The sequence below is a fragment of the Camelina sativa genome, chromosome 5, assembly GCF_030686135.1.
Source record: "Camelina sativa cultivar CO46 ecotype springtype chromosome 5, ASM3068613v1".
Lineage (NCBI taxonomy): Eukaryota > Viridiplantae > Streptophyta > Magnoliopsida > Brassicales > Brassicaceae > Camelina > Camelina sativa.
The window spans coordinates 12,840,954-12,912,197 of record NC_141884.1 but is presented as its reverse complement, the minus strand read 5'-3'; the positions used below and the strand labels follow the sequence as shown (position 1 = coordinate 12,912,197).

The 71,244-nt window shown below is 37.1% G+C and overlaps 6 protein-coding genes and 2 non-coding genes across 8 annotated transcripts; 2 read left to right on the top strand and 6 right to left on the bottom strand.

The window, feature by feature from the left end:
• Positions 1–135: 135 nt before the first annotated feature.
• Positions 136–3,156, bottom strand: LOC147943673 (uncharacterized). The gene is made up of 4 exons (XM_087512312.1): positions 3,142–3,156; positions 2,026–2,925; positions 1,310–1,843; positions 136–1,209 (listed from the first exon to the last, which is right to left on the bottom strand). Exons 1-4 carry the CDS (start codon positions 3,154–3,156, stop codon positions 136–138), a joined length of 2,523 nt encoding a protein of 840 aa, XP_087368438.1.
• A 7,488-nt stretch (positions 3,157–10,644) lies between these two features.
• Positions 10,645–10,751, bottom strand: LOC147943672 (small nucleolar RNA R71). Its single transcript, XR_015558659.1, has one exon. It is a non-coding gene; the product is annotated as a small nucleolar RNA R71 (small nucleolar RNA).
• Positions 10,752–19,860: 9,109 nt separating this feature from the next.
• LOC147943671 (small nucleolar RNA R71) lies at positions 19,861–19,967 on the bottom strand. The gene has a single exon (XR_015558636.1). It is a non-coding gene; the product is annotated as a small nucleolar RNA R71 (small nucleolar RNA).
• Positions 19,968–31,823: 11,856 nt separating this feature from the next.
• LOC104789186 (ankyrin repeat-containing protein BDA1-like) lies at positions 31,824–33,881 on the top strand. The gene is made up of 3 exons (XM_019245273.2): positions 31,824–32,460; positions 32,615–32,641; positions 33,042–33,881. The coding sequence occupies exons 1-3, from the start codon at positions 31,843–31,845 to the stop codon at positions 33,765–33,767; spliced, it is 1,371 nt and encodes a 456-aa protein (XP_019100818.2). The 5' UTR covers positions 31,824–31,842; the 3' UTR covers positions 33,768–33,881.
• A 2,313-nt stretch (positions 33,882–36,194) lies between these two features.
• On the bottom strand, positions 36,195–38,002 carry LOC104786679 (peptidyl-prolyl cis-trans isomerase CYP19-4). Its single transcript, XM_010512124.2, has 6 exons — positions 37,515–38,002; positions 37,205–37,274; positions 37,054–37,101; positions 36,929–36,952; positions 36,654–36,836; positions 36,195–36,554 (listed from the first exon to the last, which is right to left on the bottom strand). Exons 1-6 carry the CDS (start codon positions 37,668–37,670, stop codon positions 36,340–36,342), a joined length of 696 nt encoding a protein of 231 aa, XP_010510426.2. The 5' UTR covers positions 37,671–38,002; the 3' UTR covers positions 36,195–36,339.
• Positions 38,003–50,780: 12,778 nt separating this feature from the next.
• On the bottom strand, positions 50,781–52,033 carry LOC147943670 (uncharacterized). The gene is made up of 2 exons (XM_087512311.1): positions 51,266–52,033; positions 50,781–51,083 (listed from the first exon to the last, which is right to left on the bottom strand). Exons 1-2 carry the CDS (start codon positions 52,031–52,033, stop codon positions 50,781–50,783), a joined length of 1,071 nt encoding a protein of 356 aa, XP_087368437.1.
• A 4,665-nt stretch (positions 52,034–56,698) lies between these two features.
• Positions 56,699–60,820, top strand: LOC104786677 (protein SMAX1-LIKE 7). Its single transcript, XM_010512123.3, has 3 exons — positions 56,699–58,411; positions 58,498–58,738; positions 58,855–60,820. The coding sequence occupies exons 1-3, from the start codon at positions 57,249–57,251 to the stop codon at positions 60,469–60,471; spliced, it is 3,021 nt and encodes a 1,006-aa protein (XP_010510425.2). The 5' UTR covers positions 56,699–57,248; the 3' UTR covers positions 60,472–60,820.
• Positions 60,821–61,771: 951 nt separating this feature from the next.
• On the bottom strand, positions 61,772–65,815 carry LOC104786676 (acyl-lipid omega-3 desaturase (cytochrome b5), endoplasmic reticulum). The gene is made up of 8 exons (XM_010512121.3): positions 64,980–65,815; positions 64,281–64,370; positions 63,618–63,684; positions 62,993–63,085; positions 62,715–62,900; positions 62,545–62,625; positions 62,294–62,431; positions 61,772–62,185 (listed from the first exon to the last, which is right to left on the bottom strand). Exons 1-8 carry the CDS (start codon positions 65,288–65,290, stop codon positions 61,988–61,990), a joined length of 1,164 nt encoding a protein of 387 aa, XP_010510423.1. The 5' UTR covers positions 65,291–65,815; the 3' UTR covers positions 61,772–61,987.
• Between the last annotated feature and the right edge of the window lie 5,429 nt (positions 65,816–71,244).

Sequence of the window (71,244 nt, the reverse complement as noted above, 5' to 3'; positions counted from 1 at the left end):
GTTGTTTCATCCCTCCCGGGCAAAACAAAGAACCATCCTCGACCAGCAAACTGATCCGTCACTTTCCACGAACCATCCACAAAGCAAAAAAAACTCGAAGGAGACCTAGGAACCCGTGGAACTCCGAAGCCCCGATCAGAAAGTATACCCAAAGGGGGGGTGCCCCTCAGCTGGCCCTCCAACCTCTGCCTGAGCTTGGAACCAATCTTTAGCCTCATCCTCCGCTAACCGCAGTATCGCGATTGGGTTGGAGTCCAAATTAGTAAAAATTTTATCATTACGGGCTTTCCAAATATACCACAAGATCCATGGGAATCTATCCTTATGAGGAACATCCTTAAACCGCCAGAAAAGAAAATCCAAGTTTGTGAAGATTGATCCCGACGGGAAGACACCTTGTGCCGTTGGAAACTGCGACAGAGCCCAGACCTGTCTGGCTGGCGGGCATTCAAAAAGAGTATGGTTTATTGTCTCTTCGTCATGTCCACAAAGACCATATATTGGATCACAATTAATTCCACGTTTCCGTAGATTAGCTGTGACCGCCACGCAACCCGAAATCACCTGCCACATAAAATGGCGGAGTTTTGGCGGGCACTGGATTGTCCACACAAAAACCTGAAGAGGGACATAGTTGGGCCCTAACACTGACGGAACAATCGTGTCCGCGGTATTAGACCTAAGGAGGTGATACCCTGACTTAACCGTATATTGTCCTGACTTAGTAAAATGCCAACCTAGCGTATCCGGTTTGTCCGGTAACCGCAGCGGTAAGGCAGAAATCAACGCAACATCTTCCGGTACAAAAGTAGTCGAAAGTAAAGCCATGTCCCAGGAATTTGAATTCCTGTCAATAAGGTTTTGAACGGACAGCAGAGGGTCAGATGACAACCCTGTGCTGATAGCTGGTCTCGGGGATTGAGCAGGGATCCACGAATCATTCCATACAGAGATGGAAGCACCAGATCCTACCCGTTTAATAAGTCCTTTGTTAACCAGAGAGCGAGCAGAGATGATACTCCGCCATCCATAGAATGGTGAGTATGATTTAATCAGGTCCAAAGGATCCGAATGCCTATAATAACGACCTTTAAAGACCCGTGCAAAAAGCGACTCCGGGACAGAAATCAATCGCCACAGCTGCTTGGCCAGCAGTGCGGTATTGAAATCGTCCAAACCCCGAAAACCCAAGCCTCCTTCTTTTTTTATCTAGACATAGTTTATCCCAAGCAACCCAATGTAAACCCCGCAATTGACCAGAGGAGCTCCACTAATAGTTGGAGATCGCACTAGTTAACTTCCGTGTCACCGTCTTAGGTAACCGAAAACACGACATCACAAAAGTAGGAACTGCCATTGCTACCGACTTGATCATGACCTCTTTGCCTCCTTTGGAAAGGAGCCGAGCTGGCCAACTGCTAGCCTGGGACTGTAGACGATCTTGAACATAAGAAAAGATTTGCGTCTTAGCCCCACCTAGGCTTTCGGGAATTCCCAGATAAGAGCCCATACCACCTAGATTCGTAATCCCTAAGACCCCTTTTAACTCCTCTCGGAGACCATGGTCCACCGTGTGCCCAAATTGGACGGAGGATTTCTGAAAGTTAATTTGCTGGTCGGACGCCCGCTCATACTTCTTGAGAATCCGAAGCACAACCTCACACTGCTCCTTTCTGGCTCGGCAAAAGAACAAACTATCATCCGCAAATAAAAGATGGGAAATAGCCGGACTAGCGGTTGAAACCTTAATACCCGTAATTTGTTTCATCTGCTCCGCCTTGCGGAATTGTGCAATTAAAGCTTCTGTGCAGAGAATAAAAAGATAGGGCGAAAGAGGATTCCCCTGCCGTAAACCCCGACAAGGGGTAATGGACCCATGGGCTTGACCATTAATGAGAACCTTATATTGGACCGACGTAACACAACTCATAATCCAAGACACCCATTTATCGCAGAATCCGAGCTGTCGGAGAAGAAGATCCACAAAGGACCATTCAACCCGATCATACGCCTTGCTCATAAAACCTTGGAAATAATTTTATACCCAACATTACAAAGACTGATCGGCCGTAATTCAGTCATCCTAGTCGGTTTGTCCACCTTCAGGATAAGACAAATATTCGTCACATTCAGCCTTTTATCAAAAGTCCCGTCCTGCATAAAGGAGTTTACCAAGACGACCAAATCTGCTTTAACCGTTTGCCATGCTTTTTGATAAAAGAGAACCGTCATCCCATCCGGGCCAGGGGCTTTATCCGGGTGCATCATAAACAATGCCTGTTTGATCTCCTGCCCGGAGACCTCCCGAGTTAAGAAGTCATTACACTCCTGCGTTATCGTCGGCTGAACCTCCGCCAGAATCTCCTCAAAATCAGAGGGATCCGAAGATGTAAATAAATCCTCAAAATAGGCGACCGCGATATTCTGAATATCCCTTTCCTCCGTTAACCAATGTCCACGGTGGTCATGAAGACCGACAATGTGATTCCGGGCACATCGCTGCTTTGTTTGAGCATGGAAATAGCCAGTGTTATGATCCCCAAACCGCATCCACCGACTCCTACTTTTCTGATACCAATAAACCTCCTCATCCCTATATGCCTCCCGCAGCCGCCAAGTAAGCTCCGCAAGTTCCTCCACCGAGGTACCATCATTCTCCTGGGCCGCTGCCAATTTCGTTTTCAGATCTTCAATTGATTCCCTTCCATAAGGAAGTTGTTCTTTCCACCACCGGGAAATAGCCCGACGACACGTTATGATTTTATCCACAACCGTGGAAGAGGCTCCAGGGCCCGTTGAAGAGGCCCAGCCCTCAGCAACCGCATCAAAAAAAACCCTCTTTATCCAGCCACCGGCGGTCGAACCGAAAACCACTATTTCCACCCCAAACCCGATCCTCAAGAACCGCGACCAGAGGTTTATGATCTGAGGCAATCATTTGTAGGTACTCCGTGAAGGAATTCTTGAACAAATCATGCCACCCCTCATTCGCCAGAGCCCAATCTAAACAACAGCGGATCGGTTTCTTATCCCGCCACCCTTTCCAGGACAGACTATCTCCAAGAGAGGGAAATTCAAACAAACCACAAGGCCGAATCGTAGTATTGAAAGGCACAAAGGAAGAAGCATGGCGTAATTTACCACTCCGTTTTTCATGGTTACCTTTTAATTCATTAAAATCTCCAATGAAAAACCAAGGAGCATCCCTGGTCAAACCAATTCGTGTCAGGCGTTCCCAAACCAAATCTTGGTTCTTGGGAACCGGATCACCATAAACAAAAGTAAGATAAATTAGTTTGCCTTTGTAACCAACTTCCACATCAATAATTCTATTTGAAGCAAATAAAACTGAAACATTATTATTATTATTATAATAAAAAAGGGCAAGACCGCAACTACAACCAACTGGTTCAACAGTTTTTAAATGAGAATAACCAAAATGACCAACAAAAGACTCTAAATGAGAAAAAGTTTGCTTAGTTTCAGAAAGAAACAGGAACTCTGGACGATGCTTCTTCCATAAGTCCCTAAGATACCCAATTGTGGCTTTGTTACCAAGCCCTTGACAATTCCAACTTAGAACCTTCATTTAGCAACCTTTGGGATCGGTGGTTTAGTCCTACCAACAACCCCCTTCTCCACATCCTGTGGTTTTGGGAGAGTAGACTGCCCAGTGCTAGCATTACCCTTGAGAGTTGGTCGTTTACGCAGAGTACGAACATAAACAGTCAGCTTCTTTGACTCCATGCCTTGGAGTCCCAATGCACCCTTACCCTTACGCGTCTTCTCCACCAAGGAAGGATCCTCATCACCCACAAGAGGAGGCCCCGACTCCATCTTGCCCTTGTTCGCAACCGTAGTGGAAGAATCCTCGCTAGAGGGAGAACTAACATCATGCTCAACTTCTCCCATAGCAACCTCAGGGACATCCGCCTGCACAATATCCGATGCAGCGTCAGTGCCAAAAGACGTCGAACCTCCAACACGAACCTCTGATGAACTCTCATCCTTATCCTCCAGATGCACCATCGCAAATTCCTCTACCGCCAGTAAAGAGCTCTCATCACCACCAGTAACAGCTCCTTCCCCAACAGAGACCTCCTCCTCCATTGGCACCATAGCGTTAGCAGGTGCGACAGAGACTGCAGTGATTGTCGGACGAGGGATCTCCTCCACTGGATGGGTCAATACCGCAGGCACAGTAGCATCTACCGCTGGTACAACCGGATCAGCAACCTCTCTCTCCTGAAACAAAGCCCTACGCGCCAATGGGGCAGGCGCAGGCACCCTTTCTACAATCCGTGCCACCAGAGGGATGTCCACATCTTCGGATAGCACCGGAAGCGCATCCGTAACCACAGAAGTCTCCCGACAGGGCTTAGCATCCTTATGCTGCTAACGAGGTTGAAACCGTCTCTGCTTAGTCACGGGCTCCCCAACTGCTGTGTCAGTCCTGGACTGCGAACCCCGACCAGCCTTACCCTCAAAAGGGCGCTTACCATCTCCATGGGAATTCTCCCCCCTGGACCTATGTTTGTTTCCCCCACGTGAGCTCCCCTCTTGCCCAGAACCACGCTGTCTATCAACTGTAACAGCACCTTTGTAACTCTGATACCCTCGACCAGCCTCATCATGTGGGAGCACAGCCGGAGCAGCATCATTATCCTACAGAGGTGGACAGTGCTTCTCATCGTGACACAGGCTAAAGCACCTCCGACATAACCCAAAGAGGCGCTCATAGCGGAGCGAAACAGTGGTTTCTTCACCAGTAAAGAACTCAATCTCCGTCTCAAAACACAGGGGTTTGAGCCCATTCACCGTGACTTGTACTCTGCCACCATCAATGTCGACCTCTACAACAGACCCCAAAGCTTCACCGATACTTCAAAAAGTTGGAGGAGCCCAAAACTGGAACGGCACCCCCATAACTCGGACCCAAAAAGTGACAGCAGAAGGATAAGAAGGATCCACCGTGGGCCTCCAACGCACCATCGAGACCATCCAGTTATCAAAATGAAACGGAGCCATCTTCATGACCTCAGTGATTTCCTCCTCTTCATCGAAATCAAATTGGAACTTCCCCATTCCAAGGTCTGCACCCACCACCTTGCCTTCAAGATGCCAGAACCGTGGAAACATCACCAGAAGGGACTTCATATCTTGAGCATGCGGATTCAAACACCGACCCACCACTGTCTTGGAATAACCCTCGATGAGAGTAGAGTTATCGAAGAACGGTATCTTCACCTTAGGTTTCACCACCGAGGGACCGGCTCCCTTAGAACTCAAACCACGACCAAGGACAACACTCTGCGACATTGCAAGAAAACGAGAGAGAGAAAATTGCACAGCTAGACAGAACACCGAAAGAGACTTGAACTGCACTTGCTTTCTGATAACACTGCCTCGAGATACCCTTTTATACCCATCCGCAGAACATATTCGCAAAATCACCTCCCTCAAGAGCCCATTTAAACCCGATATCAACAAATCCCACCAACGAAGCAATCTCCAATAAATGGTGAGGAACCAGAAAATCAAATCATACCCAATGTAAGGCAAAAACACAATCACAACACCCAAACACTGTAATAATCGGACCAAAGAAAGATTACAATCCCATCTATTGCCTTTAGTGGACATCTCTGAGGAAAAACACCTCAAAACCAGTAAGAGGAAATCCCGAAGCAAAACCACGCAAAGCTCAAACACAAAGATCCTCCAAATCCCCACCCAAATCGACCTCTTCAAGATGAGAATTGGCATATCCCGTCTGTTTCCTTTGATGAAAATCTCGGAGAAAGAACTCCACCAAACCATTAAGAGGAAATCCCAAAGAAAATCTGGACCAGCTCGCACTAGTCGCTGATCTCCACAAATCTCCATTACGCAAAAATCAAACACGAAGATCCACCAAATCCTCACCCAAATCAGACTCTTCAAGAAGAAGATCAGCATATCTCGTAAATGAAACAACCACGCGATTCCCGCCAAAGCAGAGTGAGCCGAATCCCACCGTATTAGAAGATTCGCCCAAAACCTTCGTTGCCCTGCTTGAATCATAAAAGCAAAAATCTCCCAGCGAATCAAATCCCATGGCCACAGCCATAAACCCAATCGCAAGCCACCCGATTTACCAGATCTCACACGATCTCCCAAAAGACAGAACCGAAACACGAGAAGAGAAACCAGGAATGGGAACCAAATATACCCAGTAGATCCACCGAATAAAGACCATAGATAACCAGAATAACCAAAGGAAAGAATCCGAAAACCTCTACTCCACCACATATCAAAACCCTAATATTTTCGCCATCGCCGTCGCCCTCGTTTTCTTTTTAGGAAATGCACCAAGTATTTTTCTTAACTAGCCAACTATTATATGTCTCTTTACTTTCACTTTTGCATAGTGTCTTTAATTACTAAAATTGTTATCTCAAAAAAAAAAATTACATCACAATAGTGCATGACCAACCATGGAAAAAACCTCGGTTCTGCATTCCTCCCTTATGGAGAGAACCTTGCGTCCAACCTCCTCCACCATCGAGAGAACCTTGGCACCGCCTTCCTCCCATAGGGAGATAACCTTGCGTCCAACCTCCCCACCTTCCTCCCTTGAGGAGATAACCTTGCGTCCAACCTCCTCCACCATAGAGAGAACCTCGGCTCTGCCTTCTTCCTGTGTGGAAAGAACATGTTCACGTGACTTGCTCCAGCAACCAGTGAAACTAAATACCATTTTCCAACGTCACAAAATATTTTGATAGTAACTAATGTTAGAAAAAGAAAATACAGTATTAGAAAAAGAAAATGCATATATATTAATATTCCATTTTTTTGGGTCAATATATTAATCTTACCTATTCCAAACTGAAAAAAAAAGAGAAAGTAGGAGTATATTTTTGTTTGAAAAAATAAAGAAAATTTGTCTACCTGTTAAAAAAGTTTCACCAATAGAACAAAGTTGAAAACAATATTATGGTAAATAGAAGCAATAGAACAAAGTCGAAATTGTCTTTGAAAATCATTTGTTGTTGAAAACTTCTTGGTAGACAATATTTTGTAGAATATTATTGCCGTAGTGTTTTGTGTCTTCTTTAAGAATCTGAAGTCCTGTAGTTGTAGTGACTCTAGAGAGGGCTACTTATAATTGTCTGTGAGAAAAGACTGGACTTGGCAAATATAAACCAACCTTTTTTAAAGCTTTGACCTTAGTTCTTATTGATAGTCATTGCATAGCAAACTCGTATAAGAAATTGATGTATTTTTAGTCACGCAACCACAAATTTCTTTATAAATAGCAAGACAAATTTTTCATCAAACATCATATTTTACCTCTCACATAAATATTTAAATTTAGTAATATCAATTTTTATTTACCTAAAATATCTTTTTTTTATCTCTTTTATGTGACTTTTGTAGGTTTTGAAACAAATAAGTAGAGTCAAAATTTTGGAGCATATGTAAAAAGGCTAAATGAAGAAAGTCTAAGGCACATGAAACATTCTCACTTTTAGAAGAGACACAAGGTCTTTCGTATATTTTTACCTTTCGTTTCTACTTTTTGTTCATGTTTTGAAATTAGTAAATGTTGTTCAGAATGCATATTATGTGTATCAATATTGTACTTTGTTTCTTTTGATCTATTTTATAAATTTTAAATATAAAATTTTAGTTTTAGATAATATTTCATACAATCTATTAGATTTTTAGTTTATAGTTAATATATCTTAGTTCCTACGGTTTCATATCACTTATGTAAACTGTGTTCCTACCAATTGGCTCTTTTGAGCTAATCTATTTAAGTTGTTGACAAAATATATATATATATATATATATATATATATTATAGTTACAATATTAATGTTAACTATTATTGAATGTATTTTAAAATAACTAAATATATATTATTATGTTCATTCTATCCACGCATCGCGTGAGACTTTTACAGTTTTGATTTTCATCTATAGTACTCATGTTTGTAAATTCTAATTGAGGTTGATACATTGGAGTGACCTCTTCATCTCTCTATATATATGACAAAGATATGAGAAAATACATATGATGTTCATATATTTTACCTTGTTTTCCCTTAGTATATTCACATCTTTTGCATCTTTTGCTATCCATTTTAATCATTATTGCATAAGCTTTAGGACAAATCATGCATTAGAGTTTAGTTGCATTGCATTTGCATCTTTTCATGCATAAACAGGTGATTTTGGAGCTTAAGGGGCATGGATGCAATGCTGAGGAGAAGTGAAGCAATCATGAGGAGAAAGCAAGAGAGTTAAGGCTGAAACAACAAGGTCCGGAGTCCAACTCGACCGCACACTCGACCAGACACTCGACCATGTGCTGAGGAGGACTCGACCGAGTGGAGATTGCACGAGAGAAGCCAGCTCGACCAAGCCACTCGACCAAGCATTGGTCGAGTTGACCGAGCCGTTGACTACTTTGACTTTTTGTATTTTTAGGGCTTCCACCTCCTCACCTATATAAGGCCTTGTACCTGCAGCCACCAAAGGAGTCCAGCTTTTTAGATATTCCCTAAACCTAGTTTTTACCTTTTTTAGCTTTATTCCTTTTGCATTTTTATTTTTAAGATCTTGTACTTCCTTAAGAAAGAAGACTAGATTCTTGTATTTTGTTGGTTCTATAACTTTCAAGATATTGAGAATTTGAGTTTCATCCTTTCATCAATATTATAGATCTTTGTTTCATCTTCCTAATAATGCAAGTTTCAATATTTTCTGGGTTTTTGACTTTGTTCACCATGTATTGTTGTGAGTAGTTTCCTTAGGATCTTGAGGATGGGTTAGGATGGATTGATCTTGTGGTTTATGTGATTTGGTCAAGCTTGATTGTTGTATATCTCTTCTAGGCTAGATGTTCTTATTGCTGATCCTATATCTGAGAGGGTAGGATCTGATTTCAAGCTTCTTAGCATCACACCAATGTTTAAGAAGCATAGATAAGGCTAGATCTAGAGCTTACCATTAGGATTGCTAAGAGATTAGAGGTCTTGTTTGGTTTGAGATGTATTGCTTAATGCCTGCTTGTGTAGATTCTTTACTGTGTGAGAACAAGTCTAGAATTGCATAGGTTTGATTGTTTCTTGACCATGAGAGTGGGAGAAACTTGTCTTAGATTTATATGTCTAGAGGTTAGCTCAAAGTTTGCTTGAGATTTGTTGACCAAGTTAGATAACCACAATGATTAGTTCATCCCATGAATCCATCCTCAGGACCTTCCTTGTTTATTGATATTTTAGTCTTAATCCTGTTGCTTGCTTGTTGTTTGATTTGACTCTTGTGTTGCTCTGTTTATCTAGCATTGCTCTGTTTTCCGGATTTAACCAACTCGACCTCTCACTCGACCTACACTCGGTCGAGTGCTTGCTCGAGTTCATCCCCAGAACTCTGGTTTATGATTTGTGATTGTCCTGTTTCATTCATGTTCCATTCTAGTTGCATTCATTTAGTTTTCAGATCATTACCTGTCTTGCATTAGTTCATTAATAGTAGTTACTATTTCAGTTCTTGCTTCACTACTGTTTCAATCATTCAGTTTCATTTGCATCTAGTTCTTAGTTCTTGTAGTTTATTTTCTGCATTTTACATTTCCATCTTAGGATTGTTAGTGACAAGCAATCTTTACATTTGTCTTAACTTAGATTCATATGCACATCTTAACTGTTCACAAACACTCATTTAGGATTGATATACCTCTTATACTGCAACAGCATAAGGGGAATTGAAACACCCATCCATCATTCTATTCATATCTCACCATTGCATACATCATCATTCACACCACATACAAAATACTTGTTTCAATTTGGCGCCGTTGCCCATTTGAGTGTGTTTTTGTGACATTTAGGATCCATATTAGTCTAAGATTAAGTTCGTTTATACACTTGAATCTTCTGTTGTTGGGTTGAAGTTCCATTTCAGGTACCACTCGACCAGTCACTCGACCATCACTCGACCGAGCATTTATCAAGCACTTGATCGAGTCAGAAGCCGTTTACATTTGGACACCACTTCCCAGTCGACTTGACCCCCCAGACGAGCCTGAGCTCAATTGTGAACATGTTCGAGTCTGTACTCGCGTTTGTTGATGCACACAAGGTCTAAGGGGAAAGATAATCTTCAAAGGCCTATTGACAACATACATAGGAAGCCAAAGGGTTTGGGAAATCAGAGAAGAAGGGTAGTTCAAGTTCAGCAAGAGGATTCAGTGATCATGGAGCAACAAGCTAACCATGAGCAGAGGCCTAGGCACATTGGTGCTGGAGATGCACCCAACACCCACAACCAAAGGGCTGGAATTGTGCCTCCAACTGTAGCAAACAACAACTTTGAGATCAAAAGTGGATTGATCTCCATGATTCAAGCCAACAAGTTTCATGGGTTGCCAATGGAGGATCCACTTGATCATCTAGATGAGTTTGACAGAATATGTGGTCTAACCAAGATAAATGGAGTAAGTGAGGATGGTTTCAAGTTGAGGCTCTTTCCATTCTCACTTGGAGACAAGGCTCACCTTTGGGAGAAGACTCTTCCTACTGGAGCAATAACCACATGGGATGCTTGCAAGAAGGCTTTCTTAGCCAAATTCTTCTCTAATGCTAGGACTGCTAGATTGAGGAATGAAATTTCTGGGTTTGCTCAAAGGAACAATGAGACCTTTTGTGAGGCATGGGAAAGGTTCAAAGGATATCAGACCCAATGCCCTCATCATGGTTTCAGCAATGAGTCACTCTTGAGTACCTTGTATAGAGGAGTGCTTCCAAAGATAAGGATGTTGCTTGACACAGCTTCTAATGGCAACTTCCTCAACAAGAATGTGGAAGAAGGCTGGGAATTAGTTGAGAATCTTGCTCAGTCAGATGGCAACTATAATGAGGACTATGATAGGACAATAAGGAGCTCCTCAACTGATCAAGAAGACGAATATAAGAAGGACTTGAAGATGGTCAATGAGAAACTTGACAAGATTCTTCCTAGCCAGTCCAAGTCCATTCACTTCATTGGTGAAGAAGAAGCTCAAGTTCAAGAGGGGGAGACTGAATTTGCTGAGTTATGCTACATGCAAAACCAAGGAGGATTCAAAGGCTACAACCAAGGGGGTTTCAAGAACAACAATCTCTCTTATAGGAGTACCAATGTGGCTAATCCTCAAGACCAAGTCTATCCACCTCAACAGCCTCAACAGCAACAAACCTACATCCCCAAACAACAACATCAAGTGTTCCAGCCTCAGTTGTGTCCCCCACCAGGGTTTCAGACTAACCAAGGCCAAGAACAAGACTTAAGAGCTATGATGCAACAATTGTTGATTGGGCAAACACAAGGTAAGATTGAGGAAGCCAAGCAGTTTGCTGAGTTGAACCAAAGGTTAACATCACAGTACAATGATCTAAATATGAAGTTTGAGGGTCTTAATTCAAGAGTGAAGTATATGGAGGGTAACATAGCCTCTACTTCAGCTCCAAAACCCAACCAACTCCCTGGAAAAGCTGTTCAAAATCCAAGGGAGTTCACAGACAAAGCCATTCAATTTCAAGAGGAAGAAGTCACTGAGGACAGTAAAGTCCAAGTTTAGGGGAATTCATTAGTTACTGAAGCCCCAAGTGACATTTGTGCAAAGCAACAGGAGCTCACAGGCGAACTCGACCAGAAACTCGAGCAGCCACTCGACCGAGTGCATGCTCGAGTGGTCGATCGAGTTGGGGACTCCGAAGCTGTCAAGCCTGCTAAGTACATTCCTCCTGCTTACAAGCCTCCACTACCATTCCCTGGGCGTTTCAAAGCACAAAGGATCAAGGAGTTAAGGGAAATCATTGAGAGAAAGGAAATGTTGGCTAAGCAACAAGAGGAAGAAAGGGTTTTGAAGGAAGAAGCTTTGGTTGAGAAAAAGGAAGAAGTGATGGCTATTCAAGAGATCATCATTGCTTACCAAGAAGAGGAGAGAGGACCTGCCTTGGAACAGTATGAACCATATCCTCTCTATAGAAATTTTTTGCTTGATTTGTCAATAAAGAAGGCTCAGGCTCAAGATGAGAAGGATCTTGAGAACCTTGGAGGAGTGATCATCCCACTTAAGCTTAAGGACCCAGGGCCATTCTATCTGCCTTGCACAATCAGTTACCTCCACTACAATCAATGCCTTTATGATTTGGGAGCTTCAACAAGTGTGATGCCATACTCCCTAGCTCAAAAGCTTGGGAGAACTGACTTCAAATCCACTAAACTCCATGTGTGCCTAGCTGATGGGACAAATAGAGAGGTAGTTGGAAGGTTGGAGAATGTCCCACTCAAGATTGGAAAGGCAAGGGTTCATACTGATTTTGTGGTCATAGAGATGGACAAGGAGCCTGAAGATCCAATCTTGTTAGGGAGGCCATTTTTAGCCACTGTTGGAGCAGTAATAGATGTTAGGGAAGGTCTTGTGACCTTGAACATTGCTGAGGATACAGTCATGAAGTTCAACATCTATAACCCAACCAACCTGCCTACCATTGATGATCAACCCTTCACTATCAAGGAGAGAGTTGATCATGAGGTTTTCAAGGATGAAGGAGACCCTAAGGCTGAGCTCCCACTTCAAGAGGATTCTGTTGAGAAGCTTAAGAGGTCAGTTCAAGAGCTGTCTAGTATGGTTGAGGATCTCTAAGTTAAGCTGAACAAGAGGTCTTTGAGGAAAGCAAGACCTAGGCTCAAAATCAAGAAGAAATATGGTTTGTGTGCTAAAGGTGAGGTGATCAATGATCAACTTCACAGTGACCAAGAGGTTCCAGGGAGGATTTCATCACCTTCTTGGTATCTAAATCAAGGATGAAAAGGAAACCAAAGTCAAGCTTAGTGACTTTAAATAAGCTCACTAGGGAGGAAGTCCCTAAGGTATCCTTTGTAAATATGGTTTAATTTCTTAGTAGTTTTGATGTATTTTCTTTTATGTTTTTGTTGGACAGGCCTTTTAGTGAGAATGTAGTTGGTTAAGGAGAGATGTGGACTTGGAGAAGAAGACTCGCAGGCCCACTCGACCAGGCCACGAGAGGTACTCGGCTGAGCTGGATACTAATTGAGGCCCATTCGGTTCCCATTCTTCTAGAATGATCGAGTGGAGGGAAGAACAAGGAGAAAAATTTTGAAATTTCAAATTTGGTCAAGGAGCTCGACCACGTGCTGGTCGAGTGTGGGGTCGAGTGGCAGCCAAAAGCAAGTCAAAGATTCCCAATTCAAATTTGAATGGTATGGACGCTCCACCCTTGTCTCTTTATCCCCTTAGCTTCTTTATATAGTCCTTGCACGATCCTATACCTCTCACATTCTCTCATTTGCTCAAAACATTTAAATTCAAGCGTTAAAATCTCTTTCAAAGTTCATCTCTTGCTCAAGCTTTGTTCTTTCAAGTTTTTGGGTCACTAACCTATTAACTTTGAGCTTTGAGTCTATTTCCTTCAGTTTCTTTTGAAAATGTCTTCCAAGATAACCAAGAAGTCTCACCAAACCGCTGCAAGCTCCATGGAATGTCGTGATGCTAGCCTTGAATCAAGAGGAGAAGCTGGGAGAGTCACTCGACGGACCACTCGATCGACCACTCGACCGAGTGGCGGTTCGAGCAGCCGGTCGAGCCAGGTGCCGCGTCCAAGGAGAGAGCTAGTTGAGGAAGATCCTGAGAGGACCGAAAGTGAGGAGGAAAGAGAGCCTGCTCTCAATGAGTTTATGAGGAGACACAAGGCTAATGGGAAGAGGCCAGCTGTTGAAGTTGAGGAAGAGGAGAGTGATGAGAGTGAGGAAGAGAGTGAAGAAGAAGAATTGTTGGATGATGGAGAAGCTGAGTCTTGTGGGCTGTCAAAGAGGCAGCTTTATGATGCTTTTATGAGGATGGAGTTCCTGGGAACTAGATATCCTCACAAGGAGACCATGGAGAAGCTTGCTATTGATGAGGATGTGGAATATCTCTTTGAGAAGAGCAATCTCACCAAGTTTATGGGGCTTTGCATAGAGGGCTACAAAGAGGAGAGTTGTGAGTTCCTTGCTACTGTAAAGCTGCATACATATGCAAGGAAAGACCCTGAGGTTGGAGCTGGCCACATTTCCTTCACTATCAAAGGAAAGAACCATGAGCTTTCAATGAGAAAGATAGCCAATGTGTTTGGCTTTGAGGTTGGGAGCAATAGGAGTTTGATGGTTCCAAGAGAAGAGTTGTATGCTGTGTGGGAAACCATTGGAGACAACAAGCTCTACTCATCCTCAAACTCCAAGAGCTCAAGGATAAGGAGCCCAGTCCTAAGGTACTTCCACAAGGCTCTTGCCAACACCTTCTTTGCAAGAAAGGAAACTGGGAACATTAATGAGGGAGAGCTAAAGATGATTGATTTGGCTCTTAATGGAGTGATCTTTCAAGCAAGGAATGGTGCCATCATCCTTGGAAGCACAGTGGAGACTGACCTAGGAATGGTGCTCATTGACCACATGATTCAATTGAGAAGTTGGGTAGGAAAGTTGGAGAACAAAGGGTCAAGAGGAGCACTTACCATTGGAGGCATCATCACTCCAATCCTTAAAGCTGCTAAAGTTCCACTTAGAGGAGAAAGTGTTTCACCAAGATGGATTGACTCAAGCTACCTCACTTCTACTCTCATCCTAGCCAAGGAGATGCATCAAGGGAACCACATCTTCAACTTTGAGCTTCCAACACTTGGGAAAAAGCAATTCATATTGCCTAACCAAGAGCTCACCACCATTCAAGAAGGAGCCAACATTGATTTTTGGCCAGCTGAGGAGCATTGGTTTGATGGAGTGGTTCAACCTAGAGTTGAGGAAGCTGGGAATGCACAAGTAGCTGATGGAGAGGAGCAGTTCTACTTTGAAGACTATGAGCCCAACCCAAGAGATAGTAGAGGAGTGAGGGAGAATGCCAAGAGATTAACTCTTTTGCAAAAGTGGGGCAAGTGGCATGGAAAGAGGTTTGAAAAGCTGAAGAAGAAGATGACCAACATGGCTAAGTCTATCAAAGGCTTAAAGAAGGAGATTGCTGAGCTGAAGAGTGGAAACTCATCTCCTAGCCATTCAAGCCCTTTGAGGAGAAGTAGCTCAACTAGAGTACTTTCAAGGGTTGCGAATCCTGTGGAACCAGCTAGGGCTTCAATGTATGAGCCAAATCAGAGGAAGAGGAGCTCAAGTACCCGAGAACATCAATTTTCGAGGCACTCGACCGGGTCACTCGAGCACCCACTCGACCGAGCACCTCCAATGCACCCGGCCGAGTACCAGCCCAGATCACCCTATGGTTTCTCACCTCCAGCTGCTTATCCAGGTTATCCAAGTTACCCTCCCATCCCACCTCAGTACTACATGGATCCAGCTCTCTACCAGCAGTTTTGCCAGCAGCAAGGTCAACAATTTGACACTCGCGGTCCAGCTCGACCCCCCCACTCGGACACGTACTCGACCGAGTGCCGGTCGATCTCCATCGTCGAGCTGCCCCAAAGTCCTTCTCCAAGCCACCAGCCTGACCCCAACTACTCCTATGACAGCATGCAGATGGATGTGGACAGCTTCTTACAGAACCCCTAAGGTACCATCATCACCTTCACTTGTAAATATCATTGCATTTCATATTGTGTTTTGTTGTTTTTGGTCTTGAATCCTCAATCCAATTTCTTTCACACAGAGGACTGTGTGATTTAAGTTTGGGGGAGGGTTTGAGACAGCATTTGATGTTGTGTTTTGTGTTCTTATTTCAAATTTTTATCATCATCATGTTAGCACTTGCATAAGCATCTAAGGCATAGAAAAACCATAAAAATTTGAAAAAAAATTTGAAAAAAAAATCTTCATAAAAAAAAGAGTGTTCATGTAGTTTGCATTGCATATTAGGATCTTGTTTAGCATGTTTCATGTAGAATTGTATAATATTTGCATTAGGGATCTATGATGAGTATTCCCTTGTTAGCTTGCTTAATTCACTAGACTAGGATCAATGCCCAAGTTATTAGTACTTTGATGCTAGTTGAGTAGTTAGAAGCATAAGATTGAACCAAGCCTTGAATTCTTGCATTGCATTTGGTCAAAATTGAAGCATGTTGTGATTTGAAACCATTTCCTATTTATAAGAACCTAATATTGACTTTTAGTTATCAATATATGCATTGCTTTAAACTCATGGATACCATATACATACTTGGATCATCTTTCTCCTTTTTACCACTCTTGTTGATCCAAGTAGCTGATTAAATCATTAAGATCAGTTTCCCTACCCCTAAACCAAACCTTCTTTCAAGCCTTGTTTATTCTTGAGTGTGTGAGGCCTATTTTTGGGATTGAGCTTGGTAGAAAGTGTTAGGTTTGAACTGACAAGAGTAAGACCTTGTGTAGTTCTAGTTTGCATTTTTCAAACTAGATAGGACTAGGTGGTTCACTTGTTGGGTTTGGGACTTGGCAGTTTTGAAAAGAAAAGAAAGAAAAGAGAAAGAAAAAGGGTAGAGTCTTTAAGAGGAGATTGTGTTTAAGCAAAGTCTAGTGAAAGGATGGGAAGAAAAGTGTTGTTTAAGATGGTTCTAGTTATGAAAAGAAAAGAAAGAAAAGAAAAGTTTAGCAAAATGCTTATATGTCTTAAGAATAAGAAGAAAAGAGAACCATAGCAAATAAGTAAGAATCCCCCATCCCACTAGAAAGATCAAATAAGAAAACATCTCCTAAGACTTGAAAACCAAAAGAGAAAAAAGGTTAAAGAGAAAAGAAGAAATAAAGGGTAGCACTAGGATCATTTGGGTTTAGATTGCTAGGATAAACACTTTGGGTGCCTTTGGGTAGACAAGGTTTTATTCTTGTATGTGTCTAGGTGTTCTTACCTTTAGCATTCTTCTAAAGCTCAATCCATTTTCATGAGAGAACCTTGATATTGACAAACTCTACTCTAAAAAGAGACCATTTTTGTATCAAAACCCTTTATTACCAAGCCAAATGAGTTTAAGCATTGCATAGAATTGATTCATGTTCTTGATTAATGAATGTTAAAGGAAATGGTTGATTTGAATGCATGTGGATATCTAAGGCTCAAATCAATAAAGGTTGTGAAATGCTTGTCTAAAGTCTTTAATTCCAGCTCATTCAAGTTGCATCATAGTATTAGTAACTTGGACATTGATTCTAGATGGTCTATTTGCAAGCTTTAGGAGCTGAGATCCCACTTTCAAACCTCACTTACCTTCTTATGTCTTGCTTATTTGCTTGAGGGCAAGCAAGGACTAAGTTTGGGGGTGTTGATGTTCATATATTTTACCTTGTTTTCCCTTAGTATATTCACATCTTTTGCATCTTTTGCTATCCATTTTAACCATTATTGCATAAGCTTTAGGACAAATCATGCATTAGAGTTTAGTTGCATTGCATTTGCATCTTTTCATGCATAAACAGGTGATTTGGAGCTTAAGGGGCATGGATGCAATGCTGAGGAGAAGTGAAGCAATCATGAGGAGAAAGCAAGAGAGTTAAGGCTAAAACAACAAGGTCCGGAGTCCAACTCGACCGCACACTCGACCAGAGACTCGACCGTGTGCTGAGGAGGACTCGACCGAGTGGAGATTGCACGAGAGAAGCCAGCTCGACCAAGCCACTCGACCGAGCACTGGTCGAGTTGACCGAGCCGTTGACTACTTTGACTTTTTGTATTTTTAGGGCTTCCACCTCCTCACCTATATAAGGCCTTGTACCTGCAGCCATCAAAGGAGTCCAGCTTTTTAGATATTCCCTAAACCTAGTTTTTACCTTTTTTAGCTTTATTCCTTTTGCATTTTTATTTTTAAGATCTTGTACTTCCTTAAGAAAGAAGACTAGATTCTTGTATTTTGTTAGTTCTATAACTTTCAAGATATTGAGAATTTGAGTTTCATCCTTTCATCAATATTATAGATCTTTGTTTCATCTTCCTAATAATGCAAATTTCAATATTTTCTGGGTTTTTGACTTTGTTCATCATGTATTGTTGTGAGTAGTTTCCTTAGGATCTTGAGGATGGGTTAGGATGGATCGATCTTGTGGTTTATGTGATTTGGTCAAGCTTGATTGTTGTATATCTCTTCTAGGCTAGATGTTCTTATTGCTGATCCTATATCTGAGAGGGTAGGATCTGATTTCAAGCTTCTTAGCATCACACCAATGTTTAAGAAGCATAGATAAGGCTATATCTAGAGCTTACCATTAGGCTTGCTAAGCGATTAGAGGTCTTGTTTGGTTTGAAGTGTATTGCTTAATGCCTGCTTGTGTAGATTCTTTACTGTGTGAGAACAAGTCTAGAATTGCATAGGTTTGATTGTTTCTTGACCATGAGAGTGGGAGAAACTTGTCTTAGATTTATATGTCTAGAGGTTAGCTCAAAGTTTGCTTGAGATTTGTTGACCAAGTTAGATAACCACAATGATTAGTTCATCTCATGAATCCATCCTCAGGACCTTCCTTGTTTATTGATATTTTAGTCTTAATCTTGTTGCTTGCTTGTTGTTTGATTTGACTCTTGTGTTGCTCTGTTTTTCTAGCATTGCTCTGTTTTCCGGATTTAACCAACTCGACCTCTCACTCGACCTACACTCGGTCGAGTGCTTGCTCGAGTTCATCCCCAGAACTCTGGTTTATGATTTGTGATTGTCCTGTTTCATTCTTGTTCCATTCTAGTTGCATTCATTTAGTTTTCAGATCATTACCTGTCTTGCATTAGTTCATTAATAGTAGTTACTATTTCAGTTCTTGCTTCACTACTGTTTCAATCATTCAGTTTCATTTGCATCTAGTTCTTAGTTCTTGTAGTTTATTTTCTGCATTTTACATTTCCATCTTAGGATTGTTAGTGACAAGCAATCTTTACATTTGTCTTAACTTAGATTCATATGCACATCTTAACTGTTCACAAACACTCATTTAGGATTGATATACCTCTTATACTGCAACAGCATAAGGGGAATTGAAACATCCATCCATCATTCCATTCATATCTCACCATTGCATACATCATCATTCACACCACATACAAAATACTTGTTTCAATTTGGCGCCGTTGCCCATTTGAGTGTGTTTTTGTGACATTTAGGACCCATATTAGTCTAAGATTAAGTTTGTTTATACACTTGAATCTTCTGTTGTTGGGTTGAAGTTCCATTTCAGGTACCACTCGACCAGTCACTCGACCATCACTCGACCGAGCATTGATCGAGCACTTGATCGAGTCAGAAGCCGTGTACATTTGGACACCACTTCCCAGTCGACTTGACCCCCCAGACGAGCCTGAGCTCAATTGTGAACATGTTCGAGTCTGTACTCGCGTTTGTTGATGCACACAAGGTCTAAGGGGAAAGATAATCTTCAAAGGCCTATTGACAACATACATAGGAAGCCAAAGGGTTTGGGAAATCAGAGAAGAAGGGTAGTTCAAGTTCAGCAAGAGGATTCAGTGATCATGGAGCAACAAGCTAACCATGAGCAGAGGCCTAGGCACATTGGTGCTGGAGATGCACCCAACACCCACAACCAAAGGGCTGGAATTGTGCCTCCAACTGTAGCAAACAACAACTTTGAGATCAAAAGTGGATTGATCTCCATGATTCAAGCCAACAAGTTTCATGGGTTGCCAATGGAGGATCCACTTGATCATCTAGATGAGTTTGACAGAATCTGTGGTCTAACCAAGATAAATGGAGTAAGTGAGGATGGTTTCAAGTTGAGGCTCTTTCCATTCTCACTTGGAGACAAGGCTCACCTTTGGGAGAAGACTCTTCCTACTGGAGCAATAACCACATGGGATGCTTGCAAGAAGGCTTTCTTAGCCAAATTCTTCTCTAATGCTAGGACTGCTAGATTGAGGAATGAAATTTCTGGGTTTGCTCAAAGGAACAATGAGACCTTTTGTGAGGCATGGGAGAGGTTCAAAGGATATCAGACCCAATGCCCTCATCATGGTTTCAGCAATGAGTCACTCTTGAGTACCTTGTATAGAGGAGTGCTTCCAAAGATAAGGATGTTGCTTGACACAGCTTCTAATGGCAACTTCCTCAACAAGAATGTGGAAGAAGGCTGGGAATTAGTTGAGAATCTTGCTCAGTCAGATGGCAACTATAATGAGGACTATGATATGACCATAACGAGCTCCTCAACTGATCAAGAGGACGAATATAAGAAGGACTTGAAGATGGTCAATGAGAAACTTGACAAGATTCTTCTTAGCCAGTCCAAGTCCATTCACTTCATTGGTGAAGAAGAAGCTCAAGTTCAAGAGGGGGAGACTGAATTTGCTGAGTTATGCTACATGCAAAACCAAGGAGGACTCAAAGGCTACAACCAAGGGGGTTTCAAGAACAACAATCTCTCTTATAGGAGTACCAATGTGGCTAATCCTCAAGACCAAGTCTATCCACCTCAACAGCCTCAACAGCAACAAACCTACATCCCCAAACAACAACATCAAGTGTTCCAGCCTCAGTTGTGTCCCCCACCAGGGTTTCAGATTAACCAAGGCCAAGAACAAGACTTAAGAGCTATGATGCAACAATTGTTGATTGGGCAAACACAAGGTAAGATTGAGGAAGCCAAGCAGTTTGCTGAGTTGAACCAAAGGTTAACATCACAGTACAATGATCTAAATATGAAGTTTGAGGGTCTTAATTCAAGAGTGAAGTATATGGAGGGTAACATAGCCTCTACTTCAGCTCCAAAACCCAACCAACTCCCTGGAAAAGCTGTTCAAAATCCAAGGGAGTTCACAGACAAAGCCATTCAATTTCAAGAGGAAGAAGTCACTGAGGACAGTAAAGTCCAAGTTTGGGGGAATTCATTAGTTACTGAAGCCCCAAGTGACATCTGTGCAAAGCAACAGGAGCTCACAGGCGAACTCGACCAGAAACTCGAGCAGCCACTCGACCGAGTGCATGCTCGAGTGGTCGATCGAGTTGGGGACTCCGAAGCTGTCAAGCCTGCTAAGTACATTCCTCCTGCTTACAAGCCTCCACTACCATTCCCTGGGCGTTTCAAAGCACAAAGGATCAAGGAGTTAAGGGAAATCATTGAGAGAAAGGAAATGTTGGCTTAGCAACAAGAGGAAGAAATGGTTTTGAAGGAAGAAGCTTTGGTTGAGAAAAAGGAAGAAGTGATGGCTATTCAAGAGATCATCATTGCTTACCAAGAAGAGGAGAGAGGACCTGCCTTGGAACAGTATGAACCATATCCTCTCTATAGAAATTTTTTGCTTGATTTGTCAATAAAGAAGGCTCAAGCTCAAGATGAGAAGGATCTTGAGAACCTTGGAGGAGTGATCATCCCACTTAAGCTTAAGGACCCAGGGCCATTCTATCTGCCTTGCACAATCAGTTACCTCCACTACAATCAATGTCTTTGTGATTTGGGAGCTTCAACAAGTGTGATGCCATACTCCCTAGCTCAAAAGCTTGGGAGAACTGACTTCAAATCCACTAACCTCCATGTGTGCCTAGCTGATGGGACAAATAGAGAGGTAGTTGGAAGGTTGGAGAATGTCCCACTCAAGATTGGGAAGGCAAGGGTTCATACTGATTTTGTGGTCATAGAGATGGACAAGGAGCCTGAAGATCCAATCTTGTTATGGAGGCCATTTTTAGCCACTGTTGGAGCAGTAATAGATGTTAGGGAAGGTCTTGTGACCTTGAACATTGCTGAGGATACAGTCATGAAGTTCAACATCTATAACCCAACCAACCTGCCTACCATTGATGATCAACCCTTCACTATCAAGGAGAGAGTTGATCATGAGGTTTTCAAGGATGAAGGAGACCCTAAGGCTGAGCTCCCACTTCAAGAGGATTCTGTTGAGAAGCTTAAGAGGTCAGTTCAAGAGCTGTCTAGTATGGTTGAGGATCTCTAAGTTAAGCTGAACAAGAGGTCTTTGAGGAAAGCAAGACCTAGGCTCAAAATCAAGAAGAAATATGGTTTGTGTGCTAAGGGTGAGGTGATCAATGATCAACTTCACAGTGACCAAGAGGTTCCAGGGAGGATTTCATCACCTTCTTGGTATCTAAATCAAGGATGAAAAGGAAACCAAAGTCAAGCTTAGTGACTTTAAACAAGCTCACTAGGGAGGAAGTCCCTAAGGTATCCTTTGTAAATATGGTTTAATTTCTTAGTAGTTTTGATGTATTTTCTTTTATGTTTTTGTTGGACAGGCCTTTTAGTGAGAATGTAGTTGGTTAAGGAGAGATGTGGACTTGGAGAAGAAGACTCGCAGGCCCACTCGACCAGGCCCTGAGAGGTACTCGGCTGAGCTGGATACTAATTGAGGCCCATTCGGTTCCCATTCTTCTAGAATGATCGAGTGGAGGGAAGAACAAGGAGAAAAATTTTGCAATTTCAAATTTGGTCAAGGAGCTCGACCACGTGCTGGTCGAGTGTGGGGTCGAGTGGCAGCCAAAAGCAAGTCAAAGATTCCCAATTCAAATTTGAATGGTATGGACGCTCCACCCTTGTCTCTTTATCCCCTTAGCTTCTTTATATAGTCCTTGCACGATCCTATACCACTCACATTCTCTCTTTGCAAAAAACATTTAAATTCAAGCGTTAAATTCTCTTTCAAAGTTCATCGCTTGCTCAAACTTTGTTCTTTCAAGTTTTTGGGTCACTAACCTATTAACTTTGAGCTTTGAGTCTATTTCCTTCAGTTTCTTTTGAAAATATCTTCCAAGATAACCAAGAAGTCTCACCAAACCGCTGCAAGCTCCATGGAACGTCGTGATGCTAGCCTTGAATCAAGAGGAGAAGCTGGGAGAGTCACTCGACGGACCACTCGATCGACCACTCGACCGAGTGGCGGTTCGAGCAGCCGGTCGAGCCAGGTGTCGCGTCCAAGGAGAGAGCTAGTTGAGGAAGATCCTGAGAGGACCGAAAGTGAGGAGGAAAGACAGCCTACTCTCAATGAGTTTATGAGGAGACACAAGGCTAATGGGAAGAGGCCAGCTGTTGAAGTTGAGGAAGAGGAGAGTGATGAGAGTGAGGAAGAGAGTGAAGAAGAAGAATTGTTGGATGATGGAGAAGCTGAGTCTTGTGGGCTGTCAAAGAGGCAGCTTTATGATGCTTTTATGAGGATGGAGTTCCTGGGAACTAGATATCCTCACAAAGAGACCATGGAGAAGCTTGCTATTGATGAGGATGTGGAATATCTCTTTGAGAAGAGCAATCTCACCAAGTTTATGGGGCTTTGCATGGAGGGCTACAAAGAGGAGAGTTGTGAGTTCCTTGCCACTGTAAAGCTGCATACATATGCAAGGAAAGACCCTGAGGTTGGAGCTGGCCACATTTCCTTCACTATCAAAGGAAAGAACCATGAGCTTTCAATGAAAAAGATAGCCAATGTGTTTGGCTTTGAGGTTGGGAGCAATAGGAGTTTGATGGTTCCAAGAGAAGAGTTGTATGCTGTGTGGGAAACCATTGGAGACAACAAGCTCTACTCATCCTCAAACTCCAAGAGCTCAAGGATAAGGAGCCCAGTCCTAAGGTACTTCCACAAGGCTCTTGCCAACACCTTCTTTGCAAGGAAGGAAACTGGGAACATTAATGAGGGAGAGCTAAAGATGATTGATTTGGCTCTTAATGGAGTGATCTTTCAAGCAAGGAATGGTGCCATCATCCTTGGAAGCACAGTGGAGACTGACCTAGGAATGGTGCTCATTGACCACATGATTCAATTGAGAAGTTGGGTAGGAAAGTTGGAGAACAAAGGGTCAAGAGGAGCACTTACCATTGGAGGCATCATCACTCCAATCCTTAAAGCTGCTAAAGTTCCACTTAGAGGAGAAAGTGTTTCACCAAGATGGATTGACTCAAGCTACCTCACTTCTACTCTCATCCTAGCCAAGGAGATGCATCAAGGGAACCACATCTTCAACTTTGAGCTTCCAACACTTGGGAAAAAACAATTCATATTGCCTAACCAAGAGCTCACCACCATTCAAGAAGGAGCCAACATTGATTTTTGGCCAGCTGAGGAGCATTGGTTTGATGGAGTGGTTCAACCTAGAGTTGAGGAAGCTGAGAATGCACAAGTAGCTGATGGAGAGGAGCAGTTCTACTTTGAAGACTATGAGCCCAACCCAAGAGATAGTAGAGGAGTGAGGGAGAATGCCAAGAGATTAACTCTTTTGCAAAAGTGGGGCAAGTGGCATGGAAAGAGGTTTGACAAGCTGAAGAAGAAGATGACCAACATGGCTAAGTCTATCAAAGGCTTAAAGAAGGAGATTGCTGAGCTGAAGAGTGGAAACTCATCTCCTAGCCATTCAAGCCCTTTGAGGAGAAGTAGCTCAACTAGAGTACTTTCAAGGGTTGCGAATCCTGTGGAACCAGCTAGTGCTTCAATGTATGAGCCAAATCAGAGGAAGAGGAGCTCAAGTACCCGAGAACATCAATTTTCGAGGCACTCGACCGGGTCACTCGAGCACCCACTCGACCGAGCACCTCCAATGCACCCGGCCGAGTACCAGCCCATATCACCCTATGGTTTCCCACCTCCAGCTGCTTATCCAGGTTATCCAAGTTACCCTCCCATCCCACCTCAGTACTACATGGATCCAGCTCTCTACCAGCAGTTTTGCCAGCAGCAAGGTCAACAATTTGACACTCGCGGTCTAGCTCGACCCCCCCACTCGAACACGTACTCGACCGAGTGCCGGTCGATCTCCATCGTCGAGCTGCCCCAAAGTCCTTCTCCAAGCCACCAGCCTGACCCCAACTACTCCTATGACAGCATGCAGATGGATGTGGACAGCTTCTTCCACAACCCCTAAGGTACCATCATCACCTTCACTTGTAAATATCATTGCATTTCATATTGTGTTTTGTTGTTTTTGGTCTTGAATCCTCAATCCAATTTCTTTCACTCAGAGGACTGTGTGATTTAAGTTTGGGAGAGGGTTTGAGACAGCATTTGATGTTGTGTTTTGTGTTCTTATTTCAAATTTTTATCATCATCATGTTAGCACTTGCATAAGCATCTAAGGCATAGAAAAACCATAAAAATTTGAAAAAAAAATTGAAAAAAAAATCTTCATAAAAAAAAGAGTGTTCATGTAGTTTGCATTGCATATTAGGATCTTGTTTAGCATGTTTCATGTAGAATTGTATAATATTTGTATTAGGGATCTATGATGAGTATAACCTTGTTAGCTTGCTTAATTCACTAGACTAGGATCAATGCCCAAGTTATTAGTACTTTGATGCTAGTTGAGTAGTTAGAAGCATAAGATTGAACCAAGCCTTGAATTCTTGCATTGCATTTGGTCTAAATTGAAGCATGTTGTGATTTGAAACCATTTCCTATTTATAAGAACCTAATATTGACTTTTAGTTATCAATATATGCATTGCTTTAAACTCATGGATACCATATACATACTTGGATCATCTTTCTCCTTTTTACCACTCTTGTTGATCCAAGTAGCTGATTAAATCATTAAGATCAGTTCCCCTACCCCTAAACCAAACCTTCTTTCAAGCCTTGTTTATTCTTGAGTGTGTGAGGCCTATTTTTTGGATTGAGCTTGGTAGAAAGTGTTAGGTTTGAACTGACAAGAGTAAGACCTTGTGTAGTTCTAGTTTGCATTTTTCAAACTAGATAGGACTAGGTGGTTCACTTGTTGGGTTTGGGACTTGGCAGTTTTGAAAAGAAAAGAAAGAAAAGAGAAAGAAAAAGGGTAGAGTCTTTAAGAGGAGATTGTGTTTAAGCAAAGTCTAGTGAAAGGATGGGAAGAAAAGTGTTGTTTAAGATGGTTCTAGTTATGAAAAGAAAAGAAAGAAAAGAAAAGTTTAGCAAAATGCTTATATGTCTTAAGAATAAGAAGAAAAGAGAACCATAGCAAATAAGTGAGAATCTCCCATCCCACTAGAAAGATCAAATAAGAAAACATCTCCTAAGACTTGAAAACCAAAAGAGAAAAAAGGGTTAAAGAGAAAAGAAGAAATAAAGGGTAGCACTAGGATCATTTGGGTTTAGATTGCTAGGATAAACACTTTGGGTGCCTTTGGGTAGACAAGGTTTTATTCTTGTATGTGTCTAGGTGTTCTTACCTTTAGCATTCTTCTAAAGCTCAATCCATTTTCATGAGAGAACCTTGATATTGACAAACCCTACTCTAAAAAGAGACCATCTTTGTCTCAAAACCCTTTATTACTAAGCCAAATGAGTTTAAGCATTGCATAGAATTGATTCATGTTCTTGATTAATGAATGTTAAAGGAAATGGTTGATTTGACTGCATGTGGATATCTAAGGCTCAAATCAATAAAGGTTGTGAAATGCTTGTCTAAAGTCTTTAATTCCAGCTCATTCAACTTGCATCATAGTATTAGTAACTTGGACATTGATTCTAGATGGTCTATTTGCAAGCTTTAGGAGCTGAGATCCCACTTTCAAACCTCACTTACCTTCTTATGTCTTGCTTATTTGCTTGAGGGCAAGCAAGGACTAAGTTTGGGGGTGTTGATGTTCATATATTTTACCTTGTTTTCCCTTAGTATATTCACATCTTTTGCATCTTTTGCTATCCATTTTAACCATTATTGCATAAGCTTTAGGACAAATCATGCATTAGAGTTTAGTTGCATTGCATTTGCATCTTTTCATGCATAAACAAGTGATTTTGGAGCTTAAGGGGCATGGATGCAATGCTGAGGAGAAGTGAAGCAATCATGAGGAGAAAGCAAGAGAGTTAAGGCTGAAACAACAAAGTCCGGAGTCCAACTCGACCGCACACTCGACCAGACACTCGACCGTGTGCTGAGGAGGACTCGACCGAGTGGAGATTGCATGAGAGAAGCCAGCTCGACCAAGCCACTCGACCGAGCACTGGTCGAGTTGACCGAGCCGTTGACTACTTTGACTTTTTGTATTTATAGGGCTTCCACCTCCTCACGTATATAAGGCCTTGTACCTGCAGCCACCAAAGGAGTCCAGCTTTTTAGATATTCCCTAAACCTAGTTTTTACCTTTTTTAGCTTTATTCCTTTTGCATTTTTATTTTTAAGATCTTGTACTTCCTTAAGAAAGAAGACTAGATTCTTGTATTTTGTTGGTTCTATAACTTTCAAGATATTGAGAATTTGAGTTTCATCCTTTCATCAATATTATAGATCTTTGTTTCATCTTCCTAATAATGCAAGTTTCAATATTTTCTGGGTTTTTGACTTTGTTCACCATGTATTGTTGTGAGTAGTTTCCTTAGGATCTTGAGGATGGGTTAGGATGGATTGATGTTGTGGTTTATGTGATTTGGTCAAGCTTGATTGTTGTATATCTCTTCTAGGCTAGATGTTCTTATTGCTGATCCTATATCTGAGAGGGTAGGATCTGATTTCAAGCTTCTTAGCATCACACCAATGTTTAAGAAGCACAGATAAGGCTAGATCTAGAGCTTACCATTAGGCTTGCTAAGAGATTAGAGGTCTTGTTTGGTTTGAGATGTATTGCTTAATGCCTGCTTGTGTAGATTCTTTACTGTGTGAGAACAAGTCTAGAATTGCATAGGTTTGATTGTTTCTTGACCATGAGAGTGGGAGAAACTTGTCTTAGATTTATATGTCTAGAGGTTAGCTCAAAGTTTGCTTGAGATTTGTTGACCAAGTTAGATAACCACAATGATTAGTTCATCCCATGAATCCATCCTCAGGACCTTCCTTGTTTATTGATATTTTAGTCTTAATCCTGTTGCTTGCTTGTTGTTTGATTTGACTCTTGTGTTGCTCTGTTTTTCTAGCATTGCTCTGTTTTCCGGATTTAACCAACTCGACCTCTCACTCGACCTACACTCGGTCGAGTGCTTGCTCGAGTTCATCCCCAGAACTCTGGTTTATGATTTGTGATTGTCCTGTTTCATTCCTATTCCATTCTAGTTGCATTCATTTAGTTTTCAGTTCATTACCTGTCTTGCATTAGTTCATTAATAGTAGTTACTATTTCAGTTCTTGCTTCACTACTGTTTCAATCATTCAGTTTCATTTGCATCTAGTTCTTAGTTCTTGTAGTTTATTTTCTGCATTTTACATTTCCATCTTAGGATTGTTAGTGACAAGCAATCTTTACATTTGTCTTAACTTATATTCATATGCACATCTTAACTGTTCACAAACACTCATTTAGGATTGATACCTCTTATACTGCAACAGCATAAGGGGAATTGAAACACCCATCCATCATTCTATTCATATCTCACCATTGCATACATCATCATTCACACCACATACAAAATACTTGTTGCAACATATCTTTATATATATATATATATATATATATATATATGTATATATATTTAAAGATTAGGCCAATGAATTCAATATAATGTAGGGTTGTTTTTGTATAAGTTTAGTTATTGTAGAATTTTTTAGGATATTCTTTAGGATAACTACGTGTATCCTAATTGTAAAATTATCTCTATGATTTCTTTTATGTTTTTGAATTATGGATTTTTTTTGTTTGGACAATTCCTTTTTCTTTGGAATTACAAAATTGTATAATTTACAACATAATAATAAGATTTTATTATTATTTTAATAATGTACAACATAATAAGATTTTGACACATATCACGATCTTATGAATTAGTAACTTTTATAACATAATAATAAGATTTTACTATTTTAATATTTTATTATTTTAATAATCTACAACGTAATAAAATTTTGACACATATCGCAATCTTATAAAGTAGTAACTTTTGAAACCATACTTTATATAATAAGATAACTATTATATTGTTTACTAAAAAAAAATTGTGTACTTTTGAAATATTAAATAAGGGATACGTAAAACTGTAGTTGCAAGTTTTAGTGCTTGTAGCTAATTTCACAAGTTTGACAACATGTATACCCCTAAAATATGGTCTCGAATATGGTTCATTCAAGTTATTGGACAACAACAATTTTCGAAATTAAATTATCTTCACCAAAAGTTTAAGTGGCTCATGGTTGTGTATATATATATAGCTAATTCTATAGCCAATAAAGTATTTAATGGAAAAAAACACATATGGTATCAACAGATCCATTCTAAACATCTCAATTGAATTATTTATTAATTGTTTTTTCATATTAAACAAAAATCTTAATAGTATTCCACCCCATCTTAAGTATCTTCATCAAATTAAGTTTTTTCATGAATTTAATTTATAGATAAGTAATATTTGATTACAACGCTGTCAATACATTATAATTATTAAGATATGAATTAAGTTTTAAAACAAAATTATTAAGAAGAAGATAAGCAAAACATAAGCAATATATGAACAAAAAGTTATACGTGTTCACATTTACTCGGTTTGGATCCTCTCTATGCTACAAAATCGTGAGAATATCATCCATAAAGACTCAACACCTTTACGTGGTGGGAGACGGAATCCTAGAGACTCAAAAAATCCCACCACATCTTGTCGAGGGCCTTGATACACCATGTAACCTTCTGATAGAAGAATTAAGTCATCAAAAAGATCAAATGTTTCTGGTGCAGGCTAAAGAAGTGCCATGAGAACAGTTGCATCCATTAGGTGGACAAAGTTTCTGATGCATTTCACAATCTGGAAAGTTGTTGAGCTATCAAGACCAGTAGATATTTCATCCATAAACAACGTTTTTCTTGGTCCAACAATCATCTCTCCTGCATTATATATATAGGTCAGGTTTCACAGTTAGCATAACAGAGCTGGTGGATAATTAAGTGTGAATAATAATAAATGCATGCCAACCATCATGTGTTTCTCCTATCATCTTTGTGTGATTTTGTTTTTAATTATTTTGACAACAATAATTTTCGATATTAAATTATCTTCACCAAAATTTTAAGTGGCTCATGGTTGTGTATATATAGCTAATTAGTAATTAACTATAGCCAATAAATAACAAGTTATTGGTCAATAACAAAACATATTTATACCCCACAAAAGAGCTAAAAATATTATATTTTGATAGAGTCATATTACTTAAAAAAAAGTCTCTAATAAAAACATGAAAAATCTTGTAGTTTTTATATTAATTAATATTATGTGTTTTGGATCGAATACTGAAGGTATCTTCAATACAAATTGCCCTAAATGCAGATTGGAGATAATAAACGATCTTGGTCCTGGTCGAACTCTTCAATATGATTGCCATTCTAAGAACAACAATTTAGAAGTTAATATTTTAGAATTCAAAGCCAATAAAACAATTCTTTTTCGGGAGGATGTATTCAAAAAGACGATATGGCGTTGTGTCTTGAAACAAGGTTTGTGGATGAAGTATTCTCACGATTTTGTAGCATACAGAGTGAAAGTGCATCAGAGTTCTGACGATGACAAGATGTTTGTGATTAGCTGACATGGCATGAAGTGCTGATGTGGAGAAGGATTGTTGGACAAGATGACGAGTCATGAGATTTGGAAGGAAGAAGCATATACTCGAAGATATTGAGAATATATCTCGTTAAGGGAATAAAGATGTAATATCTTTGGGGATCAAGGATATTTCCTTTTTGTTAGGATGCACAAAGATTTAGGTTAGAGATCTTTGGTGCAAGTATAAAAAGACTAGGGCTAGCCACGAAAAGAGCTAACAATCGTGGGTAGAAAGTTGTGAGATTTGTAACCTTCTTCAAACATTTATAAAAAGGCTTAGAAGGTGAGTGTGTTTAACTCTTTTAAATCTACACAGGGTGTTGCTTTAGATAGATAGGAGAGTGAGTTTTTATTAAAGTTTTGTAAAAAACGAGAGTTTTCATATAAGATTGAATAAAAAGAGTTTGCTTGGTGCGTTTCCAAATAGGTTATTTGTGTGTGTGTTCTCTGTACTTTAACACAGAGGATCCAAACCGAGTAAATGTAAACAAGTATATTCATGGCGTGCCAAACTTGATGGGATTTATTTGGAGAAAAATTCAAAAGGTCTGCCGAAGCTTAAGCTTCCATGGATTAAAAAGTAATGTGTTTTCCTTTTCCTATTTTTCCTATTTTTGTAAATTTATTTATTAAATTTTTTGAATTATGCTTTATCATGGCTTTTGGGAGTTTACATATCTTGAAAACTCAACTGATTCATCAAGATGTTGGAACTTATTTTTGACAAAGTGGCTTTGACCACTTTTTCAGTTTCAATGAGTTTTCCGGTGAAATTGTATATTGGAATTAACGGATCGATGGAATCGTCGCTGCCAGCACTACAAAGTTGTGTATTAGAAGTTTTAGAACATCAAGAAACAAAGGTCGTTTGAATTAAAAAAATTGAAAAATTAACGTCATGAAGTTCATAAGTTGTGAGGTATGACGAGTCCCTCCAATGAAAAGCTCCTGGTACAAAGATGTGATCAGAATCATTCGTGTGTTCATCTGCACGTCTCTATCTCTCTCTTACAAATGAAATTCAACGAAGCATCCTTTTTGTAACGTTTATGTGTTATTCATTTTGTCTATAGTTTGGTATGGAGGCAAACGTTAATCATTCACAGATTTGACATCATATTGTCAAACAAAAAAAACTTGATGGGTTCTTTTCGACCACATTGATGTGGAACCTAACTAAATTTAATATAGGAAAACTCCATGAACTCGTTTTGAAAAAATATTAGTCTAGCTAGTTGCCACCCACATGGTTACGAGAAGGCAGAAAGATATGGTCCTAAGGATTTAAATGCAACATTGTCAAAGTCCTTCACGTGGAACATGAGTGGTCTGATGATATGATAACTAAAGTCTTTAATATGCCAAGGTAGTTGATTGGAGAATCGTGCGTTAGTATTTAGGCAGGAGTTAGAGGAGCCAAAAAAAAAACAACTGTAGAGGCAGCAGAAGCTAGCTTGGTTGTGAAGTTATGTCCGTCGTTGTGGATGTCATCGTAGCTCGAGATGAAAATATGTTTGAGAAACTGAAGAAGGCGGCTCAAGACGGGGATATAGGAAAGCTTTACGAGTTGATAGCAGAAGATAAAAACATTTTAGATCACTTTGATAAAATGGCTTTTTGTGAGACACCACTACACATTGCAGCTGAGAAAGGGCAAACTCATTTTGCCATGGAAGTAATGAGCCTTAAGCCGTCGCTTGCTTTGAAGCTAAACGTGTCAGGTTTCAGCCCTATGCATTTAGCCCTACACAACAACCACAGTCGAATGGTGAGAGGGTTTGTCGCAATTGACAGCAGCTTAGTCAGCATCAAGGGAAGAGGAAGGATTACTCCTTTGCATCAGGTGGCTCGAATAGGTGATGCAGAATTGTTGAGTGAGTTTTTGTTTGCTTGTCCTTCTTCTGTAAACGATTTGACGATTAAGTGTGAGACCGTTGTGCATATTGCTGTGAAGAACCACCAGATTATGGCATTTAAGGTTCTATTGGGATGGGTCAAGAGAGTAAACAGAGAGGACATCTTGGACTGGAAGGATGAATATGGTAACACAGTCTTCCATATTGCTACATCCATAAATCAAACTGAGGTATATATATATATATAGCTTTTGGATCTGCTAGCTATTCTAAACTAATTTTATTATTAACATGCATGTGAGAGACTAATTTGCTTTCTTTTGATTTGGTTCTTTCTAAAAGCTGTATATATATTCAATATATGTAAATATTCAATTTTTGCAGGTCATGAAGTTACTGAAAGTTAGAACAGTTTAACAAGATTGAAGCTTTCAATGTTTCATTTCTGCTTAACTTACAAGAGAGACTTTACAAGTTTATTTATATCTAAAACCATAAACCCTAGATGCATTCTCGATTCCTCTAGAGTCTTCTGCCAGATGTCATGATCTTCTTGAACATGAAGGATCAAGCGCTGCAAATCGATTTGACAGCTTGAATGGCTCCGTACGATCGACAACGACAGGAGTCTTCCCTTTTCTTTTGTCTTCACGTGAGATAGCCGTTGCAGAGAATTGAGCCACATTGTTGGACTTGATTAATTGGTTGGGCCTGGGCTTCATCAAACTGTCTTGACCCATTAATTCTTTACCTCTCAAAGTGCTGTCGTTTTGTATTGACGAGGGAACCAAAAACTCTGGTTTTGGTGTAGGTCTGCTATCAAAACATGAACTTTGATGGCAAAACTGCGATGGACATATATCAAACTCACCAGTCTAGAGCTTGTTTCCCTGAAGCAAGAAGAATATTTCATAGTGCTAAAGAAAAACTAGTTTGTCGTTCCACAACGACGACTCTTGCAGAATATTTGAGCAAAGATCTATCATTTATTGAGAAACAGAACACTCTCTTGGGGCTGAACAATTTCAGCATCATTAGAGACACTTCTCGAAACACTAGCAACCGCCACGAAACAATTCTTGTGGTGGCTACACTGATGGTCACAGCTGCATTCACGGCTGGTCTCTGTCCTCCAGGCGGATTTTGGCAGGAGAATGGCGGTAGGCACAAGGCTGGGCAGATGACAATGCCTTTCGAGTACGCCTTCTCTTTTCTTGCCCTCACAGGATTTGCCTTCTTATCATCTCTATACGTAATCCTAAATCTCATAATTGGACTCCCCATGTGGAAGTTAATCTATGGTTCAACGGCGGCTTTAGGTATCGCTATCTCTGCATCGTACGCCGTTATATTCCCGTCTCCAGGAACCTACTGGATTTGGCATATCTCAGCGTTCATCTTCGTCTGTGCATTCCCGTTGATTATATTTTCCATGTTGTTTGCTATTTTCAAGGCATTCGTTGTTCATAAACGTCGCCGGCAACAGGTAGACTTCCCGGCGAGCTGCTTCAGATCATCTCATAGCTATCGCTATTGAACCGTGAAGCCTTCAACTGTTATCTATATATCTCGAATCATGCCTGCTTTTCCATGGAGTTAATTATTAACTAGTATTTACTATGTTCATACATGCATGTGAAAGAAATAAAACAAAAGTAATTAATTATGTATCATGATTCATGAAGGGCTCTTTGTATTTGTTGTAAAAATAATTTTCGTAAAATAGCCTATAAGAATGTTTTATAATCACTTCACATGGAGAATTCTCTTTTAACATACATATTCTATATTATGATTAACTAGATGAATGACAAGAGATGAACAGGTGATTGAATCGTTTGTCCTATTGGTTATGGGGACTGAGATGCATGATAAATCACTTGGCCCGGTGTGCTTCAGCTTGAAAGTCTCATCTGCAAACTTCTGACCATAGATTGATTCTCCACCCATATCGTCTCTGTGTGATTTGAAGTCACCTCCCTAGATCATAAAGCTGGGAGTGGGAATGATTCTATGGAATTTGCTTCCCTTGTAGTGTAGAGGTTTCCCACTCTTCCAAACACCTTTCTCCCCTGTCAAAAATTAAACATTTTATCACAACCCCGGGTTCCAAAAACTTCTTTTAAAAAAATGAAGCTACACATTGTTGAAACATTGCAAAATATCTCCATCATGTATAACAACTGTTCATGCATGAAGAAAGATATTGGCACACTCGTTGAAGTGGATTTGCCGACGATCGACATTTTCCACTAAGTTTTTTTTTTTTTTTTTTTTTTTTTTTAAAAAAAACTTTTCTATTAATATTAGTAATGATAATGGGCCTACCACTAATGGGCTCGGCCTTGGAACTAATTACAAAGGTCCAGCAGTTACAAAAAAGAGAAAACGGCGGTCGATGCCTTCGCCGGAAAAACGATCGGATCCTGCTGAATGACCTGAAACAGAAGCTTGAACAGGAACGCCGGTGGTTGCAGGATCCACGGCTTTGCGGCGGATACACCAAATCGAAACCCTTGACATCCGCAACCAAACTCTGTCTCAGGTTCTTCTCCGGTGTACTGTTTGACCCGCTACAGATCACGACAGCGGATTCAAGGAATCAAGGAATCAAACCAGCGGATTTGCCGACGATCACGACAGCGGATTTGCCATGGAACGTTGGCTCGTCGATGATGCTCTCTACGTCACCAAGCTGTTAGAGGATTACTCCTTCAAGTGTCCACGCCACTGGACAGATGTAATAGAACCATAAGCATCACACTGGAAACAACTGAAGTACCAAAACAAATACTTTAACCTGTTTGTTTTGGTACTTCAGTTGATTCCAGTGCGGTGGTATGGTTCTATTATATCTGTCCAGTGGCGTGGACACTTCAAGAAGTAATCCTCTCACAGCTTGGCGACGTGGAGAGCATTCGACGAGCCAACGTTCCATGGCACGCTGAAGATACACTGATGTGATTAACTTTCATATATCTTTTGGCCCTTTTTAAATAGTACTGTTACCGTTTTACGAGTAGAATTGAATTGTCACGCATTTGGAGTTGTGCATGCATTTTGGGACAGGTATTGTGGTTGTGCCAATGTGAAACACTCACCAACAAGTAACCTAACAAAAACTCAAAATTCACCTAAATATTTGTTATATCTTTTCAAATCCCACATGGAACCATGTTAAATACATGTATTTCCTAACCAAGAAAATCTTTAAATATACTTCAATATCATTGAAAATTAAACCTAAGTTTTTTCTATAACAATGGAATTCAAATAAAACTTTCAATTCAGTAGCAAATGGCAATCTTATGATTAAATTTATGGACATCAACGGCTTTAACCATAAAAAGAGGGTTCCTTGGTGAACATCTCCTATATACGTGAAGTACGTATTTGTAGTCTCAAGATCAGAAAGTGTAAAAATTACTTACTTTGCAAACAAAAGCTGGTTCAAATAACATATCATTAATTTATATATATGAGCTACTTTTCAGACGAAATTTCTAAGGCAGCTAATTGGGAAACTATATAATGTTAGATTAATCATTGTTTAGGGTCTCTTTTGGTTAAGAAAACGATAGGCATAATCTTGAATTCTAAATAAGTTGACTAGTATATATGAGTTCTGTTTGAAAGGGAGAAATCTAGTCTATGATCAGTAAGTAGTCACTAAGTGTCACCTTGAATGAACACCTTAAGAGGACACTGAGTTTCTTCTTGAATGGAGCACTCAAACTTGAGTTGAGTAGAGAAGAGAAGCTGAGATGATGTTGAAACCCTTGACATAGGGTTCAACTCCTTTTTAACTTTACCAGTACTCCACCAGGTTGGTTCTGTAAAGGTGATCAGAACAGAGTTTGAAGTCCTTGAGATACATAGTTGCGGACTCTACTTAAGGATGACCATACCATTATTCTGAATTTCTTGACATTCCCCAACAACACCACCAGAAAATCAAAACAAAAGCAAAAACTCTCTCTATAAGTCAATATTAATGAAACCAACCTTTGAAACTTAAAAGTGATTCTGTTCTTGTAGCGTTTGGGACATGTTTACATTATAAACTAACTCGCATCCTGAAGAAGAAGAAGGGTTTTTGGGTATACGGTTTAGAGAGGAAGTTCTCCACTGTCTGCAATAACGACTTTGCTCTTAGGAGTTCCGCTTTGCTTTCCTTCAGCTTCAATCTTGTAGACAACATCCATTCCTTGCTCCACTTTCCCAAACACCACATGCCTTCCATCTAACCAGCTTGTTTTCACGGTTGTAATAAAAAACTGTGAACCGTTTGTGTCTTCTCCCGAGTTAGCCATCGAAAGCAAACCTGTGTCACGATTCACATATCAACCATCAGGTCTTCACAACAATTTTATGACACTCGCCAAACTTGGCTTAAAAGAGAAGGAAGAAAACGATAAACAACCTGGCCCAGTGTGCTTCAGCTTGAAGTTCTCATCTGCAAACTTCTGACCGTAGATTGATTCTCCACCCATACCGTTTCCGTGTGTGAAGTCACCTCCCTGGATCATAAAGCTGGGAATGATTCTATGGAATTTGCTTCCCTTGTAGTGTAGAGGCTTCCCACTCTTCCCAACACCTTTCTCCCCTGTCAAAATCAAATGATATTATCTCATCGTTTGCATTGTAATATTGAAACAAGATTGTGCATAATATAGAGTTTATATGGTGAAAGTATACCTGTGCACAGAGCTCTGAAGTTTTCTGCAACAAGGAAAACACACACACAATCAAGAATTAATCCCTTGGATTTAACATAGTCTAGTAAACATGATCAAAAACTTCAAAAACCATAACTATTTCACCTGCAGTTTTAGGAACTGCCTTGCCAAATAGTCCTATAACAACGCGACCTGCGACGACATAAACAGAACCAATCAAACATCAACGCAAAGCTAAGAATCTGTAAGCTGAAGAACAACATTTTTCACTAAAGTTCAATGGAATCATATATACCAGCGGATTTGCCGTCGATCTCGACATCGAAGTAAACCTTGTGAGTAATCTCTTTCAGATCTTCTTTTGCCTAAATTGAAGAACAACCACAAATTGATTCAAAAATCAACGGAGATTTGAAACTGTTGTTACTTTACACATTTCAGAAACTGTGATCACATCATCGTTCTTAAGTCCAGAAGCCTAACTAAGTACATGTGTGTATTAGATAACAAACACTTAGAAGCTCTCTTTAAACAATCTGGTGAATTCAATTTGTAGATCTGGATCATTTGTGGCCAGATTCGTGAGGGTATTAAGCAATGGTTACCTCGATTGAAGCTACGGCTCCGAGAAGGAGGAGAGTTCCAAATAGAATAGAGCTTGCTCTCGCCATCTTCGTCATCTTCTTCTCAATCGAAACAGAGTAGTAAGTAAGTAAGTAAACGATCGATTGATGATGATCACACTTGAACGAAGCTAACATGCGCCGGAGTTGTTTCTTGGACTTTCTTAGTGGGTTTTCTTGTGGGCTTTTTACAGTTTGTAATTTGTAAATTAGTGAGAAAATATGCAAATCAAAATATACTTTTAATTAAACAATTTATTATTCATGTAAAGAAATTTTTTTCCTCAGAATTCATCATCATGAAACTGAAAAATCTGAAGTGTATCTATCTGTGGTTTTCCACAAAGACAAATGACTTTGTTGTGAAAGGCACTGAAACTCTACTTTTTTTTTTATAGTAAGGTGTAGTAGCTAGTAGCTACAAAGCCTACAAGACTCTTGATTTTGTATTTTGCTTCCTACTTTTCATTAACCTACTTTTTTTCTTTCTTTCTATGTTGATATATCTATATGCTTATTTAAGCAACCCTTTAAACAAATAACCCTATTTCATATAAAATATTACACAAAATGCCACTATATTTTAATACAAAATATAATAACAGAATTTTAATATTAATTTGTTGTAACCTGAAAATGATTATCCAAAAAATAGCAATTATTAATTTATTAGATTATAAAAAAATTATTAATAAAATAATCTCGAAATTATTTAATAAAATAATAATAAAATTATTTCAAAATTATGTAATAAAATAATTAAACATATTCTATTTATTGTTTCAGAAATCTTAGGAAACAATAACAAACTATTTAGAAAATTATAAAACTTAAATTTATTTATAAAACTAAAATTAAATATTTACATATCTAAATCATTTAATAATAACAAATATATATATTAAAATTAGGATACAACATTGTTAATATTTTTAAAATATATCTATATACTTATTTAAGCTATATTGTTAAAAAATTAACCAGTTCTGATGTGACATATTACGAAAATGCTATTATGTTTTAATTATTCTAATAACTAACAAAAGAAAAGTTTAGATTTGTTTACAAAATAATAAAACTCTATTTATTGTTTCATAAATCTTAAGAAATAATAACAAACTATTTAATTGACTAAAACTGTGACAACCCGTCTCGCGGACCCCACTAGCCCACCGCTAGCTGCCCCAATGGACCGTCTGTGGACCCCACTAGCCCACCACTAGCTGGCCCAACAGACCCTAACCTGGCCCTGCAGGGCATCAATCATAACCCATCACTGTGGATATCCCAATCCACCAGTAGGTTATTGGTGCGCCAGGCGTTCCTCGAACCCTGGTTCCCATCCTTTAACAACCTTCCCACAGGACAAGTTGTCACCAATTGATCTGCAGGTCAATTGGTGGCAACTTGTCCTGTAGGAAGGCTGTTAAAGGATGGGGACCAGGGTTCGAGGAACGCCTGGCGCACCAATAACCTACTGGTGGATGTGGATTTCCACAGTGACTGGTTAGGATCGATGCCCTGCAGGGCCAGCTTGGAGTCCGTTGGGACGGCTAGCAGGGTCCACGGATGGTCCATTGGGGCAGCTAGCGGTGGGCTAGTGGGGTCCGCAGGATGGGTTGTCACAAAAACTTAATTGTTTATACACAATATTCACTATATAAACAATACTAAGTGTATAATATTGATAATATACATAACCTAATTGTAATTTTCACCTATAAAATTAATATACAACATGTTATACCAATAACTTCAATTTGTAAATTTGGTATATTAAGATCTCTAAACACGATCACATCAATTTGTAATACCAAATCACGGGTCGATACATTTTTTGTTGGATTTTTTTGGCTTTACCGAATGTGTATAATTAATGAATTTGATATTGCACCAAACCAAAATAGTAGTACCAACTACGGATCGAAATCAGAGTATGACTTTAAGTAAATTAAATATATGATTTTATGTATAGAATTAATAAATTTTATATTATTATTTTGTAACAAACAAATCCAAATTTACATAAATATTTCCTTACGATTAACGTGTATTTATGAGTCGGGTAATAAAACGGGTAATGAGACGGGTAACGAGACGCTCAAAAATTAAATTAATATCCGATACTCGATCACTATTCATAGATAATATAATTATTATACCCTTCACTCGACCCTAAAGCTGCGGGTACCTTTTTTTGGGACGGATACAACCGAAAAACGGGTCCAATACGGATATCGGTAGTAGTTTCCAGGTTTACCTATTAGTAGTTTAATATGAATCAAAATTCACCATAAAATACTATATTATATAATATGTAAATAAATGATACAACATAAACATAATATTAACAAATAACAAAACAAAAAAAATTCTCCGCGCTACCAGCGCGGGTTATTATCTAGTAATATATATCAAACTGAAGTTTTTAGTCATGTCTATTCCTATAATTACCGTTAAATGTTTATCTATATTATGTTACTTTTCTATTATTGTTGTGCATATAAACATGTGATATGTTTTCTTGAAGAAGAATTTTTATATTATCGTTAAAAGTGTTCTATATTAATTTATCTTTCTAACCGTACTAAAATACAATGCTAAATTTCATCTCATTCATACTCTTTTTGTTATATCTTGGTAACAACTATTCAAGTTTTTATATTCTTAATCTATATATAATAGCAAACTCTTTTTTGGATGTCAACTTTTATCTAACGGATGAGATTGTTTCTATTATCTCATCTTACGGTTTAAAATTATTAATGATCCCAATAATTGCAAGTTTTTTTTTCCAATAATCGTATTTCTTCGTCGTACCTCCATCTTTTAAAAATCACACATATTAAACCCTTTGTTAATGATCTCAAAAGTTGCAATGTTTCGGTCCAACAATTTTGTTTCTTCGTTGCACCCCCAACTTTCCATGTTGGCACCCGTTAGTTTTCACACCCTTTTGTTTTACACATGTTTGTTTATATAAAGTTGCAATGTTTTGATCCAACAATTGTGTTTCTTTGTCTTACCCCTAGCTTTCAATGGTTGCACTTGTTAGTTTTCACACCTTTTTGTTTCACACTTCTTTGTTTTCATATTTTTGTTTTTATATATATACAGATTTTTATGGACTTTGAAAATAGTTTTTTTTTCTTTGAGTATTATTAATGATCACACACTTTGTTAATGATCTCAGAGTTGCAAAGTTTTGGTCCAACAATTGTGTTTCTTCGTTGCACCCCCAGCTTTCCATGTTGGCACCCGTTAGTTTTCACACCCTTTTGTTTTACACCTCTTTGTTTATATAAAGTTGCAATGTTTTGATCCAACAATTGTGTTTCTTCGTTGTACCCCTCGCTTTCAATGGTTGTACTTGTTAGTTTTCGTACCTTTTTGTTTCACACCTTTTTGTTTCACACCTCTATGTTTTCACACTCTTTGTTTTTATAGAGGAATATTTGCATTCTAACACACTTTTGAACCACCACACACTTTTCTTATAGTGTTTTATTTTCTTACCCTCTAACTCTCTCTCTCCAAACACATTACTTCTCAACACACATCTTTCTTTTATTTTTTATTTTTTACTCTTTTTCCAAATAATTTTTATTTTATTTGTTTATCAAAGTCCCTTTCTTTGATATATGTGTTTGAATAATCTTGAGTAGTGGATAACAAAATATATATATATATATATATATATATATATATATATATATATTCCTTAGCCACATTTATATCTTTTAAAAATTTTGCATTTTGATATATTTATCATCTACAAAATCAAATCTAGATGCTTATATGTTTATGATTATTTAGTTTCATGTTCAATATATATAATATCATCCATAAAATCTTTTTCATATGTTATTGATCATCAGTTTTATGTTTTCTAGTAAAAAATCTTCAGATTTGGCTACATTTGTTACAATTACTATGAAATTAAATTTATGATCTAAAACTTAGGATTTAGGGTTTAGGGTTTAGAGTTTTAAGGTTTAGGGCTTAGAGATTTAGGGTTTAGAGTTTAGTATAGGATATAATGAACGGTTTCATGCTTAGGTTTTTAGGGGATATGATGAGGTTAAAATTGTTTGGTAGTTAACAATGACTAATTCACCAAAACACAAGTAGTTTTAGTGGACGTGTATAATTTAGCGTCCATGTGGACTTGATTTTATGGACATGAAAGATTAAAATTGTTTGATAGTTTACCATGACTACTTTACTAAACCACAAGCTGTTTAACTAATTAGGTATTCATATGTTTTTTTTTCTCTGGTCATCCAAAATAAGTATCCATCTATGCATGTTAACCATCCAAATAATAGCGAACAACATCAATTAATTTGGAAATTTATAAAGAATGTAATGCAAGAAGTCAAAATTTGAAAATTTATAAAGAATGTAATGCAAGAAGTCAAAATTTTGGACTAATTTAAGGTTTAGGGTTTACAGGTTGGGGTAGGTCAATTTCATGTTTTATAGTAAAAGATCTTCATATTTGACTACATTTGTTAAAGTTTCTATGAAATTAAATTTATAATTATGGTTTATGATCTAAGGTTAAGGTCTAAAGTTTAGGATTTAGGTGTTAGGGTTTAGGGTTTAGGGTTTAGGATTTAGAATTTAGAGGTTTAGGGTTTAAGATAGGATATAATGAACGGTCTCATGCTTAGTTTTTAGGGGATATGATGATGTTAAAATTGTTTGATTGTTAACAACAATTGTTTCACCAAAACACAAGTAGTTTTTAGTGGACGTGTATAACTCATCATCCATGTGGATTTGATGTTAGAATAAGTATCCACATAAGTATCCACAAATAAGACATTAGTATCCACAAATATGTATCCACATAATAAAAAAATTTTAGCATCCACATAACAATTAACAAATATTCAACTATAATTAGATAATTGAGTATTCATATATTTTTCTCTGATCATCCAAAAGTAAGTATTCATCTAGATATGTTAACCATCCATATAATACCGAACAATTATTCAAATATAAATAGATAATGTATAACTAATCAGTATCCATAGCACCTCATCCACATGATGTCATCAAATTTTCATTATACAAACCTAGTTTTTAAGATACAAATACAATCCGCTCCATACAAATTAATGGACACCAATTTTGTAAAGAATGTTGTCCACATAAACAATACATAATGAATACCATTAGAAAAACATTCTTATTGGAAACAATGCATTAATAATGCATTATTATGTTAATTAGGCACTCTTATGTATCCACAAAAAAAATATTCATAAAAACGTATCCACAAATAAGTATCCATAAAAAAATATCCACATAATAATTTACAAATATTCAACTATAATTGGATAATATGTAATACAATTATTCATTTTTTAAATATAGTAAAATGGATCTTAAAATGTAGAAAAAAATAAAATTATAATGAATCATAAATACAAAATTGAAAATATATATCATAATAATTGAATAAAATGATTACAAAGAGAGAAAGAGATAAACAAGAAAAGAAAAAGAAAAAAAAGTGAAGAATAGAAAAAAATGGACAATTCTAGTTAACACTTGGTTAGAAAGTTTCAATCTTTCTGCTTTTCCAAGTGTTTCTAGCACAAAAACCAGTGATATAATTCTCAAATCTTTCTTTATCAGTTAAGAACAACATCAATGAATTTGGAAATTTATAAAGAATCTAATACAAGGAGTCAAAAATTCTTCAGTTCATGTTTTCTAGTAAAAATTCTTCAGACTTGGCTATATTTGTTAAAATTGCTATGAAATTAATTTTATGATTATGATTTATGATCTAAAGTTTAGGATATAGAGAATAATAAAAAAAAACATGCAATGAAAAAGAGAGAAGGAAAATAAGAGAAAATACAAGAAATGAAGAGAGAGAATAATGAGAAAGGAGACAAAAATATTTGTATTTTTTTGTTGCTTTTAGTAAGGGTATAATAGTCATAAAATTAATGAATAGTAGAAAATATGATGCAAAAAGTGCTATCTAATAGCAAAAAGTGTGTCAACTGAAAGAAGTTTTAGATAAAGTGTGATATTGTGCAAATCTCCCTTTTATATATATACAGATTTTTATTGACTTTGAAAATATTTTTTGTTCTTTGAGTATGATTAATGATCTCACTCTTTGTTAATGATCTCAAAAGTTGCAAAGTTTTGGTCCAACAATTGTGTTTCTTCGTTGCACCTCCAGCTTTCTATGTTGGCACCTGTTAGTTTTCACACCTTTTTTTTTTGTTTTACACCTCTTTGTTTATATAAAGTTGCAATATTTTGATCTAACAATTGTGTTTCTTCGTCGTACCCCTATCTTTCAATGGTTGCACTTGTTAGTTTTTGCACATTTTTGTTTCGCACCTCTGTTTTACACCTCTTTGTTTATATATATATACAGATTTTTATGGATTTTGAAAAAAGTTTTTATTATTTAAGTATTATTAATGATCTCAAAAGTTTCAAAGACTCGTTCCAACAATTGTGTTTCTTTGTCGCACCCCCAACTTTCTATGTAAGCACCCGTTAGTTTTCACACCTTTTTGTTTTACACCTCTTATTTTATATAAAGTTGCATTGTTTTGATCCAACAATTGTGTTTCTTCGTCGTATCCCTTGATTTCAATGTTTGCACTTGTTAGTTTTTGCATCTTTTTGTTTCAAACGTCTTCATTTTCATATTTTTGCATCTTTTCGTCGTACCCCCATCTTCAAAAATCGCACCTATTAATTTTTCACATTTTTTTTCACCCCTCTATGTTTTACATCTTTATATTTTACACCTCTTTGTTTATTATATATAAACTTTTATGAAATACAAAAACAAGTTTCGAATTTATTGTTTTCTAAGTATTTTTTAAACTTACAAGTTAATAAATAAAATCATAGATTTATATGTTTATATATTATAGCAAACTCACTTTTAGGGGTCAATTTAAATATAACGGATGAGATTATTTTTATTATCTCATCTCACTGTTTAGATTGTTTAATGATCTTAAAAGTTGCAATATTTTGATCCAACAATTGTGTTTCTTCGTCGTACTCCCAGCTTTCAATGTTCTCATTTGTTAGTTTTTGCACATTTTTGTTTCTACAAATAAGTATCCACATAATAATTTACAAATATCCAACTATAATTGGATAATATGTAATACAATTATTCATTTTTTAAATATAGTAAAATAGATCTGAAAATGTAGAAAAAAAATTATAATAAATCATCAAAACAAAATTGAAAATATATGTCATAATAATTAAATAAAAGGATTACAAAGAGAGAAAGAGATAAACAAAAAAAGAAAAAAAGTGAAGAATAGAAAAAAAGTGTACAATTCTAGTTAACACTTGGTTAGAGAGTTTCAATCTTTCTGCTTTTCCAAGTGTTTCTAGCACAAAAACTAGTGATGTAATTCTCAAATCTTTCTTTATCAATTAAGAACAACATCAATGAATTTGGAAATTTATAAAGAATATAATACAAGGAGTCAAAAGTTCTTCAGTTCATGTTTTCTAGTAAAAAAATTTCAGACTTGGCTATATTTGTTAAAATTGCTATGAAATTAATTTTATGATTATGATTTATGATCTAAAGTTTAGGATATAGAGAATAATAAAAAAAATGCAATGAAAAAGAGAGAAGGAAAATAAGAGAAAAGACAAGAAATGAAGAGAGAGAAGAATGAGAAAGGAGACAAAAATATTTGTATTTTTTTGTTGCTTTTAGTAAGGGTATAATAGTCATAAAATTAATGAATAGTAGAAAATATGATGCAAAAAGTGCTATCTAATAGCAAAAAGTGTGTCAAGTGAAAGAAGTTTTAGATAAAGTGTGCTATTGTGCAAATCTCCCTTTTATATATATACAGATTTTTATTGACTTTGAAAAGAGTTTTTGTTCTTTGAGTATGATTAATGATCTCACCCTTTGTTAATGATCTCAAAAGTTGCAAAGTTTTAGTCAAACAATTGTGTTTCTTCGTTGCACCTCCAGCTTTCTATGTTGGCACCCGTTAGTTTTCACACCCTTTTGTTTTACACCTCTTTGTTTATATAAAGTTGCAATGTTTTGATCCAACAATTGTGTTTCTTCGTCGTACCCCTAGCTTTCAATGGTTGCACTTGTTAGTTTTTGCACATTTTTGTTTCGCACCTCTGTTTCACACCTCTTTGTTTTCATACCTTTTTGTTTATATATATATATATAGATTTTTATGGATTTTGAAAAGAGTTTTATTATTTAAGTATTATAATAATCTCAAAAGTTTCAAAAACTCGTTCCAACAATTGTGTTTCTTTGTCGCACCCCCAACTTTCCATGTAGGCACCCATTAGTTTTCGCACCTTTTTGTTTTACACCTTTTAGTTTATATAAAGTTGCATTGTTTTGATCCAACAATTGTGTTTCTTCGTCGTATCTCTTGATTTCAATGTTTGCACTTGTTAGTTTTTGCATCTTTTTGTTTCACACGTCTTTATTTTCATATTTTTGCATCTTTTCGTTGTACTCCCATCTTCAAAAATCGAACCTATTAATTTTTTCACATTTTTTTTCACCCTTCTATGTTTTACATCTTTATATTTTACACCTCTTTGTTTATTATATATAAACTTTTATGAAATACAAACAAGTTTCGAATTTATTGTTTTCTAAGTATTTTTTAAACTTACAAGTTAATAAATAAAATCATAGATTTATATGTTTATATATTATAGCAAACTCACTTTTAGGAGTCAATTTAAATATAACGGATGAGATTATTTTTATTATCTCATCTAACTGTTTAGATTTGTTAATGATCTTAAAAGTTGTAATATTTTGATCCAACAATTGTGTTTCTTCGTCGTACTCCCAGCTTTCAATGTTCACATTTGTTAGTTTTTGCACATTTTTGTATCACACCTCTTTGTTTATATATATATATATATATATATATATATATATATATATATATATATATATATATATTATGGACCTTGAAATTTTTTATTATTATTTAGGTAATTAATTGTGATTTCTATTTTTTCATAGATTTATCTTTTTAGTCAATTTGGTTGGTTGCAGTTGCAGCTATGAGCTCTTTCTCTCTGATTCTCTTATTATTTTTTATAAATTTCGGTAGTAAATGATTTAAATTTTATTCTATGTGAATATCTTTTAAAATTGATTATCTGAGTATGATTCAGTAAACCTAGATTTATATATCGTTAATATTATTCTCTTATTGTCACTGAATCGATTTTTCATTTTATATATATAACGAATATTTTATTTAACTAATTTGGTTAATTCATCTTAGTCATTATTTATGACTTTTATATTATACAGTTAAAAAATTACTAAAAAAATTTTACTCGAAATATGAAATTAATAATGTTAATCATTTCAAGTTTTCACTTTCCCGTGCGTTAACGCACGGGCCGACATCCTAGTTAAAATAAAAACAAAACAAAAAAAATTGTGTAGGAGAAAAAACATCTTCAAAAACTTAAACTAATATGTAAGAATAGTAATTCTCACTAAAAAACAGGAATCATAATGTATAAATCGTAAATCTAACTTAGAAATGGGAAATCTTAAAGTCTTAAACAAAACTCTTGTGTACGAGAAAAAATATTAAGAATGAAAACTAGAAAAGATGATAATTGCACAACAAATATAACTAGCCCTAAATCGAAGCCTTGATATTTTTTTTCCTTTGAATAATTAATAAAAATGTAAGGAAATAGGGGGAAGTAAGATCAAAAATCCAACTCTCCGTTTGTTAAACTAGCGGTTGTATACCAAATCAAGCTTTTCTTCAAATGGTCATGTAATCACTTCATTTTACTAATTCTAATCGCATGTATAAACCATGCACTTATTTGAACCACTCGTTTCAACCGTTTGTTTATCCATATACAGTATATGTGTGGTGTGATTAATAAAATTTTACGTCCTAACAGTTTCTCAATATAGTAGTTCCAATCAAAGCCGTAAGTTTAGTTCAATTCATAATACAATAATGTTAATATGGTTTTGAATCTTTTACGAAAGACATACAAAAAAGTAGGTCACCATAATTGACCAGTTACCACAACATTGTCGTGGTAGTGTCACTAAGACGACAACGACATCACCCAAAAGTTCCACCTCTCTCTCTAGTCTCTACTAAACATAATCATCGACTCGTTGCGTCATTTTATTTTCCATATTAATTTTAAGACACTAATTACTTGACGCATGTCATCAGGCCAACATGTTCTTCGAATATTTACAAAATTCTGACATTATTACATGTTGATCCACTTACTTTTGAAACATTCGCTTTTCATCCGTAATCGCTGGAGAGCCTTTCACACTCAAGTACTCATAAAAAAAAAGTCATTACATTTTAATATAAAACAGACTACTTTTCAAAAGATAAAACATCTGCGTTATCTTTTGACAATTGAAAGTTTTTGCAATCCTTATAAAGACAACTAATCTTTCACTTTGTTCTAATTCTTAAGTTATTCGCATGATATTTTCACCTCGGAGTGATATATATATACTCAGAAATTTACCAAAGAAAACATCTCTGGTAAAATTGCGGTAGATTATGAATTTGCTCACGTTGAATATACTTATATTTAGAATCATCAACATTATAAGTAGTTCAAAAATAAAATAAAATAAAACTATCTAAACACGTAGAACTATGTCATTTTTTTGAATTTACAGTTAAAAACCTAATGAACTAAAATATATTTTCATAAACCGCATATTAATTGAAGCTCAAGTTATGGAATATAGGCTATATAGCAATCGTTAGAATTAGGGAGAAAAGTTTCAGCGATCTGTTTCGCCGGATTTACTCGAGTTATAAAATGAAAATATATATAGTGATCGTTAATAGATTCTAATGCATTAGTGTATCAAAAAAGATGAAACTTAACTGATTCTACTTTTTTGATAGGGGTTTTTTCTTTTGTTTTGGTATTGTGTAATTTGATCACTGGATAGTGGAAAAGTATATAATTATAAATAAAAAAAATTAAGATGCTCTGAAAGAAAAGAATAATATAAGAAAGTAAGGGTCAAATCGAATACCTTTTAATTGGAATCGACTCCTGTCTTGTGGTGTCACTTGTGGTTGTGGAGTCATCTGTGGTGTCGAGGGATTGAGTCTCAATACACATTTCTCTCTTCCATCGATCAAGTAATAATCCTCTGTTCTACGTCTCATCTTTGATTGACAAAAGAAAAATCAACGTGTCATAATTCTATTCGAAATCGCATGTCCAGTCCAGTGTCGTCGGAATCTCTCACTTTTGGGTTATTGCTATATATGATCGTACACCCATTTCACATTCATTAACTCACTAATCTAAAATAGTAACATTTTCGTACTTGTAACTTTTGCTATTCTATCACTTTTCCAACGTCCAAGTCAAAAAACAAATGCTCCAAAAAAAATTATATAAGATAATTTAGTATGTGGGATAAATTTTGGAGTGGTTGTCATTTGTGAATATTTTTACTTTTCTTGACAAAATTTTCTGTTGAAACATTGATCGTTGATAATAATCCCAATCTCCTCTCCCACTCTTTGTAGGCTATCCCAATCACTAAGGATATTAGTACAAGCTAATTAGGTTACATGTCTTAATCCTGTCAACTATACTTTTAAACGAAAATTTTGGCTTATAGTATTCACAATGGAAAAGAAAAGGATTATTTACTATGAATTAATGATCATTGATTGCGTTTATACTGTTCTTAATTTTTCCAAACATAGTCATTGTACCATACCTACTACACTCTCATAATAAAACATGATATAGTTGAGAACTCTTTTCCATGCACAGTTAGCGATGTTGAGACTTGAGAGTCGTTATATCATGATATTTCATTGTTTTAATAAGTAATTGTATGAACGGTACTTTTTGAAACTAAATTTACTAGTTTATAGTATTAAAAATAGATGAAAACAGAATTTTAGTGTTAATGCTATTTTATTTATGTGCAGTTTATCTTGTTGATAGGATGACATCTTCCAATATGTCTGACATGTATTTTGCATAATTTAATTTTGATAGAAAAACTGTAAAAAATGACTATTAACCATTTGATTAGAGATAATATATGAGGAAAAATTAGTATTGGAATCAAAATTTATTGATTTATAATTGGTCAGTTGAAACAAAATTATAATTGAATTAAAAGCAGCCAGTATTCCAATGATCAATGTTTGTTTGTCCTTAATTGGCCTGAAAATAATAAACTATTTTGTGATAATAATGATTGGTCATTGAGTAAATTTCCTTTTCCTAAAGGGGAAAGACAAAAGGAGACCTTTGTGGCTGAGAGAATATAAAAATGTGGAAGATAAAAGTAAAACAAAAAAGTATGTTTTTTTCTTCTTCTTCTTCATTATTATTAATAAAAAGACTTTTTGAATGAGAATGACACAAGAAAGCATATAAATGGTGGTGGTGGAATTTATAAAGGGGTTGGGGCCTAATCACTTACTCATGCTTTTATTCTTTACCATATCACATCCATCTAATCTCTTAAAAGTAAAATTATATCACTGTCTACCACTGAATATATGCTTAATTATAATTAAGTTGACTTGTCTTTCTTAATCATTCCTATTATCTTCAAACTATACGTCTCAAAATATTTAAAATTAAATTTCATTTTTTAAATCATATTTGTATAAAGTATCAGTAATGATGTAAAATTAAATCATTTTAACTTTTTCTTAAACAACAATTTCTACCATAATCATCATGTTTGCTTGTAAAACATCTGATCACAATTTATGTAGTTTAGTAAAGTTGTAACATTGCCAAATAAAAATAGATACCCAACATTTAAAAATGACAAAAGACCTCGATTACTACAAATTAAATGTTTTTTTATATAACTAATTACTACAAAGATGATCTCTCTTAAGTGATTTTTTGTTTTAACACTGCATAAATTACTGGTTCAGTACAGTCAAATGGCCAGTCTTGTTTATCTTAGTTTTATATTTGGTTGAATGACCCTTCTAGATGATTGTTCCACTGTTTGTCTATTTCATCCCCTTTAGTGTCTTGTGATAATTTAAAATTTTAATTGTCAAACATTTAATCATTTTTTTTTTTTGAATATAATGTTAAATTAAATTCAAGAAAAAATAAACTTTTTTACAATGCAGAGCAAAGCCTTCTGTTTTTTAAACTGTTTCTAAAAAAAAAAAAAAAAATTAGAATGCCATGGGTTTAATTAGATCGAGCAGCGAACCATGTTTGAATGGTATCATCCCCACCATTGCCTATTGTGCTGAGCCTGTTACGAACGTTTTTGTCAATCAGCTTGACTAGCTTCTCCACCGTAGATGAGGGTTCACCATGACGTCGAGCATTCCTCTCTCTCCAAGCAGAATGGAGGGTGTTCTGAAAAGTATATGCAGTTATGAACCTCCGTTTCTTGTCAAGCTCATTTCCGTCCAGCAGATTCACTATTTCTCGCCAGTTTGCAGTGTATTTATTCAATAGCAGACCTTTTGTGAGCTTCTCCCACACCTGTTGAGTGAAAGAGCATTGAAAAAGAGGTGATCACGCGTTTCTAGGGGGTGGTTGCAGAGGGTGCATGAGGGATTGAGGTTTGAGCTCCATTTTTGCATTCTGTCTCCAGTGGATAACCTGTTTTTTAGGACCAGCCAAGTCAGAAAACCAAATTTGGGTGTGTAATAGGGGAACCAAACCGCTTTGTAGTGAGCCATATCTGGTTGAGCCATGCGAATGAGAGACCAGGTCTCCTTTGTTCTGAAACGGCGACGAAATGTATCATTTTTGCCCTTCCATAGTGCGACATCTCGCTCTGTGTGTTGGAGCAGTTTGTGTTTTTGTATTTCCTCTTCGACTTGGTTTAGGAGAGCTTGTCGATGTCTCCGCTGCCTATGTGTAGCCATAACCTCTGCCATAGTACTAGTTTGTGAGACACCAAATGTAATAAAACCTCTGTCTCCGAACATATCATGAAGCCGTCCCAGAGAGCACCAATTATCGAACCAAAACGATGTAGCAGCACCATTTTTGACCTCCACCCGATGAAACTGAGTTGCTAAACTCCTATACTTCAGAATCTTATTCCACATCCAAGAACCAGTAAGGGAATGTGATCTCTCTGCCCAAAGGGAGCCACTTCGAATGAGGTATTTGTGAACCCACTCCACCCATAATGAGTCTCGTGCAGATAATACTCTCCATATCAGCTTCAGAACACTCACCTTGTTTGCTTCTTCCAAGGACCGCAGGCCTAAACCACCTTCCCTCTTAGGCATACACACTTCATTCCATGCCACCTTTGCTTTCTTAGGATTCAGGGCAGGGCCAGACCATAAGAAAGCAGAACACAGCTTATCAATGTCTCGGATACAAGCTCTTGGGAGTCGAAAAGCAGCTGTCCAGAAGTTGATTAAGCTAAATATAACTGAGCTCAACAGTTGAAGTCGACCAGCGAAGGAGAGCATCCTAGCGGTCTAGGAACTGATTTGAGAGCGGATCTTTTCTAGCAGTGGGAGGTAGTCCGCTGCAGACATTCGCTTGGGGAGAAGAGGCAGGCCGAGATACCTAACTGGTAGATCACCCGATGCAAAAGGAAATTGTCGAAGGATTTCTACCGTCTCCTCCTGAGGTATCCCTGCCATGAACAGAGTCGATTTCTCAAGACTAATATGTAATCCGGAGTGAGTTGCAAAGTCATCAAAAACCTCCAAAACTCCTTGAATTGATTGCTTAGTCCCATTAGCAAACACCATGAGATCATCCGCAAAACATAGGTGAGTGAGATTCAGCAGTTTACAGTTAGGATGGAAATCAAACTTCTTGTTCTTTGCTGCCATATCAAGCTTAAGAGACAAGACATTCATGCAAATAACAAATAGATAGGGGCTCAGTGAACATCCTTGCCTCAAACCTCTCTTACTTCCAAAATAACCAGCCAATTCACCATTAACTTGGACTGAAAAAGAAGCAGATGTTATACACGTTCGAATCCATTGGACAAATTGTTCCGGAAATGCGAGTGCCCTCAAGGTGTTAAGGAGAAACTCCCATTGTACAGAATCAAAAGCTTTGGAGATGTCTATTTTCATGGCACAACGTGGAGAGATAGAATCCTTGTGGTAGTCTTTAACGAGCTCCGTAGCCAGCAGTACATTCTCCATTAGCAATCTGTCTTTGATAAAAGCGGATTGAGTGGGAGAAATGAACTTGGGAAGAAGGACCTTTAGGCGAGTAGCAAGGAGTTTAGATATAACTTTGTACAAAACATTATAGCATGAGATTGGTCTGTAGTCCTTCATTGTCCTTGCTTCCGTTTTCTTTGGTATTAGAGCTAAGATAGTGGAATTGACCCCCTTAGGAAGAAAGCCTGTTCTGAAAAAGGATTGGATAGCCACAACAAAATCATCACCCACTATAGACCATGAGTCTTTGAAAAACTCCACACTAAATCCATCTGGACCCGGAGACTTGTTCGTGCCCATGGAGAATAGAACCGTTTTAACTTCCTCCTTTGAGACCTCTCTAGTAAGCAGGGACTTGTCATTATCATCACATCGAAACTCCAAGACTTCCTCTAACTCCTCAATAGACCAATTAACATACTCTTCAGGTGAACGGGTGAGAAATTCCTTAAAATATCTCACCGCGTCATCTTGAATATGAGTAAGGTCTGTGACTACTCTCCCATCCTCACATTGAATCTCCTTGATGTTATTTCGCTGCTCTCTTAGCTGTGCCGCTGCATAGAAAGCTTTGTTGTTTTGATCACCAATCTTCAGCCAGTGGAGCTTGGCTTTTTGTTGCAGGTAGCGCTCTTCTAACTCAGATAACTTTTGCCATTTAGCATACGCCTCAGCCTCCTCGCGTATCAACCGTGAAGATGGATTATTCATAGTTCGGCCCTGCGATTCACATAATACAGCATAAGCTTCCTTAGTGCGAACCGTAATATTGCCAACCATCTGCTTCCCCATATTTCGAAAAAGAGGTTTAAGCCTCTTTAGAGTCTTTGAAAAACGATGTAATGCAGAAGTGGAGTGAAACAGAGGAGGAGAGTCACTCCATCGAGCTGCCAGTTGCGTGTGAAACTCTGGATGTTGCGTGATGACATTGACAAATTTAAAAGGTTTTTTCACTTGCGGTTTGACCGCAGAAATATAAAAGCGGCACCTCATATGGTCTGAACACCCTCCAGGCTCAAATACCGAATAGGACTGACCATACTGCTGCAGCCACATCTGGTTAACTAACACACGATCCAATTTCTTACAAATAACACCCTCTTGACGTTTATTACACCATGTAAAACGTTGACCCTGATAGCTCATATCCGAAAGTTCACAGTAGTTGACAAGATCCTAGAAATCTCGCATACCCGGTGGAACAAAAGGGGATGAGTCATACAGAGAGTGGTCCTCATTTTCCAAAATTTCATTAAAATCCCCGTAGATTAGCCAAGCTTTATTACGAAGAAGCGGAGACGAGCGATGGTGCCTCAAATCATTCCAAAGCTCTTTACGTTCTGCGACCAAATTCAATGCATAAACGAAGGAGACAAAAAAATCTTGCTTCCCATCAATAGAAACAGCAGCTGTAATCATCTGAGAGGACTTGAACACTGGAGTCATGCGGACATTACTTTTCCAAACCAACCAAATCCTTCCAAGTCGATGCTCTTCATAATTCGACATGAAAGACCAATTTGCAAACACTGATCCAACTACTCGATCAGCTCTACGTTCCTTTATTTTTGTTTCAATCAAACAACCAAAATCATAACTACTACGAGCCATCCACTCTCGTACAACCCTTTGCTTCTCCCACCTATTAAACCCTCTGATGTTCCAGAAAAACCCAGACATCAGAGATTTTTTGCAGTTTTACGTGTTTGCTGAGTACCAGGAGGAGGCCTAGTACTATGCGAACCAGTGTGCGAGATAAATTTGTGACCCTCCTTGGAAGCTCGGGGAAGAGAGGGACGGATAGCTATCTCCACTCGTGATGTCTCAGATTCAGTGCCCTGCTGATCAGACTGTGCTACATGATTCTTCGTGCTTTCATTGACAGAATTCTCATGAAGTGTAATACTCTGTTCCCCATCAATGTTAAGATCGTCGCCTTTCTCCCCTTTTTCACTAAGACATGAAAAGGAGTTAGAGAACTGTGAGACATTGTCCTGCTCTGTAACAAGCCGCTTTTGCGGGCTGCAAACCCCCTTAGTCGGCGTGCACCATTCCTGTTCTTTATCCTCTGTACTCAAAATATTAGCCTCTTTCGTAACTTCTGCAGACACTTCCTTGGCAATTTCTGCCACTACCTGCGATTCTGTTTGAGGAACTACCACAGAGTCACTTTGAGTCATAGGAACCGGATTGAGAAGGACAGAATCTCCAGCTTTCACTTTAGTCAAACAGTCCGAGTTTGTATGACCCCATTTGGAGCATGTTATACATCGTGGGGGTAACCACGGGTAGACAAACTCCACAACAGTATCACCTCCTTTCCCTGATTTAAATGACATATGCTTAGGCAGATTCTTTGTTAGGTCCACCTCGACAAAAACCTTTGCCTCCTCAAAAGACTTACATGCCTCTGTATCAGAGTGCAACTTCTGTGGTACTCTTAGTGGGCTAGTGATAGCACTTAACACCTTCCAAGAAAAATATTTTGGCGGAATGTTTTTAACGATGACCCATAGAGGGACCTTCGTTAGTTCTTCTTGTTTAGTGTCAACAATTGGACTCCATTTAGTAATCACCACTGGAACCCCACATAGATTCCACATACCTCGTCGTAACACGCGTTCACGAGTCCGTGTATCTTGGATTCGAAACCCGACTGTGTAGTGATCCACTACATACACCTCAATTTTAATAGAGCGATCTCCAAGAGTCCAAATCTTGTTAACAAGAGCATGAATACCTCCAATGAAAGGAGCCTTTGCTAAGAATTTTCCTATAAGAAAATCTTCCCACAATGGTTGAGCACCCTCAAAAACACTGTCTGGTATCTGCACTGTAGGCATACCATCAACATCTTCAACCGCTAAATCCACCTTCTCCAGTCTTGCCGGATCTTTAACCATTGAAACCCACGAGCGTTTCTGTTTCGCTGGCTCTCCCCCCTTCCCGATGCCATCAACCTTTGTTTCCATCTCGGCACGTACTTTGTCACCCAACCCCGCTGCACCCAAAACCACACTGCCTGTTTCACCATCCTTTTGCACCTCTATAGCACTCCCCGACCCTACAACTCCCTCTTGAACCAACAGTAGTTCTCCCTCCTCTAGCCCCACGACCCCCGTAGAGCCATCAACCACGAGAGAAACCCCCGCCACCGGTGGATCAGCCTCCGGCGGCATTAGAACTTGCGTAAGAAGCAAAGAAACCCTAAATCGTCTTTTTTTCACCCCCAGAGCAAAACGCTGCGGTTCTAAAAGAAGATTATGACTGTTTTTCAACATTTAATCATTTATAAATAAAAAAGTTGGTTAATTCTCGTTAATAGCATAAATATATATATATATATATATATATATTAAAAAGTAAGAATATTATCTTTAAAGTTTTAAAATAACACTATGTTTTAAAATTATATCTTAAACTCTAAACACTAAATCTTACTTTCTCAAAACTATATATTGAATGTAAAATAGAAAATTCACACCTAAAAACTTATAAACATAATTTTAAATATTTAATTATGTCAAATGATGTTATTTTAGAAATTTTGTGGAATGTGCGCTATAATTATCTATAAAATTTGTTTTTGAGTTATTACATAGTATTTCTAAGAAAAAGTATATATGCATTACTTAGTCTGAGTGGAACTATTGGCTTTTGGACAAAAATAGTTAGTTAATGTTCACAATACAAATACAAGTTGAAAAAAAAAACGGAAAGAAGATTTGGCATAGATACTCACTCATTCATACTTAGATATTTTTATTTTATTTTTGTGAGCTGAATAGTTCACTTTTAGATAAGAATAAGAGAAGAGAGAATATCAAAAACTGTTTACATAAATATATTATATAAAAAAAGGAAGAATAATCGTGAAAAACAATGTGGATTGTCAAATCTAGATTTTTAATTGAAATTTTTTTGAAAGGGTTTAAGCGAATGAAAGCAAAGGAAGATCTTTGAGTTGGGCCATAGTGAATCTATGCTCACCACATGTGCCTTTGCCCTCCTCCTTCAATATACACGAGGATTTGGGGCAACACATAACAACAACAACATTACAAAATACAAAAACAAAAATAAAATAAAAGTTCATCATACTCAATCTCATAATAACTAATAAGTAATAACAATTCATAAAATATATATTAGTGGGTTCCATCGCCAATAGACCACCAAAACAGCGACTCTTCTTCTTTCTTTACATATCTTCACACAACCCTTCTGAGGATTGAAACCAAAGTAACATACTGGTAACATAACATACAAAAACTATATATTATATACAAAAAAAAAAAACTATTTCTTTTTCATAAAAGCGACTACACGGTTTTGATATCTTTGTCGTATAATTCCCATTTCAAGAAAATAATTTTTCACGCTTTGTTTTGTTTATTATAGTTTTCTTGATTTCATCTTCTTGTGTTCTTGTTTTTTTTGGTTATGAATTTTATCGGTTTAGTTTAATTTCGAATTTTTATTAGCTAAACCGGAAACGATGCCGACACCGGTAACCACGGCGAGGCAATGTTTAACTGAAGAAACGGCACGTGCACTAGACGACGCTGTCTCCGTCGCGCGTCGTCGCAGCCACGCTCAAACGACGTCTCTTCACGCCGTTTCGGGTCTCTTAACGATGCCTTCCTCTATCCTCAGAGAAGTTTGTATCTCACGCGCCGCTCACAACACGCCGTACTCGTCACGTCTCCAGTTTCGCGCGCTCGAGCTTTGCGTCGGCGTGTCTCTCGACAGGTTACCTTCTTCTAAGTCTCCGACGGCTGTAGAAGAAGATCCTCCGGTGTCGAACTCTCTCATGGCGGCGATCAAAAGATCTCAGGCGACTCAACGACGTCACCCGGAGACTTATCATCTCCACCAGATACATGCGAACAACAACAACAACACACAAACGACGTCGGTTTTGAAAGTTGAGTTGAAGTATTTTATACTATCCATATTAGACGACCCGATAGTGAGTCGGGTCTTTGGTGAAGCCGGGTTTAGAAGCACCGACATTAAGCTCGACGTGCTTCATCCTCCGGTGACGTCTCAGTTCTCGTCGAGGTTCACGTCGAGATCTCGTGTTCCTCCTCTGTTTCTGTGTAACATACCGGAATCTGATTCGGGTCGGGCTAGATTCGGGTTCCCGTTTGGTGATCTCGACGAGAATTGTAGGAGGATCGGCGAAGTTTTGGGGAGGAGAGATAAGAAGAATCCATTACTGGTTGGTGCTTGTGGTGGTGAAGCTCTCAAAACGTTTACTGATTCGATAAACAGAGGAAAGTTTGGTTTTTTACCTCTTGAGATTAGTGGGTTGAGTGTAGTTAGTGTAGAGATTAGTGAAGTTTTGGCTCAAGGGTCGAGGGTCGATGTAAAGGTTGATGATGATTTAGGGAGATTGAAGTCAGGTATGGTTTTGAATCTTGGGGAGTTGAAAGATTTAACCAGTGAGGTTTACTCAGTTGATGTTGTTGACAAGTTTGTGTTGAAGCTCTCTGATTTGTTGAAGCTTCACCGTGAGAAGCTTTGGTTTATCGCAAGTGTGTCGAGTAACGAGACGTATTTGAAGCTGATTGAGAGGTTTCCGGTGATTGATAAAGATTGGAATCTTCATCTTCTTCCTATTACATCTTCGACTCAAGGGGTTTATCCAAAATCCAGGTATTGATTTGATTTGTTTTTTTTGTATCTACTAATGTTGGGAAAGGTTTGAGTTTTTGGACTGAGACAATGATGTTTACATTCAGTTTGATGGGATCGTTTGTACCATTTGGAGGGTTTTTCTCATCAACATCGGATTTTAGAGTACCGTTTAGTAACTCAATGAATCAGAGTTTACCTAGATGTCATCTCTGTAACGAGAAGTATGAGCAAGAAGTGGCTGCCTTTGCCAAGTCTGTGTCAGTGATCGATGATCAGTGTTCGGAGAAGTTACCTTCTTGGTTACGAAATGTGGATCCTGAACAAGACAAAGGACTTCTCCGAAAGGTGCAGCTTTTATGAGCTTTTATTCTATGTTTGATTGCTACCAAAAACTTGTTTTTATAATGGTTTTAGCTTCTACGACAGTTATCTTGAGAGTATTTGCTTCTTATTCAGTGCAGGCTAAAGATGATCCAAACGCATTAGCCGCTCGGATTCCGGCTCTGCAGAAGAAATGGGACGACATTTGCCAAAGGATTCATCAAACTCCAGCATTTCCTAAACTCAGTTTCCAGCCCGTTAGGCCGCAGTTCCCTCTTCAGCTGGTTCCGTCTAGCCAGACCAAGATGAGTCTTGGAAGCCCAACTGAGAAAACTGTTTGCATGAGGACCACGTCTGAAAGCTTTCAAGGTATGTCTCAAGCGCAGAATTCGCTACACCACCAACCTGGTTTATCAGTAAAAATCTCAAAGCCAAAACAAACCGAGGATCTCACAAGTCGCACGACAACGAACTCGCCTTTGAGCTGTGTTACCACAGATTTAGGGTTGGGAACAATCTACGCATCGAAAAACCAGGATTCAAGCACACCAGTATCGCTTAAAAGGAGAGACCTTGAGGTTGTCAAAGAGAAACCAATGTTGGCGGCTTCAAGATATTGCAAAGATTTCAAGTCTCTGAGGGAACTACTCTCTAGGAAAGTCGGTTTTCAGAACGAAGCCGTGAACGCCATTAGCGAAATCCTTTGTGGATACAGAGATGATGAGTCCAGGAGAAGAAACCATATAGCAACCACAAGTAATGTTTGGCTTGCTCTTCTTGGACCTGATAAAGCCGGGAAGAAGAAAGTAGCATCAGCTCTTGCTGAAGTCTTCTGCGGTGGCCAAGACAACTGCATCTGTGTAGATTTCCAGTCGCAGGACAGTCTTGACGATAGATTCAGAGGGAAGACAGTTGTTGATTACATTGCTGGCCAAGTGGCGAGGCGGGCGGATTCTGTTGTTTTCATTGAAAACGTTGACAAAGCCGAGTTCGTTGATCAGATCAGATTGTCTGATGCTGTGAGAACTGGAAAACTCCGTGATTCACATGGGAGAGAGATTGGTATGAAAAATGTTATAGTTGTTGCTACTGTTTCTGGAACTGATAAAGACAGTGATGATTGTCATGTCGTTGAAGAACGAGTCAGATATACAGAGGAAAGAGTACTCAGTCCAAGAAACTGGAAACTTCAGATACAACTAGCCGACAATGCGTCAAATGTTATCAAGAATGGTCTGAATAAGAGAAGACAGGAGGAGTCAGAAACAGGGGTTACAGAGCTCCGAGCCCTTAAGTCTCAACGTTCGTTTCTTGATCTCAATCTTCCGGTGGATGAGACAGAAGCAAACACAGATGAGGCGTATGCAATGTCTGAGAACACGGAAGCTTGGCTTGATGAATTTGTGGAACAAGTAGACGGGAAAGTGACGTTCAAGCAGATTGACTTTGATGTGTTAGCCAAGAACATAAAAAGGAACGTTCTTTCGCATTTTCATCGGTCCTTTGGACCTGAAACACATCTAGAGATCGAAAACGATGCGATCCTTCAGATTCTACATGCCTTAAGATGGTCATCAGATGAAGAGAGAACGTGTGATCAATGGATGCAAACTGTTCTTGCTCCAAGCTTTGCTGAAGCTAGACAAAAGTATGTATCCGCTACTCCTTTCTCTGTGAAACTTGTCGCCTCTAGAGATTCTCCGACTGAAGAGGAACCTGCCGGAATACAGTTTCCGGCAAGAGTCAAAGTGATATGATAATTATTGCTATAATTTCATCTATATAGATATGGTGATGATAGTTATATAGATTTCCTCAGAGTTTTGTAATCGGCTTGGTTTGAGTTTGTGCTTTGTCACTAAATGTATATTATAGGCTTAAAGCTGAGCTATTAAGTGTGGTACATAGCTTTTGAAGGAGGGCCAAAATTGCCACTGCTTTTGGTTTTAGGCATCTCTCTAAATTTCCACTATTCGATCATTTTTAAGGTTTTCAGTATATTTTGTATAAATATTACTATCAGTTACAGTGTGCTGCATTTGTATTCGTAAAGAGTCCGTTGTGCTACAATGTTACAATTAATAAGAAACTGAGGATAACACAAAACGTCAATTCCAAAAGGGTCTGCTAAGTTTTAGTGTTCATGAATTTTGTACTCTAGTGTGCAAAGTGGATTATGAGATTCCATGATTTAGATGGTGCATGAAACTTTCCACAGATGTTGACAGCATTGTTAAACTCTTTCAGTTTGGAATACTATTTTTGGTGGTTCATGATGTCAAATTAATGGGTTTTTGAAACTTTTACGGTTAATGTCTATGAAATTGACATTATGGATTTGCAGAGTTTTTGATGATTTTGAGTTCCATATTGCGAAACAGACAAACGATTGGAGAGAAGGCCCGTAGCCATTTTTTGGTCTAAAACTCAATCTTTACTCTTTTTAGGATTTGCTAGTTTGCTTGTTTATATCTTTTTTGGCAAACAAATAGAAGTCTTTGTAGCCTTTTGTCGGACAATAGCTATAAACTACATCAATTTTGTAACATTTTATATAAAATGACGTAAAGTAATAACAAAGCTTGAGACTGGAGAGATATCAAAACAAAACGTTGTCTTAGATAAGAATAACAAACAAAATATAGGAATACCAACCAAAAACTACACTAGGTTATAATACCCACAAAAACTTCATACTAGTTTATAATGAATCATGTGAGTATGGAATTATCTGAAATTACCCTATACAGTACTTTGCCCAAATATGAGAACAAATTCTATAACTGGTGGTCTGGTGCCTCGTGGCTGGTGGTGTAAACAATGTTCTTTACTTCATTTGTTTTCATTGGAGATATGCATTTAAGAGGCTTTAGATATTACTACTATATTCTTGGGCCGTAAAGTAGTAGTAGGCCTATTAAGTAAAAAAGCGACAACTCCGTGACACACATTGTCGTTATGACAGGGACCACAAACGGCGTGCATTTTGTCGTACTTTCAGTGGAACTGTCTTTTTCTTTTCAGTTTACTTTTGTCTGAAACAAATACTACTACTACTATTCAAATCTTTTTCATGTTAACTAAAAAAAGCGAAAAAAAAAAAAGAAAGAACAAAACTTTACGTCTTGTAATGTAAATACATTTATAAAAAGAAAAAAAAAAGAAAAAAAAAAGTTTCACGAGTACACTTTTTTTAACTTAAAAACAACAACAAAATTAAAAAAAGGGGGACTTGCTGGTTTATTCCTAATAGAGCTAAACAAAGGAAGAGATTTAATTGATTTTAGACTTGTCAGAAGCGTAAACGTAGAGATCTGGATCTGTCTCGTAGAAGACAATATCACCAGTGTCACTGACGTAATGATCTTTCTTAATACTTGCGACCAAACTCTCCACCAAGTGGATCGGTATTGCTCCTGACGTTTGTGGTTCTCTGTAGTATCTTCCCAACACATGTTTAGCTGCTTTTGTCTGTCAATCATTCAAATAAAACAAATCACTAATTTAATTAATCACCCCTCCCTTTTATTATTAGGATTAGAACTAATCTCAGTAAAAATAAAAAAATGATCCACTCACGGCATCGACCAAGTGATAGTGAGGGATCTGTGGGAAGAGATGATGGATCACGTGAGTTCCAATGTCGTGATGAATGTTGTTGAAGATTCCGTAATCTCTATCAATAGTTGTTAGTCCTCCACGTAGATAACTCCATTCCTATATTTTTCAAACAAATCAATTACTCCATTCCTATATAACATTGCTAATATTTCTAGAGATTTTTGTTTTCTTACAAACATAAATATAGTTGAATTTTTTAAAAAAATTACCTTGCCTCTGTACCAAGGCAACTTCTCATCGTGACCATGGTGATGTAAATACGTGACAGCGTCCAACCACATCACAAAGATCTGAAAAAAACAAATAAATCCAAAATTTATGTCAAAAACATGTATATCATAAAATTGCTCACACAGTATAAAGTTATGAAATAACTTACGATGTACGGCACACCATAGACTTTAAGAACGGAGAGTGGACCGAAGATGAATGATAGAGCAATAAGAGTGACAAACATTATGGACCAACAAGTAGTTGAAGTTGCAATAAGCTTTCTCTCGCTTGGAGCAAATAAACTACTGTATGGGTTAAAATGTGATCCTTCCTTTCCAGGACTTCTGTAGCACTGTCAAAATAAAAATCCAATATCAACTTTTATTACTTTAAAAAATCTAAAAAATCAATTATTGTGCAAGACTAGGATTTAAAAATACTTACCAGATAGAGAGGATAAGCAAGCATGGGGAGAGGGACAGTGTATCTCAGCATCCGAGTACTGTGGGGCAAGTTCTTGTACACCCTTTCTGGTAACTGAAATGTTTTGATTAAAATGACTGTTATTAATTTATACACTCGTATAAATTTACATTATGGTTTTAATCGTTATCATTATACAGCGCATGTGCATTCTAATTTTTCTAAAAAAAAATTAGTATTTTTTTCAAGATCTAGACAAAATATTACGAAAACGCCAAGAAGAGAAAAAAATGAAAAAGAAAAGTATTCGCACTTCGAGGAGAATCGTCCTATGCGAAGGACCCGAATATAAGTGGTCCACTATTAAAGTTATATATTATTAGTAGTATTATATGTTGACAGAGTTGATCCTTCTATAAACCACAAAAAAAAAAATCAATTACTGATTCAACAAACGACACTTGAAAATAAAATAAAACTGACCAAGTGGTTGTTGTTAGGATTCAACTTGCCTAAACTAAATTTATTAACTAAAACATAATAAAATAAAATTAAAACATATCCTAGGAGTTAGCTAGCATATAAAAATTCGAATATAGGAAAGAAAAAAAGACAAGAGTAGACAGATGAGAGAAGGAAAGATTACCGGAACCCATGACTCGTCGTTTTCAACATGGCCATGGTTCTGGTGGTGTGTCCGGTGGCTTATTCTCCTACAACCCAATTGTATAAATTCACAAAAAATTAGTTTTTGTTAAGTTCTATAAACAAAAGTATACACAAGTCTTTGTGGCAGATTCTAACAATCTTCAAAATTTATAACTAGGAGGGGGTAAGTAACAAACAAACAGTACTATAATGTTTCTTATAATGATGCATACAAATCTACTTTTTAAAGATACCAGCCGATGGATACATTTAGGACATCAATCTCAATCTAAAAAAAAAAACACATTTTCACAAAATTAATGTTAATTAGACAAAGGTACATCAATTTCTTCATGTTCAGGTTGGCTAACGGGCCATAAATTGGCCCACAACATTTAATAAAAGTTTGGATGCCCTCTTTTTTTGGTTGGTTACTAAAAGATTTGATGCTTTTGGAGTGGAAAAATCAAAAGCCACCTCATATAGTCACATGCTTTATTTTCTAATCACAAAATTTGCAATACATCCCAAAAAAAAATATCCGATTGAAATGAAGGTTATCAGATTAAATTCCTAACATGCACCAAATACACCAAAAATAACAACGTAAACAGTAAAAAATAATAGTAATAAGAGAAAAGAATAAAAGTAAATAACTTACCAACCATGGTAAGGAACGAGGATGAAGGAATGAAGAATGTGACCAACCACACTATTCAGCAGAGGAATGTCTGAGAAACTCCCATGTCCACTGTGTCATTATTTTTTCACATTCAATTTCACATCAATATTTCATTAAACACACATACATCTTATAATATATACTGCAAAAATATTAATATTTGTCCATGTTTTCATAATATAAAACGCCTCAAGAAAGGTTAGAAAATATATCTATATATGACGTGTATAAATCTCGAAAGTACATTGGTACATTATATTAATAATTCAATAGTTCCATGAACAATTAAAAAAAAAACCCCGTAGATCTAAAAGAAACAATAGTAATTTGTGAAAGTTCGAACGTAGATCCATGAAATGCGGTATTATTAATAATAATAGAAAAGTCTTTAGATATTTTGTTACGAGTCTTACGACTAACCATCATAGTGGAACGTTATTGAAAAATAAAAAAAAAATCTAAAAACAGAAATCTTGGATCCTCTTTTTCTGTTTTTTAACAAATCAAAGTAACCTCAAAAGAACAAATATTGAAGTTAGCGACAATACTTCATCGAACGTGCAAATTCAAAGTATAATTTAAGAATTCAATGCAATTAAAAAAGCAAAAACTAAATTGAAAAATTAAATTAATTAAATTAAATTATTTAAAAACGTAAGATTAGTAAAAAAAAATTACCAGTCGTGGCCGAGGACGAAGATGGCCCAGAAAAGGGTGCCTTGAGCGGCCCAATAAAGAGGCCAAAGGAACCAGCTGTTAAAATACACGGCGGCGACGGCAAGAGCAGCGACGGCGCAAATGTCTCTGACGACGTAACTCATTGATCTCAAAGGACTCTTAACCCAACAGTGTTTTGGTATTGCCGCCCTTATATCACCGATCTTGAACGGAGGCTGTGCACTCGGATCAAACCCTTCTCCTTTCTTCTTCTGGTCTCCGGCGCCGGGATCTCCGTTCACATTGCTACGTTTGTCCATAGCAACAACCATCTCCGGAGAAAGAGAGAAAGAGAGAGAAAGAGAAATGGGCTCTCAGTGAAAGAAAGAAAAAATGTGGTGAGAAGAAGAAAGGGTTTGATGAATTTTTTTGGGGTTTGTGTGATTTGTTTATATAAAGGGAGAAAATGAGAGAATAACTCCAATTTTTTTTTTAATGTTTATTTATTTATTTTATTTAAAAGGATAAAAAGGGTAATTTTGCTGTTTTTTGGTTTTTTAACAAGAACAAAACTTTACCATTTCTTCAAAATTCGTGTAAGTTTGAAAATATATATTTCTCATGATTTATTTCTTTGTATAAGTGGTAATTCTGAAAGGAAGGTGAATATTTTTCCTTGCACGTACCAAAGTATACCAAGTAAATTATATTCATTTCTTGACCATTTTTATGCACCGAAACTGACAAGACAACGAGTATAATATTTCTTATACTGAAACACTATATAGGAGAAAACTAATTTATAAACAAAAAAAAAAAAAAACACTATATGCTGTAATGTAAAATGGACAACAAATAGTTTAAAAAAAAAAAAGGAAAATATCTTAAAATTAGTGGCTAGTATTAATACATAGTAGTGAAAATTAGGTCGGTGATTAATTCGAGGAATAATTAAAATGTAATTGACACATCAGTACATTGATTTATTTGACCAAAAAATAAAGAGGTCTGTAGCTGTTTCAACTTCCAATTAGTTTTAAATCACTTCAATAGTTCAACATCACCGATTTTTACCGTTTCCGATTTATACAATTAAGTGGTGGATTTTTTTTTTTTTTTTTTGGTTCATCACATTAATTACAACAACATGATGAGTCCCTAATTATTATTTGTAGGCAGAGCACTTGATGCGGATTAAAAACAACACAACTCGAACAAATTGTGTAGTCAATGAAGATAGATTTTCCTAGGTTTCATCTTTCATGAAGATATCACAACATTTTCCTATGTTTCATGAAGATAGATTTTTAAGCTTATACACACATGGTGGTCAAAGTTACGTTGCAAAACATAATGTACTCTCTTTTTCAAAAAAAAAAAAACATAATGTACTCTTATATATTCTAAAATTAAATATAGTTGTTTTATCTCTAATTATAACAAGGATAAAAATAAAAATGTTAATGCCTAGAAAATAGTATAAAATATTTTCTGATATTTTTTTTTGGAAAACTAAAAAGAATTATATTTATGAAATATAGAGAGTATTAGAAAATATGAAATTTTTTTATAAAGACTTAAAAATATTTTGGATAGTATAAACCAAATTATATGGTTTACATCCTCGGACATTAGTCGGAAAACATTCTAAACTCAAATATACAGTTCGGTGACTCTTCTGAAAGAAATCCACGTTGTAATATTGCGGTGTGTTTCTAACGATGGATCAGCCCATGGATTTATTAAAACGAAAAAGAGACCAGAAAAATAAAAATAGTGAACTTGTTTTCATAACAAAATACACTGTTATCAATTTCCTTCGTCCTCATAATTCAAAGCTTGAATCATTACATTTATGGTTAGTAGAGAGGAGGTTTGACAAAAAAAATGGTTAGTAGAGGAGAGACATTGAATTTGTACAGCAAATCCTCTACCTCTTCTTTTCTCTTAACTGTTTTTCAAGCACACATTTACGATTTACGCCTTAATTATTTTATACATATTTTGACTACAACAATTCACTATATATGCAATTAATTACTTGCAACAACTTTTCTTTATTTGGAAAAAAACATATTCACATGAATATCGACCTTCTGTATGACTGGAGTTGGCAACCTAAACGTAACACGTTTATAGTAATCAGAAACATAGGAAAGACTTTAGTCAGTCATATCATAGCCAAGGCTCACCTCACCTATAACTCTTTGTGGTAATTACTTATAAGGCCGGCCGGTTAGTTGATAGACTGACTATATATTATGTGTTTCTTGTTAATTATAGTTATAGAAATATCTGAGTGTCCGTTATTATTCTGGTACAATCATAACTCTTTGTGGTAATTGTTTGTGAATATTCGATTGACTTCAATTCACATATATTTTAAACATTTTTTTTTGAAAATATTATAATATTTCATAGTATTTGTAAAATCGATTAATAAAGATGCAGCCAATGAAATTAGTATTCGACCAAGTGGAGCGCTCCTTTGTAGATTCTCTTATCTTCTAAGGTAAAAAGAATCTTTAGACACAAAGCTGAACACTATGCCTCAATGTTCCGTTAGTTTCACCTCTCAAGAACACTAAGCTGAACACTATGCCTCCATCTTGTTTCTTTTACTATTTTGGTCTTTTTTTCTTTTTCTTTTTCGACCAAACACTATTTAGAAAATAACTATTTTGGTCTTTTTATCTTGGCATTTAAGCATTATTGGGAATTTTAATTTACAAGCATTTGGTTTTTCTAAGGTATTTTTAGAGTAAAACCCATAAGAAGAGAACAAAAATAGGAGGAATAACAAGCATAGCTATAGCCTATATGACTGATTAAACTCTACTGCAGAGCAATCCAAATATTTATCAAATTGATGGTGTAAAAACCCCCATGCAGCCGACTGAGTGGGTTTGCACGACATCAATGGGTTTGAAGTACAGAAACTCTAAGGAAACTGACGAGGTTCATATGGAGCTCAAAATGCAATGACTATCAGTCTATCACACATCAAACATAAGGGTAATCTTGAACCTACTTTTCATGATCTGACCCGGATCAAAATCAAATCGACCCACTCCATTATATATATATATATATATATATATATATATATATATATATATATATATATATATTCTGGTATCAATTTTAAGTTCCATTTGATATTTGCTATATCTAAGCACATTAAATCCTTTCATATGGGGTTTTCCAATTTTTGTGAAGTGAACCAAAAGGAAAACGAAAGGTTATATACGATGATATGAGTGTGTCTGTGTGTGTGTGTGTGTGTTATAGACATGAGCGTGCACGTGACAGTTCTAGCTATCAAACAAATGTTTACTACTGTGGGCTACTTGCTACGTACTATTTCTACTTTATTATATATGTGTTGAGATATGAGAATAATTGAGAATAAACCCCAAAACGCAAAGAGAAGTATGTGTTTGTTATTTAGCAGACGCACATGGCGTGGAGGACAACCTTCGATTTCCTCGTGATTTCCGAAAGGCCATATTTTTCTATTATATACAGTTCGAAAACTATTAATGAATAAATCATTATATATCTCAGCCATTATTTGAACAAAACATGGAGTATATAACCTAACCTTTCAGTATGTACACATACACATTAGTTAATTCAGTTATGATTTGTAAGTCCGTTGATGTGATAATGAATGAAATGAAATATAATTACATATTTCTCGAGATGATTTTTGGTTTTTTTTTAAATTTTAAAACAGAAAGAAAAGTACAATCATTTTTTTTTTGTGCATTGTTGTTGGTGATTTTACAATAGTATATTCTAAGGTATCATCATTTTAGTATATTACCTAATCGAAATCATTTTAGGTACAAGACTATCTTTAACTAAACAAATAAAGTACTCACTTATGCATTCGCACATGACTCGTAATATAGTATCCATTTTCTGTTGTATGAAAATATATACGTAAGAATATAATAAAGATTTAGATTTCAAACACGGCTTATGATATTTTTTTGCCAACTATGATTAATATTATAATTCGTATATTTCTCAATCTAAGCACGTACAACGGCAAACTTGGCTTACCAATACCATACACGTCTCTACGTGTTTATACATGTTATACTATTTGGATTATAACCATCCGTATTTCATGAAAAGTCGTGTACGTATTAAGGAATCATTTCGTAGACGCTCACTACTATAATACCCAAGTTAAAAAGTTATGTTCTTAAGAAAAACCATATATTAATACGTTAACTACCAAAAATAATATGGAAGGGTTGGCCGGAGGAATATGCTTCCCGGTTTTGTATAATTATATAGTAACAAATAATAGCTTTTGTCTTAAACCGATATATAAATAACGTGCGGGTTATAAGATTAAACAGAAACTAACGCGTTACGTATAAAAACTCAATTAAAAGATTAACCAATTCTAAGATATTGGTGAAACCTTTGTTCATTACTAAAATTTTCCCCGTTACCGAATTATTTTGGATACTCAACCTATTGTAAAAGGCATAAAAACACAACCGTTGATTGAGATTTGAGACCAAAAAATATATAGAGAAGTTAAAAATAATACCAAGTGTTGCGGGAATGGGGTGGGTATAGAACACGTCGTAAAGAAATGATGTCTTTTCGTGCATCAAACATGCACCTCGCATTTTTTTTTTGTAAACAACCCCACAACACTTTCTCTCTTCAATTCAAAAATTTCTCATTTTTTAATATTCTTTCTTGTACTATCCGATAAAAAAAAATTATTCGAGAAGATGCGCACATATTTGCATTGCAAGTTTGCAACATGGTTATATTCGAATTACTAGGTAGAGATGTTATATAGATCATTTAACTGATAAGAATTATAAGTTTTCATACATGCTAAATTCATTAAACGACCAACACACAAAAAACCTACGTTTTACACAGTATGCAATTCACGTGGCTCATGCAAGGTCACAAAGCACAAGGATCTAGTGCATGACGACGCCTGCCAAAACAAAGATTTCATGTACTGCATGAACCTCACGACAACGTTTTGAGTCATCACCAGAAGCACCAGAAGATGGACTGTGGACCACAATCTAACTAGTGGTGCAAGCATCTCTTACACTGAACCGTAGAGTACACTTGTTCAGGTCATGTGATTGATCATAGGTAAGAATGTTCGGATTCCTAGCCTTTGAGACCATTTAATCTAGGCCCATATGTCACAAATGAGTTGTACTACTAATTATCATAACTAATCATAAACTAAAGTCTTATTTAACGTCTCTTTATTTACCAATTTCCAATTCTACATCTTCATACTAATGACCCGATCTGCAGTTTGTATTATTCAGTTGTATGCAAGACCCACTAACACTCTTAGGTTGTTCGGTTATATACTTATATCATCCCAAAGATCTTTAAAAATCTCAAAACTGAAAGATAAGACGTACGTTAAAAAGGTAGATTGATCTTCTTTCGTACTCAATATAACCAACAGAATGGTCCATCAATTATCATCAACCTTGCTTGATTTTTCGTATGGACCCATTCCCAAAACGAATTTTCTTTTTCTTTCTAAAACGTGTGATGTGAGAATTTTTGGGTTTTTCTTAACTCGCCGAAATGTCATTTGCATGAATGACCCCTCCTTTGAGTACGAACGCATTAGTAGCATTCATTGAAGCTAGTACTAGTTTCCTCCATGACGAAAAGTTCTAAATATCTAGCTAGTTTGTGGTTTTTATGCCACGTTATAAAATGACTTTAACAAAGTTACTTGATAATTGTTGAATATACGGTACACATATCGCACTCTCCCTATACAATTATTGCTTGTAAACGCGCACCACACTAGATAGATGTTAAACGAAAAAGGCGCAATAGACCAATTTAATTTCCATATAGTATCAGAAAGACTTATATAGAAAAGTCAAAGTCTGTTGTTCAAAAAAAAAAAAAAGAGTCATTGACAGAATCTATGTGAGTACAATAAAACACGTACCTAGGTATACATAAAACAGTTAACTGTTTTTTATAATTCGTTCTTTTATATAAAAATACAAAACACAAAGAAGAAAAACGGTTAAAGATCACGATCTATCATGTACGCATACGTCTCTTCAACTTCACAAAGTACAAAGCACGCGTATGGGTGGTTTAGTATCTTACAAAGCATAATTTTCAAAGATACTATTACTCTATTAGCCGGAAATCAAGCTACTTGTTGGTAAAAAAGAAGGAAATTAAAACCTCATGATTAGTTAAATGTTAGTGTCAAAACCCTTAAGATGTATAAAAGGTTTCT

Bases quoted from the DNA above. Each gene is read 5' to 3' on its own strand.
- LOC104786679 (XM_010512124.2), bottom strand. From the start codon at position 37,670: ATGTTAGCTTCGTTCAAGTGTGATCATCATCAATCGATCGTTTACTTA. The intron at 37,275-37,514 runs GTAACCATTGCT...TCTTCAATTTAG, and splicing joins GAGCCGTAGCTTCAATCGAG to GCAAAAGAAGATCTGAAAGA. The intron at 36,555-36,653 runs GTTGTTTATCGT...ATCGTGACACAG, and splicing joins GCTGAAGCACACTGGGCCAG to GTTTGCTTTCGATGGCTAAC.
- LOC104786677 (XM_010512123.3), top strand. From the start codon at position 57,249: ATGCCGACACCGGTAACCACGGCGAGGCAATGTTTAACTGAAGAAACG. The intron at 58,412-58,497 runs GTATTGATTTGA...GTTTACATTCAG, and splicing joins GGGGTTTATCCAAAATCCAG to TTTGATGGGATCGTTTGTAC. The intron at 58,739-58,854 runs GTGCAGCTTTTA...TATTCAGTGCAG, and splicing joins ACAAAGGACTTCTCCGAAAG to GCTAAAGATGATCCAAACGC.
- LOC147943673 (XM_087512312.1), bottom strand. The intron at 1,844-2,025 runs GTTTTATGAGCA...GGTTTACGGCAG, and splicing joins GGTATAAAATTATTTCCAAG to GGGAATCCTCTTTCGCCCTA. The intron at 1,210-1,309 runs GTGACACGGAAG...AACTATGTCTAG, and splicing joins GTTTTCGGTTACCTAAGACG to ATAAAAAAAGAAGGAGGCTT.
- LOC147943670 (XM_087512311.1), bottom strand. From the start codon at position 52,033: ATGCTCTCCTTCGCTGGTCGACTTCAACTGTTGAGCTCAGTTATATTT. The intron at 51,084-51,265 runs GTTTGGTTCCCC...TTCACTCAACAG, and splicing joins ATATGGCTCACTACAAAGCG to GTGTGGGAGAAGCTCACAAA.
- LOC104789186 (XM_019245273.2), top strand. From the start codon at position 31,843: ATGTCCGTCGTTGTGGATGTCATCGTAGCTCGAGATGAAAATATGTTT. The intron at 32,461-32,614 runs GTATATATATAT...CAATTTTTGCAG, and splicing joins CATCCATAAATCAAACTGAG to GTCATGAAGTTACTGAAAGT. The intron at 32,642-33,041 runs GTTTAACAAGAT...GTTTTGGTGTAG, and splicing joins AGTTACTGAAAGTTAGAACA to GTCTGCTATCAAAACATGAA.
- LOC104786676 (XM_010512121.3), bottom strand. From the start codon at position 65,290: ATGGTTGTTGCTATGGACAAACGTAGCAATGTGAACGGAGATCCCGGC. The intron at 64,371-64,979 runs GTAATTTTTTTT...ATAATGACACAG, and splicing joins TTCGTCCTCGGCCACGACTG to TGGACATGGGAGTTTCTCAG. The intron at 62,432-62,544 runs GTAATTTTTTTA...TGAAAAATATAG, and splicing joins TGCCTTGGTACAGAGGCAAG to GAATGGAGTTATCTACGTGG.